Raw genomic sequence first — 72,089 nt, forward strand, 5'->3', positions numbered from 1 at the left:
GTTTTCTTTTTGTTTTTTGACGAATCCATTTCCCTGGATCAAATAAATGGGCAGACAAGTTAATCTCAAGTCTCAATTATAGTAATATACACTTCACACAAGTACACAACTTACAATAGATTACTAGAAACATCAATGGATTCAATTTAATCAGAGTCATTTTTTCAAGAATATAAACAAACACCTTGTTTACATATACCCAATGACAACAAGATATTAACAAGATAAAGATATATGATTGTATTTGTATAAATATGCAACTTAGTAACTTACTTCATGAGTCGAAGCATTTGAAACTCTCACTCGCACCCGCCGTAGTAGTCGACAATCGGATTAGGGATTTGTGTGTCTAAACTCAAGTGTATTCGCCTTGCTGATGAGTTGCTGCCTTGCTGGGTTAGGCATTTGGGCTGTTAGGGGTATTATGTTAACGGGTTATCATTTGTTTTTGGGCCCGGGCTTATGAATTATTATGGACAGGGCAGTTTTAACAAGTGAGTTAAACGAGTTACCCGAACCCGGCTCGTACGAACCCGACTCGTTAAACTCGCGAGTAAGCTCGACCCGGCTCGTGAAAAAAACGAGTCGGTTTCGGACACAATTTTCAGCTCGTATAACATTTTCGTCCGGCTCGGCTCGTTTATATTAAACCCGAATTCGAACTCGAATAACCTAAATCCGGCTCGACCCGGCTCGAATTACAGCCCTAACCAAAACCAACATGCCTCAATGAACTTGTTTAATTCTTACATTTAAAAACTGAGTCATTTCTGGAAATCCAAATGATCCATAAGGTTGCACTTATTACTATTTTCCAGACAAGCTTTGCTTTTTTAACGTGAAAATATCTTAAAGAGTTCCACATTCTTGTAAGAGAATTTAATTGTAAGGTTGATAAATGAATTTGTCAGCGGTCACACACCTGATCCTACAGAGCTATGGCATAATGACATTCATGAAAGATATGACACCCCGTTTCTTCGAAATTGCCAAAAAAAAGTGCACTCATCTCTTCCTGTAGTTTTTATACCTCTCACAACTAGGAGATTTCTTGTGGGGAGAACATTTAGGTGTAGTTTCCACAAGAAGATTTTAATCTTTTGTGGCACTATTAATTTCCAAATAAATTCCCATCGTATCCTTTTTGAAGAGGAGGTTAGCTCCAGTGTAGCTTTCTTGGCTGAATATCCATTCCCTGCTACTAGTATGATTATGTTTAGTAACAAACTCTATCAAAAAATCTGAGGTGACAGATTGATATGGTTCGATAGGTGCATATGCTTTTAGACATGGCAAGATTTTTCTATTATACTCCCTAGCTATAAGAAAATTTTATAAAGTTAATCTATACTATCTATACTATACTACAATAAGCCAAAATAGGTACAATTTGTAGTCCAAAATTTTAGTTTTTTTTTTTTTTGATTTCCTCCACTAAAACTACAACTGTACAACATATGGAGGTCTATTACTCTTACATTGTTAAACAGTTTCAAATATTAAAAACACTTGTAACAATACATTGTTATATAATATTTCATAAAAAAATTACAATGATGCTATAACTAATTAAAATTCAATTCATTAATAAAAAATACTAATATAATAATGTTAAAATTTAAATTACAAACTATATACCCGCCCGTGCCTAGTATTAATAACTTGCCGATACATATTTGTCAAACTTTAACCGTATGAATTTATATTAGATTCGGATGAATATTTTGGCAAATTGAAAATTATATTATAATTGTTAAATTTAAAAAATGGATTGAAGTATTTTAAAGTATCTAATCAAAAGTTTTCTCTTTGATTAGATAATTTTCTATCTATTTTCTTCTTATTTTATTTATTTTTTTCATCTTTTTATATTTTGAAAAATTATATTGATTTTGAGATTTTAACGATTATTAGTATTTTTCAATTATTAATAGAGCGTTCTTGTTTCTATGTTTGAGGGATGAGGCGGAAGTAGCGTGAATTTAAAGTTTAGGACATTTTATTTTCAACCAACAAGTTTTATTATCTAAACTTTCAGGGACATTTTTATGTTTTTCGGTTAGATAATAAGTTTTTTAAAGGATTAATTATCTGATTGGGCACTGACTTCACACTAATATATCATCTAGATTTTCGGCCTCATTTGAAACACTGTTTTCAGAAATTGTATTAGTCTCAAAAGTAAAAAGTTAAATTCAAAAACAAATCGACGGTTTGAAAAGTGTTACTTATGGGGATTTAACACAATAAGCTATAGAGATTATGTAGGTACGATTAATTGAATTTCTGCGTCCGAAAAATGGCTATATACGGCTTATTAGGTTCTTCCTAACTCATCTCTTCCGCCATCAATTTTACCCATTTTTTGGACGCGAAAATTCAATTAATTATACCTACATAATCTCTATAGCCTACTATGTTAATGTCCTGTAAGTAACACTTCTTAAGTTGTCTATTTGTTTTTGAATTTAATGTTTTATTTTTAAGACCGATACAAAACCTAAAAACGGTATTTTAAATGAGACCGAAAATTCGAAAGTGTCCCGGATGATATATTGGGGCCGTTTGGGTGAGCTTAAAATAAGTGCTTCTTGCTTAAAATAAAAAAATGGAGTAGAAGTTAGAAGCATGTTAAGACTTATAAGTGATTAAAGTGTTTGGGAAATAAGTAGAAGTTCTTGACTTTTTACACAAACGGTACAAATAAGTGCTTCTAACTTATAAACCAGAAACCCCGCTTAAAAGCCGGAAACAAACACCCTTATTGGTGTGAAGTGAGTGCTCAATTAGATAATTAACCCGTTTTTTAAATGAAAAAAAATCCTCGGAATATTAGTTTATCGAGCAAGTGCTTTTATTTCACAAAAGAAAAGAAAAAAAGAACATGTTCATTTGAATTTACATAAAACATTTTTGAAAATAAAATTCAAGAGATATTGAATTTTGATAAAAATTAAATCCACAAAGTTTTTGCAAATGGATGGCAACTCACATAAGCATCTCCTGTACGCTGTACCTGTTAAAAACCCCAAACTCAGTGAAAACTGAAAACCTTAAACCACTTAAAATCAATCCACGTCCATCTCATCCGAACAAATCTTCACCAAGACAGCTTCGCCATGGGAAACTTCATCACCCATTGTTCTACATGGCGCTGCATGAACTACGCACAGCAGCTGTTTGATGAAATGTCTCACCCAAATTCTTTCGTTTGGAACACAATGGTAAGAGGGTTTGAACAGCATCAAGAGCCGAGAAATGCCCTTATACTTTTTGAGAAAATGAAGATGAGGGGGGTGATCGGGGATAAGTTGACGTACCCGTTTGTTATACGGGCTTGTAATGATTTGTGGGAGCAATGTAGAGGGAAGGAAATGTGCTCATGGGGAGGTGTTGAAAGTTGGGCCTGAGTTGGATGTTTTTGTGGGGACTAGTTTGATTGAGTTTTATAGTGGGTTTAAGATATGCAGTATGCATATAGAGTTTTTGAGGAGATGGTTGTGAAGGATATGGTCGCGTGGACGGCGATTTTGCATGGGTTTGTGAGTAAATTTGGTGATATAGAGAGAGGGCAGGAGTTGTTTTGTAGAATGCCGAATAAGGATATGGTTGTTTGGAATATAATGATAAATGGGTATGTGAGAGTTTGGAATGTCAAGGATGCGAGAGCGTTATTTGAGCAAGCACCGGTTAAGGATTTCATGGCGTATAATATGATTTTAGGAGGATCTGCTAGGTCTAGTGAAGTGGAAAAAATGATGCAGTTCTTTAATGATATGCCGCAAAAGGATTTGGTGTCGTGGAACTCGGGTATTGGTGGGCTTGTACGTAGCAAAAGGTGTAGTGAAGCGATGAAATACTTCCAGCAGATGCAATGATGAACATGTCTCCGAATGACGTGATGTTATAGGCCGTTGCCTTTGGACTTATCGCCACCAAAAAGGGAACTCTGATCCGTGTAGTAAAAAATTTGCGAATATGTTCTGATTGTCATGCAGCAGTAAAGCTATCTCTAGAATTTTTGAAAGGAAGATAGTGATCAGGGATCGTAGATCCTGTTCTTATGGAGATTATTGGTAATGGTTGTCGAATGCACCCTATCTACGGTATGACCCTATGAGGGTGTGACTAACATGCCTCTCTATCTGGCAGAAAGATAGATTTGTTTTCTCATTGGTAAATCTTGTGATGGTTGCTTGATTGGAGGTGCTCGAAATCTAGAGATGGTTAAAATGGGTCGCAAGAAGCATTTCCTGTCTTCCTGATATGATCAGAAAATCCCTGATTGTCATTTTTTCAGTAACTAGTATCACCCTTACTCTTTTTCTTGATGTATATGTACATACATTATTTCTAAGATCTTCTCAGTATCGGTTGTTAATTATGACATCATATTGCACATATCCTGCAAAATAAATATTCCTTATTCTTCTATCTCAAATCTGATAGATTGTATTCAAAATATGTTGAAATATCAGCAGCAAGTTAAATCTGTTATATATGTTTGTGCTTCTGGGCTCCGTGACAAGTTCCAGTCTGCACTTTTCAAAAATTAAATTAAAGAATGCTGAAGAGGCATCAATTCTTTTTGCTTGATAGTAGAAACAACCCGGATGATAAAAAATTAAATACCCTTTGGCTTGCATATATATGATTTATGACTTATCTCTGTGAGCTTACAGTAATGACCACCTTTTTTTTTATGAAGAGTTATATTCTCATAAATAAATGGTGTTGAAATACAACATGAGAAAGAAGGCGCTTTCTTCTTTTAAGAATTTAAAGACAAGCAAGTTATCTTCTTTTAAGAAAGTTTATCATCTGATTCAAAGACACGCAAGTTGTCCCGTTTACTCGTTTAGACAATAAGGCAACCCCATGTCACAGAATATAACAGGGGAACATGGAATCAGAACTCTTGGATATGCATGGTCTTGCATGCAAATTTCCTGTTGCTTATTTCTATTTTTATTAATATTTAGTGGAATTGCTAGTGATCCACCATTAAAATCAATATTGCTACTAAAATTAACTGAACGAATCTTCTTCTACTAAAGGGAGTCTGCAAAGCTTGTCTGGGATGCCAATTAAGGATCTGAGCCTTTCCATTTAGAGGTGGATGATGAGCACTACAAGTCTACAACTCCCCCTGTCATCATGAGAAGTTACATTCTTCTGTTAGAACACCCCATGAAACTATCACCAGAGGTCAAGCCAAGAGTGAAAAGAGGTTGCGATGAAAATGCATTTAAAAGGGAAGCGAACAGGACTCCTTTTCAAATATTGGGCTTCTTGCAGCGTATGACTACCTATGACCATTGTTCAGGTTATAAGGTCAGTGACTTTGAGGCACTTTTTTCCTGTTTCTCATGTTAAACATACTTCTGAGCTATGCCTGAGTCTATTGATATCAAATAAGCAAATAAGACCTCTGAGTTCAAGTATTTGCCTGACTGATCCTCTTTGTTCTTTCATAAATTAGAGATGCATTTCCTTGTTCATAGTTTCAAGCATGCACAAATCCTATCGACGTCCAATAATGCAAGTCAACCCCCCTAAATTCAACTGCATTGTGCACATGCATTTTTTTTACAATCGAAGTCGCTTAAATAACTATACAATTATTGACATTGGTAGAGAAAAAAATTAAGTGAATTTCTAGGAACTTTCTCCATTGAAAAAATAGAAGAAAATATCATTCATTGCTGTATTCGAATCCACATGTCAGTGACAGGTTTAAATAATGTCAAAATTAATAAACAAACCCTCAGTTGTTAATAAAATAATTGCAGACTGCGACTATAGTTGAGAACTGTGAAAACATGAAACCTGACATAGTTAGGTTTGTCATTTTGTTTTATAGTATACTTTTTCTTTGACAGATGTTTTATAGTATACTTGAGAACACTACAAAACCTTGTTTTGTTTTTCCACAAACACTAGGAATGACTGAGGATAGCAAAACATGTTTTTCCACCAATACTAGACAAGTTTTTCCACCAGTACTAGGAAAGACCGAGGATACCCACACAAAATAAGAAGTTTCTTAACATAAGCTCAGAGAATATTATATTGACATTAAGGATCACACATGTTTGGTCAGTCCTTTTTTAACATTTGGTTAAATCTTTCTATGAATGATTGACTACTTACAAAGTAACTAAATAAATGGATGTGTTTGACTTCACAATTTCCTGAGCAAAATTTCAAGGTGTTAGCTGGAAGTTTAATATGAATACCGCACTTGAGTGTTGACACATCTCTCGTTCGAAAGCACATTCTGAGGTTGACAGATTATGTTTGTATCTGTACATTTTTTGGGTAAAAAACTTAATTGCAACCCAACGCCAAAAGTTACACAAAAATTAATGCAGCTTTTACTTTTTGTGATTCAAATAAAATTTCAATTTCAGTATGCAAAAGGTTCCTTTTGTTGTAAAAGTTAGTGTAGATAGATTGAAGCCGGTTAGTATAAAAGCTACGTCATAATAGTCTAATGGGCTGTATGAAATTAGATGCTGTCCCTGGGAGCCATCTCCAGGGCAAATTAATTTAGTGTGTGAATTAAAATTAGAGAATATCAGGGTTCCTTGATTTGAACTCGAGACCACATCTGATACAATGTTAAATTACCAACCCGTCTAAAATAGTAAGGTGGTAGGAGGGGGAGTGTAATAATGTGTTTGCTATGCTTATTTAGTTAGTATATAGATTTTAAATTAAACAGAATTCCACTCTGAATTTTTTTGTAAATTTACAAAACCACTGTTTACAAGTTTAAATATCGACTTCCTAAGCAATACCTGATAGCATTGTTAGCATCCAGAAAATGTTCATAATTTAGGGAGTTGAACTTTATTCATGGGAACACATAGTAGTCCGTCTGTTCTTGTGATCATCCTATTTGTATTCGTTTTCATGCAAACACTTGTTTTGTTAGTGCTTCTGCTGCTTCTTTGAATATAAGTTGCTTAGAGAGTGAGAGAAGCTCTTCTTGCATTCAAGCAAAGTCTTGTTGATGAATCAAATCTCCTCTCATCTTGGACTGGGGAGGATTGTTGTGCGTGGCATGGAGTTCAACGCAACAGAAGAAGTAGGTATGTCTTTAAACTTGATCTTCACAATCCAATTGATTTTTACAATGATGATGATTGGTATAGCTATAATGTTTTTAGCTTAAGGGGTCAGATAAGTAACTCTTTACAGAATTTGAAGAATCTTACTTACCTAGACTTGAGTATGAATGATTTCTTAGGAGCTCAGGTCCCTGAATTCTTTGTCTCTTTATAGAATTTAAGATATCTCAACCTTTCTTATTTAAAATTGGGGGGGGGGGGGGGTCTTATTCCTCGTGATCTTGGAAAATTATCGAGCTTGCAATACCTTGATCTCCACTACAATGACTTCAATGGCTCATTTCCAACAGAAATCAGAAATCTGGCTCAAATTAGACACCTTGACCTTAGCTTTAATAAGTCTCAAATATTTTCCAACCTAACTAAAATGGAAATTTTCGACCTGAGTGTCAACAACTTTAGTAGTTCAATTCCTGTAGAAATTTTTGAGAATCTGACTCAAATTAGAAAGCTTCATCTCAGTAATAATAAACTCCACTAGACTAATGGTTTCCAGCGGAAGTAATTTTGGAAACTGGAGTTTGATAAGTCTTTTTCTCCCAAATAACCAACTGACCGGTGCATTTCCATCAATTTTATGCAATAAGACCATAGAGTACATTCATCTCTCAAATAATCAGTTTTCAGGTGGTCTGCCAACTTGCTTGGGTAATACTTGCAAGTTTTAGACCTGACAAACAACACTTTTTCTGGGCAAATGCCACGTGCTTTAGGATATCTACCACGTCTTCAATCACTACACTTGCACAATGGCAAACTTCCCTCCACATTTCAGCATTTGACAAGTCTTGTAACACTAGACTTGGCAGAAAATGAAACTACTGGTATTCTTCCCTCATGGATTGGACACGGCCTCTCAAGTTTGAAGTTTTTGACTCTTCAGTCGAATAATTTTCATGGTGAGATTCCTCAGGAGTTGTGTTATATTTCAAATCTTCAGTTGTTAAATCTTGCTCAAAATAATATAAGTGGACGAATCCCATCTTGTTTTGGCAATCTCACTGCAATGACTGAGGATCACAGCAATGACCAGTTTATTGCATTCTATTCAAATGCTACATTTGGATATGGAGAGAGATTATTAGATTATATGAAAGGAATCGAGTTGGAGTTCTTCACATCATCACTCACATTTTTGGTATCCATTGATCTATCAAACAATGACATTAGTGGCGAGATTCCTAAAGAGGTGATGAGTCTGTCTGGAGCTAAATTTTAATGTTTGCGGGAATCATATACGTGGAAAGATCCCTGATAACATTGGAATTCTGAAAGAACTGATGTTTCTTGATTTATCCAGAAATCAACTTTCTGGTCATATACCTCAAAGCTTGTCAAACTTGTCATATTTAACTAGTTTGAATCTCTCATTTAACGATTTTTCTGGGAGAATTCCAACGGGTAATCAACTTCAGACTCTGCATGATTCATCCATCTATGTGGAATTACAAGTTTAAACCGATGCTCTGACAGCAATGGAACACCTGATCCGAGTCAAGAAAACGAAGAAGAAGATGATGATAATCATTTGTGATTTTATATTGCCTTAGGACCTGGTTTCTTTGTTGGATTCTTGGGATTTTGCGGTCCATTACATTTCATCAAGTCATGGATATATGCTTATTATAGATTTCTCATTAAGGTTGGCAACAGACTAGCACTGGCAATCACAATGAAAGTAGCTTGGTTTCGTCAAAAGTTCCACAAACTTTAAGTTCTGGAGAAAGGTAACGCCATCTCGATTATATACTGCCATAATGATTCTTTTTCATATAAATCTGTGTGATTCCCTAGTGAAATGTGTTTTGCCTATTTGAAATACTCATATTTTCTCATACAGGAACTGATTCTCAGTGTGGCGAATATCAAGACCTTCCTAATACTCGAGCTGAACAACAATGTTTAGTAGATATATTTCTTTTGAGCATGCTTACTTCCTTCAACAAACGTTTTATCTTGTGCTCCACTGGGAGTGAATAATGTATCTGTTTTGGTATATGATGAAGATAACAAATAATAATTATAATAATAATAATAGTGATGGAGAAGTAGGCTTCATTACATATGTTCTTGGTTTCTCTATGCTGTCTTGCATTGGAAGAAAATAGTTCGAGCTAACTTAGAACCGATACCGTTTGTGCTAAAGCCAGACACTCTCCCTTGAAATATTTTTGACATTTTTTCATGTTTAATTATAAAATTTGAAGTGTCCTAAATAACTAAGAATTTGAAGTTGAAGGGTAAAAAAATTATATAAGAAAGATGTTTATTGAAAATTTATTTGATGTGCCCGAGAAATTATATAGCGATCAAAATAATTATATCCTAAATTTGCCATCTGAGCCCATGACCACTGTATACCATCAAAAGACCTTAAAAAATAAAAAAATCTGTCAAGTTATCAAGACTCCAGAGGCCTTTAAGAAACAAAACATAGTGAGAGATGATAAATTTGTGAATTTGTTTTGATTGTTATACATCAGTAAAGCTGATCTTAAGAATTTTTAAGACAGAAATAGTGATTAAAGATCGTAGTTGCTTTCACCACTTGAAGGATTGTTTTTGCTCCTGTGGGGATTATTGTTAACTATGATAGTATAATGCACATTGCAATATATTTTCGGTATGTGTTGCTGAGGGGCGATATGCTTCTGCACATAGTCGATTAGGCAACTCTGCAATGCTGATTTTAATATTAAAATAATTGATTAACCCCTCTTGTGTTCTTAACATCAAACATAATTGATTGTGGTTCTTTCTTTTTCTAAATTTTTTACTTATGCCCTAAGGAAGCATAGCAAACAGATAAAACTCATTAATCTATATTATAAATATTTTATGCCGAGTATAATAGTAAAGTTTTCACCTAAACAGCACTCTCAGATGCAGTTGCAGATGGAAACTCATCGTCTACAATTACATAATCTACTTGTTGATATAAATTATAAATCACTAATAATTGTGAAAAAAAATATTATGACATTTATTAATATGTATCATGTATATTAAAATCTATGGAACCAAATATAAAAAAAATAGTAACAAATCTAGAAGAAGTCTAGAAACAAATATAAAAAAAATAGTAACAAACCTGAAAGAAGTTTAGAATCAAATATAAAAAAAATAGTAACAAACCTAAATGAAGTTTGAAAGACAAGGTAAAGTTCATTAAAGTAAATGTTAATCATCTGCACAAAAACTACTGACGTGTTTTTTTATTTTATCTATATAAATGATCCAATATTAAGAATAAAAAATTACTCCAACTTGTCTTTCATTTTGAATACATGGTAACTTAGATATTAATATTAAGAATAAATTTGATTGAGCCTGCCCAGTAACTTAGATATTAATATTCCCGGACAAAATTCTATCATTTCTCTGCACCATTGTAGTGGTTATTAAGCCAAATTACGTACACAACAAAGACTTCTAAATATCATGTGCAGGCCAAATCTCGCAGTACAAGTGGTGAATAATTCAATATCTATTATAGTCTTTTTATGCTGCTGTTTCAATGAATGAAGCACAACTTATGCAAAGTTAACTTCAAATAGCTACTCCTATTTGGTATGGGATCTCAGCTTTAGGTCATGCTTATGACTTCAAAGCTAGTACTAATAATATATACTACTTTCTAGGGCAGTAGATACATTTGGTGATTGTTAATGATCATGTTTTTCAAACCTATTAAACATCTAAACATTTAGTATGAATTCTAGATAATAATTTACGAGACCTTTTCATGCAGTCACAGGGGTCACGCCAATCCGCACAATATACAAGTGCAGTGCATCAGCACTAACACGCTAATTGTATTGAAAAATTATCTTAAGCGGAGAACCCATTTTTTTTCTCGATGATGTCAAATAGAATTAAGCGCTAGCAACTCTCTCCTAAGAAAGATGAATCATGTATAATAAAAAGAGCCAAAAATGAATCTAGAATCTAGACGGATGGTGACAAATATAGCATGATATTATCCACAGTATCATACGATATAAAGATTGAAAGTTAAATGTAAAAGATTCATACCAACGTATCTTGTATATCTGATTATTAAAGACATTTGCTAGAGGCCCTTTAATTTCTGGAAGGATGTTTTTGTTCATCACCACAGCACATTCGACCACATAACAAATGGAAAAGAATAAGAAAGTCGAAAAGTCACTTGAGTGCATGCAGATCAATATGGTTTAGTGAAGACTGAAGAGTTTGAAAAGTTTTGACTTTTGAGTGCAAAATCTAAATTGATACTTGGAAACTGTAAAAAGACAACCACGAACTTGGAAAAGGTTATGAGAGCCGTCATTGTTTATAAAGCAAGAGCGAATCCCAGTAAATACTGACTTGGTAGATTTCACAGGATGAGAAGTTTGCACTGTATTATCCACTATTTATCTTATGACCTAAAGTTTAAAGCATTACCAAGAGGACACTGCAGGTTTGGTCTTTCAAGTTCAAATTTTAGCTTACGCTTACTTTTTGATAAGCAATGTCCAGAATGTAAGTCTAGTTATTTGTCACCAGTGACTCCATCTGTACCATATATAAAATATAAACCCAAAACATTGAAACCTTGGTTGATTTGGCTTACACATACCTTTTTCTTCTTTTTTTCCTAAATAGGCTTACACGTACTTTTCCATAAGCAATGTTGAAAATGTAAGCCCAGTTATTAGTGTTTATCATTTGAATACAGGATAAGACACGAAGTATATGACATAATTAAATATATAAATAACTTTACAAAATATATAAATATAACATAAATTAAATAAAAATATTTTATAGATATTTTTCATATTTTTATATAATATTATGAAAAATATGAAAATGTACAGTAAACTTAAGAATTTTGTGTAACATTTCATTTTTTCGTATCCATTCGTTCATTTCATTTGGTATATACAAATGATACACAAAAATTTGGTATATTTCATATCACACTGTGTCGGATCGTATTTAAATTGTGTCGGGTTGTGTAAAAGTTTCTAAGTCCACAATTTGAATTCATGTCATTTTCGTATTTACTCGCAAAATACACAATAAGAAATGACACAGCCCAATGATTCGTGAGGTCTAGGATTAACGGATCAAGTTTAACCTAATTCCCATCTCTTTCCTTTAACAAAAGAAAACCGGAAAAATTCCATCTTTTTCGTTAATAACATAATGCGTTCTTATGAATTTATTTAATTAAATAATATATTACAGTATACTAATATATACTCGTACTACGAGCACATTTACCTTTGAGTAAAAGTGATTAAAGTTTAGCCAAAATAGACTACTAAGAACCTTGCAATTTTAAGTTTAGCCAAAATATACTACGGAGCACCTTACAATTTTAACTAATCTCACATGATTATTATTTAATAAATTTGAACCAGTCATTTTAATCAAAATTATCATGTTAGTTTAAATGATAGGTTAAAATAATAAGATAACTAGTTATACAAATTTTGCTCAGCTCGTGCTATACATAACTACAATGGTCTGTTTTTTCTTGATTTTAAAATTGAAGTGTTTATAAATATAATTTTAACAAGAATTTAGATGATGCAAGTTTTATTAGATGTCAAAATATATAGCTAGCATAATGAGTTTGGTTAAATTCTTAACTAATGTAAGGCTAAAATGTTGACTTTTAATTGAAAAAAGAACAGATAAAGGGGCTTAAAAACATTGGAGACGCTCTTCCTTGATAGGGTTTCATATCTCCTCCTATTAATTGTATTATTTACGACAGTATTAATGATTTTCTTGTTATTTTTATATGTATTTCTTCTCTTTCTCCTCTCTGTATTACTGTCCGTACCAAAAATAGTAAAAGTGAGTCCTAGCTAGGTTGTCACATAAACAATGTAGCCAGCTTAATAAATTTTAGTTATTACTGATATCATATCATAATTTATAACATGCATTATCATAGTTTGGACTTGGTTCATATTTTTTGTAAAAAAAGGTTAAAGATGTAAAAAAGTTATTACAAACATGGTACCGAACCCTATATATTTATAGAAAAAGTTCTACAGATCTAATACTACTCCTCTCGTTACTTTTCTTGTTTGTCACATTTAATTTTCTGTTAATATTAAAAATAAAAAATTTAACCGTATTAAAATATTAGTACGATTTAAATCATTCACGATTATATTTGGTCTTAGACGTGTTACAAACAACAACGAGAAAAGAAAAAAAAAGCTGAGGGTGTACTAGTAGATGATTTAAAATATTAGTACTATTTTTATCATGATCACTTATTTTGACTGATTGATTGAGCGGGAGGAAACAGTAATTGCAAATTTCCGTCACCATCTAACCTAGGCTGAGTAGGCTCTGCATCTTCCCATAGGAGTAGCGTTTACCAGTAGCAGAGAAAGTATAGACTTTATATATAGGTGCACTGTTGAGATTCTGCTGTGTTATACAAATACAGAAATTCATGTTGTAACTGGTAATGCAGCAAAACTGCATTTCGAAAATTTACATATATCTTTACCGTTTTTAAAATATAGGTGTAAACTCCAAATTTGAAGTCTCGTCTTGGTTAATACAATCACATGTTGTCCTGGCCAATTTTAACATATTTTGCAGGTCAAACCATTGACCACAGGAATCCTTTAGAATATGAGTCACCTGCTCACTTCCATTTTCGTCAACATTTTGTATATGGATTAATTTTATATAATACTTATGTAAATTTTATTTAGACATGGTTAAAAAAAACATCCCAGAAAGAATGAAATATGTAGATATAGCACTACGCTGACCTAACTTCTACTAACGTAGGTTTTTTTTTATTATTATTATTGAAAAGTGCTACCAACATTAGTTAGTTTTCATAAAGAATATACTATATTCGCTCTATTATTAGGAGGCTAATTAAGATGGTTGGGTTGTATGGTCAAAACGATCTTTTTCAAGTTGTTATTAACCAAGATTAAATTCCTATGAGTATAAAAGTTAATTTTATAATATTAATAGAATATAATAAATTAAATATTTATAATAAAATCAGAATATATAAATTTAACGAAAAACATAATTAAAATAAAGCATTAAACTTAATTATTATAAAGGACAAAATATAAAATAAAAATTGGATACCACATGGTTAAGAAATCCAACACTTTATTGATCTGAATAGTAGTAAAAGGTAATTAGTATCCCTTGGCTAATCCCTTATATTTACATTCCAATAACTGAAGGAGCTTAATTAAATACCAACTGAGATCTCTAATATTTTATTACACGGTACTTGTCAGGGTTTAGGGTTTAGGGAACCGGCCCCATATTTGTGAGAGTCGAGGAAGCCGCACATTTACATACACATACCAGCCTATAGATACAGATTCTCACATTTCTTTCCTTCTTGCTTTGGCTCTTCATCTGGCTATACATACAGATTCTCACATTTCTTTCCTTCTTTGCTATGGCGGATAACATTGAAGAGGTAATGCATATCACTCCTGTTAGTTTCATGTTTAGTGTTTAATGTTTTACAAATTGGTTTTCACTCGTGTTTAATGTTTTACAAATTGGTTTTCTTTTCTTGCAGTACCGTTTGAGCAAGGAAATGCCAGGGCTGATCATTAATATATTTGATCAAGGAAAATGTCGTAAGTGTTTATATAAATTATGATCTACTACCTCTCAGTATTCAGTGATGTTTGAGTCGTTGGATTTTCTGTTGTCTGAAGACTTGCACTTTAATTTAGTAATTTACATGGAACCAGAAAATTAGTAGTAGTAAAAAGAAGTAAAAAGAAAGTAGTGAACATTGACCACTTAACCGCAAATAGGGAGAACATGGCCGGTTCGGCTCGGTTTTTGGACAAAACCGGAACCGCAACCCGGTTTAGATTTGATTTTAGTTAAAAAATCTTGATTCGGTTATAATCAGTCCGGTTTCAGTTTCAAAACTGATAAATATAAAATGTAAAAGCAATATACAAACAAGATAAATTAATGCACGTAAATTATGCAAATCCTCGTATTTCTGTAAATTATGCTAAAACCTACAGGTTACTAATCAGCTTGGGTGAGTGAATAAAATTAATTTTATCTGAGATTGGGGGATTGAGAAGCAGTGGGTGTAGTTTGGTTCATTATAATCGTAGGATGACCCAACTTCTATACGAAGTACCAAAATGCAGTAGAAATTTATCTTACAGTTAATTGTACAATCTTAGGATCTCTTTTATATACAACTGAGAACAGAAAATCGCCCCCTCCTCCTTTTGTGTTGAGGTGAAATTTAGAGAGGGAGAAGAAAAACACAAGGATAAAAATACAAACCACTATTCAAGTTGCTATAAGAAACTGTTACCCCTCAGATTTCAGCAAGATGCTGCCTAAATCTGTATTGCAGCTTATTATTGATTTGCACATATATTTTTTAAAAAATTTACAAATGTTTATACTTTATTATATAGATTATAGAAGATATATCTAATGTGACTTTCAAAAATTTCAAACCGAAATTGTACTGTTTCGTTCGGTTTTTCGATTAGTATTCAGTTTTCACTACTAGAAAAAACCCCTATAACATCGGCTAAACACCGATGTCTGTTAAAAATTTGACCGATGTCTTCGCGTGCGATGTTAAATGTATGCCCCTTAGACATCGTTTTATGGCTGATGTCAATGATACTCTTCGACATCTTTTTATTCATAATTTTTGATGTCTTATGCTCAAAATTTCATATATATAACACGATTTTTAAATGGATATTGAATTATAACAAGATCTAGAAACCCTTCAACACATAGATCACCATGCATTATGAACTATTTGCATCGATTTTTGAAATAAAATCGATGTGAAAAGTCAATAAGACATCACCACCTTAAACAAACTGATGCTAATAATTGTTTTGACATCGATTTTTAAGTAAGAAGAGATGTAAAAGTTGTAGTATATATCGATCAATTTTAATAAACCGGTGTAAAATATGATTTTAACATCAGTGTTGGACTTTGAGTTGATGTTAAATAACTACTTATAAGTTATAACATCAATTATGTATATTGAACTATTGTAAAAATATGCCTCTTATGTTATATATTGACATCATTTGATAATTTAGTTTTGATGTCTTTTACTGGTTAGACATCAGTTTTTTTCAGAAATAATTTATTTTTCATCTTACTACATTAGTTTAATTCAATATATCGAAGCGTTTTAGTTTTAGCATCGACTGTTACATATATAACAGGCCAAATTGGGAAACATTTTGGCTGCATCGCAAAACCCAAAATAACACAAAATATAACAAAACACAAAATATTATATGGAAAAAACACCAACTTAGTAAATTATATATTCCATTGGCAAACTTTAGAACATACCAGTTGGAAAACTTTCGAACATACTAAATATCCATATATATCCAAGATACTAAAAATTCTAACCATAACCAACATACTACATATCCGGTATCTAACTTCCAATATTTCCATCGTAAAGCAATAAATTAGACAGATTAAACAAGGACTAGGTGATAATATTCATCCCAAAATCATGGCTACCGTTTACCATTCCATATTGGCCACCAGCCTAAAGCTACATCTTGTCTTCGATGAACTCAATCGCCTCCATACGAACCTCATTAAACTCCTTCGTTGCGTAATAGTTCCGAGATCTACTCATCCACTAAAAAATAACATAATATGATTTAAATTAGCACAATGAACATTTATCGGCTATTCTCAAAGAAGACAACCGTACACTTTATAAGGCAAAACATAAAAACTAGAAAAGAGCAAAATATAGACAAGATTGAAAACAAACCCAAGATTAGTACCACTGACCTTGTTTTGTTCATATATTTCTCATTTGTCTGCTCAATTTCTAACTTGACCAGATTAGTCTGTCCACTGCATTCTGTAATGGATTTCAACACACCCCTGCTGTCAAGAAAATATGTATCTGTATTCTGTAGATTGATTATAGTGTGGCAATCACTACTCAATTTAAAAGTCCTTTCCCTCACTAAGAAGACCACGTATATATTTAAATAAATAGGATAACAAATCATCTTTTTACACATCTGTATGAAAATATGATTTTCACTTGCAACAATGTTGCTAGGAATAAATCAATTCACAAGTAAAGCACATGATATCACCTGTCTTCTTTACTTACTTGGGAGGAAATTCTTTGTTATCATGAGTCCAGCTGATACCTGAAACCTTGATATATAAAAACAAGTATGCGTCTCAAGCATTAGAAAAAATAATTAATACAAAATTGTAGTGACAACTGACTCATACCATGATATACAATACTGACCCATGACAAAGTATCTGGCTCAACTATCCTATCTTTAATTCTCATAACTTTGATGTTCATCTAATCGCTTCCACTTAGACCATATGCCAAGTACTTAGCATCCTCGCTAGCATCACACTTGTTAAGTGAAATTGTGCCATCCTTGCTCAGCCCATTTGGATCGAGCATAACTTCTGGTGTTCCATCCAGACTATCCTAGAAATTAGTAAGAAATCTGAAATGAGTAAAGGACCATGATAATTCAGACTAAAAAGTTTTCATTCACTATAAGTTGTATGATCCAAATAAAACTTCCACCTAATTTCTCAGAAGATCTGTTAACACAACAAAACTACTTTCATTATCTTTGTCGGTCCATTTCAATTGTTAACTAATAAGTATATTACAACGGAGTGCAAAAGGCATTAGAGCTAGGAAAGAACAAATAATGATCAAATCTTACCAAACCAGTAGTATTAGTATCTTTCTTCAGAATACGGAGCTAGTCACCACCACTTGCTTAATTCACCACCACTTGCTTAATTCACCACCACTAGCTTAGTCTACCATAATTTAAAGCCTTAGAGATATATCTTCTAGGCATATTAATTAGGAATGTGTTATGTATATCAATAGGCATACAACATTTTATACACATATCCCATACAAAAATGCACATGTTTTACCTATTAAAACTTTGAAGTAAATGAGTATACTATAAGAACAGGGATCTCCTTTTTTGAAATTTGGACGGCATTGCAAATCACAACAATGGCATACATCAATTAAAATTAAAAGTCTCTTAACTAAAACCTATAACAGGAAAAATACTTATAAAAACAATAGTCACATGTAAAACTATGTAGCTAACAAAATAATCAATGTTGCACAAACACTTACAAATAATAATGTTTTATATGGGCAGGTCAAGAAAATATGAACAAAAATTAATTGGGATAAAGAAGAAGATACACTAATATATATACCATGAAGAAGAAGATAGAAACGGAGACCCGTCTTGCTAATTGAAACCCTAAAACTCAGTTGAACCAATCCAAAGAACAAAACCCAATTAACTCCATCAAAACTCTGAAATCCAATCGAAACAATTGATATCCTCCAAGTTACTTTGTAGATCCAACGGGTCTTCTTCGAACTAGTACTACAATTTGGGTCTTCTTTGTAAATCAAACGGAATCATTAAAGTGAGTTAGGGTGTTTGATATTGATGGAGAGAGAGTCGGAGGAGCGAGATGGAACACAGAGATAGTGAGAGAGAGGGAAAGATGGAAGGAAGATTGATAGAGAAAGTGAGAGGTAAGAGAGAGACGAGATTGAGATGAGGGTCGATAAAGAGAGAGAGATAAGGGGGCTGAATAATTTTTGTAAAAGGGGGGAATGAAAATTTGGTGAAGGGGGAGGGGGGAATGTTTATAAAAAAGGCGGTATGTTTTAGTGCGTTAGAAATGGGGAATAAAAACCCCGTGTTTTTTCATTTTTAAACTGAAGATAAGATATCGGTGAATTTAAATACTGATGTCTAAGATGCATTTTAACATCAGTTTTTTCATTTTCAATGTTAGAAACGTTTTTAACATCGGTGGTTTTTATAACCGATGTTAAGAGCATCTCCAATAAGCTCTTTAAACAAGCTCTTAAATGAAAAAATAGAGAGCATTAAATAAATGGAAACTCCAATAGACTCTTAAAGGCTCTTCAAAACCTTAAGAGTCTATTCTCTCTCCTCTCTTTTAAGAGTCTCTCACTCACTCTTAAGTTATATTTTATTATAAAGTAATACAAGCATCCACTTTCTCTTTCCACTCTAGTATTGTAGTCCTATTCATTTAATAATAAAATATTGTTTAAGAGTGGATGTAAAGAGTGTTGTTGGAGATGAATATACATTAAATTGTTAAGAGTGAATATTTTATATTATATTTGAGGAATGACTTAAGAGACTATTGGAGATGCTCTAAAGCCCCGATGTCGTATATACTTTTTCTAGTAGTGTTTGCTCATCCCTGTATATAATGTGTATACATCTCTCTCTATCTTTGATAATATCAGTGTGTGCCTCTTTATCAATATTAGGGTTTATAGTGAGTGTGTCTATATGTATAGAGTGTTGCTGGGCCATTGCTGTGGCCGGAACAGTGGGCTGTGCATACTACTCTGATTATAAAATCAAGAAGCATGAAGTTTCTCCCAAAGATCTACTAGACCGTACATGGTACTACTATCATGACTTGATGAAGGGAAAAGAGAGGGATGCTGCCGGATGTTTCAGGTGTGGACTTAAAAAAGCTTTTAGAGTGGTTCGAGACTATGGCATAGCCTATCTAGAGAATTGCCCTTTTGTGCCTAGTCTGGATGAACACAAGGGTCATCTTAAGAAAACTGATGTATGTATTAATTATATTTGTTTTTTCTTTACACTCAATATTACCTTATTAATGAACTATTTTTGTTTTTTTATAGTATCCAAGGATTAGAATCGTTGACTTCAAAGTTCATTTGAGTGTCGAAGAAGTAATCAGAATACTAAAACATGAGAAGAAGGCTGTGGTAGGTTATCTTCAAGTTACTCATGAATTTGCTGCATACAAAAAGGTAAAATAATTATGCTAAATTTTATTTTTATTAGTTTAAACTTTTTTAAATCATTACTAAATCTGATTTTAAAAATTGTGCAGGGAATATACAGTCATCCTCCTGCTGTTACTGCTGAGGGGGCTTCATCTAGGTTTTATTTAGGTAGACATGGTGTTGTTATAGATGGGGTTAATGAATCTGAAAAATACTTCACAATAAAGAACAGTTATGGAATTAAATGGGGGATAGAGGGGTGTGGCAATGTGTCGATGGATGTGTTTGTAGACTTTGGGTATCCAGTGGAGGCATATGAGATGCCATACGACCCTAGCTCCTGATTCAAATTGAGGGTGCAAGATCTAACAGTTCAACCTGCTGTCTTATCTCTCCAGGTGTTTATATTGTGATTGTGGCATTTAACTTCTATGTGAGACCCAGGTGTAAGACATCTCTGTTATCTAGCTATGTGCGAGAGCTGATTGGACTACCTTTTTGTTATTGCTTTTAAACTTTTGTATGCTTAAATCGACTTGTAGAGCAATTGGTAGTAGACTCTCAAAATTGTCAACTTTAATGTACTTGATTTTCTTCTGGAGCTATTAGTACCCGTGATCGAAGCTATAAGTGTGATTGTTAAGTGTGTATTTTAACAAGTTTCATTATTACCATGTTATATATGATAATGCTTCATAACTTGAGACAGATGGCCAAAGATCAGATTATTGATGCACTTAGTTCATACATTAAGCATATTTGAATTCAATAAGCATGACCTTAAGCTGATTGATCCCATACCGAATAGCTATTTGAAGTTAACTTTGCATAAGTTGTGCTTCATTTATTGAAACAGCAGCATAAAAAGACTATAATGGATATTGAATTATTTACTTGTTGTGCTGCGAGATTTGGCCATATTCACCTATATATCTCAGCATCTTATTTCTACACATGATATTTAGAAGCCTTTGTTGTGTACGTAATTTGGCTTAGTGAGTATTTAGCTTTGTGCATTTCAGGGATACCTGCTTAAGCTATTTCATCTGGAAGAGCAGGCTGCCTTCCAGTGTGTTTCCATTTATTTAATTTCTGATGATGTTATTAGGTTGTCTACTATCTCATTCCTATTTGCTTTTGTAATCATCTATATTCTCTCTTAGCCCCCTTCTGAGTTCTGAGTTGATTTGTATGTTCATATTTGTCCTGCCTTACATCTCGGGGTTAGTACGTAAACTGTGTTGTGCAACTCTGAAGTCACTGTTTACAAACGACGTAAAGCATGGTGCGGAAGTTACTGTCAAAGCTTGATTGCCGTGCTTGCTAAAGCACTTGATTTCCCGGTTGCACTCTTGTTCAACAAGGTATGGAGATTGCAATTAAAGCCCTTGTAGTTTACATTTCCCCTTGTCATAAATCATTTTGAGCTGTTGATTCTACTAGATTTTGTATTATTATTGTCCTGCTCCCGCACTTAAACCCAATACACAAATCTAGTAGCTTTTGGTCATGAAAAGCTAATTTTTTTTCTAATTGTTTTATAATTTATATCAACAAGTAGATTATGTAATTGTAGATATTTGGCACCTCTCTTACTATTCGTGTCGGGTCGTAAAAAGTAAGGATAACACTAGCGTCACCCACTTTCAAATAGTCTTGAACATTAAATTCCTACAATATATACCAAAATAGATTCTAATATTTATGTAAACTACAATGACAAGACAATTGCATCGATATAAAAGCTTGATATTATCATGGGCGGGTTCAGAAATTTTAAAACCTAAAATTTGATTTTAGGACGATTTGCATTTCTCGATACCCGTTACTAGATCCTTGAATTAATTTTACGAAAAAAGTAAAATAAGGGACTGACATCAGTCTCATACAAATCAAGTCAAAGACCGACGATGTCTCGAAAAGTCATAGGATGAGAACCATCAGAGTTCGTCAACATCCTGTTGGAGATAAGCTCTATTTTTCAAAGTGTTCACAAAATTCCAAACTTAATTAGAAATAGCATGTAACTAATAATTAATATAATTTAATTTTTGAATAAAATTTATAATAAGAAAAATATATTTCATTATATTTCAAATCTATGGTGAAAATAAAAATTATATCAAATTTAAAAGATAAAAATTATAACAAGAAAAATACTAGAAAACTGTACATAATAAGTGCACCGATTGAAGAATAATTAGAAGTGTCGGATTTAAATGTCGAGACGATTCTGATTGATGGTAACATCCGATTCCATAATGATTATAATAAACGAAATATTAAAAATTTGGTAGGATACAATCTTTTCGATACGTGATGATTTTATCTATCTATATATTTATACTAAAATACCTCCTTTTCTTAAAAATATCACCGACAATTACCTTTTTAATTAGATCACATTATCTTTTTTATATATTTCAACTAAAACACCTTATTTTTCAGAAATATTTGAACAATTCTATTAAATTAAATAATTATCACCGATATATATATATATATATATGTATATATGATTATTATTGAATGATGAAGCGAAAAAACGGACTTGCAGCAGATAAGACATTGGTTGCACGTATTATGAATTATAATGGTGTGAGACTGTGAGTCATGATAGCAAAAAAAACAATGGGAGAAGATTTGTTTTGGGCTATTTCGGTGGTGATCCTTCAAAGTGCAAGTTTCGGATGACTCATTCTTGAGTGGAAGATAAAGTTGGTTCCTGTCCCAAAACTAGTGACCTATTTCGCAGTCGTAAGAACTCTGGAACAAAATGGATCAGAGCTGTTTCAGAAATGACAATCCACGGGACCTAATGTGTTTCCAAGAGATCTCGATGTCAGAGTTGTGGTTGATACTATAACAAGCACTCTCAGTGCTCGATACGATAAGAAAACTGTCAAATTTATCTTTCAGTCCTTTATTTCTTGGTAGAATTGATGCTCTAATTCCAATCACGCATCAAAACTTCCCTAAATTAGAGGTGGTGATCCTGCAAGTTTTGGAGTCATTCTTGAGTGGAAGACAAAGTTGGTTCCTGTCCCGAAACTAGTGACCTATTTCGCAGTCGTAAGAACTCTGGAACAAAATGGATCAGAGCTGTTTCAGGAATGGCAATCCACGGGGCCTAATGTGTTTCCAAGAGATCTTGATGTTAGAGTTGTGGTTTATACTATAACAAGCAGTTCCAGTGGTCGAGACGATAGGAGAACTGTCAGATTTATCTTTCAATCCTTCTTTCTTGGTAGAATTGATGCTCTGATTCCAATCATGCATCAAAACTTCCCTGAATTAGGCTTACTAAAACAAGACCGCAACGAACTCAAGTTGGATCGAATCAGCCCCTATGTTTTCCAATTTCACATTAGGGACAGACCCGAAGATATTACTCAACAAAACAGCCATTCCAAGAAATAGTTTCAAAGGAAAGTCAAGTTTCACAAAACAGCCTCTGTCATTGGAGGCACTCAATACTCTATGGGAAATGTGGCTCAAGCAACCAGTACGAGCAACACTGATTCAGCACACACCATTTGGAGGGAGAATGAACGACGTCGCGGAGTCTGCAGTACTGCCGTTTCCACACAGGCCTCGAGTCCTGTACATGATCAACATTGGTGTGTCCATGAGTGAAAACCAGGAAGCAAATGCGAATTGGATGAATGAGGTGTTTAAATACTATGATCCTTTTGTTACCAAGAACCCGAGAACTTCATACGTGAATTACAGGGATCTTGATCTGGGAACAGGGAGCAGGACTTGTGAAGAAGCAAGTCAGTGGAGAAAGAGATACTACAAGAATAATTTTGACAGGTAGATTAAGATCAAGTCTGTAGTTGATCCTCACAATTTCTTCAATCATAAACAAAGTATTCCTGTGCTCTAGGAGAAGTTGATTCTTGTTTACCAATTCCTTCTGCAAACTGTATGATTCAGTTCTATATAAAGTCCTTCAAAAGTAGTGAAATATATTCAACAGTGAAACACTGCAGAAAAAATGGCTAAAAGATATCGATAATTTTTTAAAAAAATACTTATTCTCGTCAAATAAATACAATTTTTCCTATCCTCATTTTAAATAATAATATCTTTTTGAATATTTTTTAACAAAAATATATATGATACTTTTTAGATTTTTAATAGACGTAATATCCCGTAACCCAAAGAATTCAATTAGGATAACACTAAATCTAAATATTTGATTTTACAAAACATAATTAGAAATAAATTAATACATACCCTTTTTGACTCTCCAATCTCCAACATTGTCAAGTCGGGTCATATAGTCCACGGTACACCTGAAAAAAAATTCAATCTGTGGGTTTAAAGTTGGGAGAGATTTAGGGGGAGAGAGAGAGAGGATGCATTCTTTTGGGTACAGAGCAAACGCTCTCCTAACATTTGCTGTTACAATTCTTGCTTTGATATGTGCTATTGCTTCTTTCTCTGATACTCTCAGCACCCCAACTCCCACCTCTAATGTTCAGGTTCTTCTTAGATCCAAACCCTTTTCATTTCAGCCCCCGAAAACCTTAGAATTTTAATCTTTTTTAATTTGAATTTGATGTGTGTGTGTTTGTTTGTGATTGATTTAATGGGTTTTTGTAGGTTTTGAATATTAATCGGTTCCAGAAGAAACCAGATGGGGATGATGAGGTTAGTTGAAACACTCATATTAATCAAGATTTTGTGTTTTATGTGATATTGAGCTTAAAGATTGGATTTTTATGTGATTTTGGTGTGTTTTATTAAGTGTCGGGCAATGGGGGTATCTTTATGTTATGTGTTATGTTTATTTTGCGGAATTTTGTATGTAGGGAGTAAATTTAAAGAGTGATGATTGTTTCGGGGTTGGGGCGGATTGTTTGGAGGTTTTGAGGGCTTGGGTGGGACAAAATTGTTAAAATATTTTATAGGTTTTTAGCTAATTGGGTGAGTCGTAGGGGTTGTTGATGGGTTTCTGAAGCAACTGATGTGGATTTCTTGGTATGGTTTCTCTGATATTTTTCTGGTGACGGGTATAAGCGTCATTGGTGCACATTGAGATAGGAAAAGAATTGAGATACATATAGGCACTGTTGGTGTGTTTTGGAAGCAAATTATATGGATTTCTTGATATAGATTTTCTAATATTAAATGGTGGTGAAAAGTGTGTTTGTGGATTGTGGCAATTAGGTAGGATTGGAGATTGAGATAGATGTAGAAGTGGTATTAGTAAAGGAGACTCTATTTTAGGGTTTGTGTTTCAATTTAATGTTTATTCTACTGTGGGTATGGTTCGTGATTTGCAGGTACAGTGACTAGGGTCTTATGATCCTTGAGAATTGATATCTACATTCGTAGATATCTTTAACTTTCATATCTCCCTCTATCGGGCATATTTTTACTCTAGTTAAGTCCTTCACATTTAGAGATGGATGCCCCAATCCTGATTCTTCTTATTTTCTTCACACAAAATAATTGCATTCTCTTAATGTTTTTTCCACTCTTCCCTCTTGCATCATTTCTTTGACCATGAATTTGGTTAAATTTTTAGTTAATTCTCTTTTTTCATTTTTTTTCCCTTCGAAAAGCAGGGCACTAAGGTTGAGAATGTGTTAATATAATCATTGAGTTATTGTCGTCTTTGGTATGTAGTTGAATCAAAGAATGTAATGGTCTGGCAATGAATATTTGCTGTATCTTCAATTCTGCCTCTAGTCTAGTCAGTATTTGACTTCAAAGTTGAATTTTATTGTAGATTAGAAAGAAGTTTTATATACTAAATTTTACTCTTGTTTCTTTTTATGCAGGTCAGCTTGACATTTAATATATCAGCAAACTTGCAATCACTATTCACGTGGAATACAAAACAGGTTTGGTTCTTCACACACACACACATATATATACACAGACACACACACACACACACACACACACACACACATATCCTTGTGGATGTTCTGTTAATCCTGTATTTTTAGAGATTTCTATATGCACTAGTTTTATGTCCTGTCAAGAACTCAAAGTTCATAGGGTTTCCCAACATTTTCAACCCCAAAATGTCATATTGTTCTGAAGAAATATTTAGCTTTACTGAATAAGATGATTACGTAGTAAAAGGTAAAAGGAAGACAAATATTAGCATTATGAGTCCACAAAAGTAAAGGGTATGATTTGTTAAAGTAATCGACGGTAATGATGTAATTCATTATGTGATTAACTTTGTAATACAGAGTGAACATTGGAGGGATTGCTCTTTGGTTAGTTAACACCTAGTAAATGACTAACATCTGTTGTATTAAATATGATTTGCAGGTTTTTGTATTCTTGGCAGCAGAGTATGAAACCCCGAAAAATTCTCTGAATCAGGTTAAATATTTTTATTTTTTTGCACTTCTTATCTAGCGTACATCAACTTTTATCAAGTTAATCCATGTTTAAAATAATTGACGCTGATTATGAGTTCATTTTTCAGTATCCTTCCTTAATCTCATTTTAGGTACAGTGCCGCCTTTAGGGGTATTGGATTTTCTAGATGGTTGACTGGCTGGCTTGCATTTTCTCTTAAAATAGAAGTGTATAATTTTAGTACAGAACATTAACTTTCGTTGAACAATATCGATGGATTTGAAATGCTTGGACTTTAGAGAGTTGCATGAATTATATGATATAGTATACTGGAGAGACCATTACCATTAGGGTATCTATTAGAACAGAAACTAGTTACCTTCCAGTTTCCAAACGTTGGAGGTGTGAATATCATCTGTCATGAATTTCTTTTCAATGATGAAAGAACGTAATAATGAATTTCTTTCCAGTACAGCAATCTTTTTTGTGCAATATGCATACTTTTGATATGTGTTTTGCTTTGTTTCTATTAATCTGGACGCAGCATAAGTTATTATAGTTGGTTTCTCATATATAATGTGTCAGGTATCTCTGTGGGATGGTATTATACCTTCAAAAGAGCATGCGGATTTCTGGATTCATACCACAAACAAGTATCGGTTCATTGATCAAGTAAGTCTTATCGCAATATGTGGGTGGGTGGCCCTCCAGAAGTAGTATTTTTTTTTTTAGTGAAAGGCAGGTTCAGCTTTCCAATAAGTGTTTGGGTAAAGACGCCTCCTTTTATTTGGCTTTTTAACAAAGAATTGAGAAGCTAGCTTCTCATCCACAGCTTTTAACTTATTACAACTAACAAAATCCTACTAGCCTCTTTTTCTAATTTATTTTCCCTTTCCAAATTTATTTGATTAATTCATTCAATATATGTTTTTACATTTCAAATATGTAATAATATTTTTGTATTTATAAATTTGTATTAGATAAATTTTTAAAATAAAATATTAACTTACAAATTTAAATTACCAAACAGTGATTTATAAGTCTTATTATCCAAATACTTAAATAACCTATAAGAGCAAGCCCAATGCATTTTTATAGTTAGTCCTATAGCTAGCACCAAAATTATAAAACTCAATTCCAATACATACTTCTAGTTAGTCCCATAAATGCATACTTGGTCTTGTATTTGAGAGTTGAGACCAGTGATAGCTATAGCTATCCTTGCCACATCATAAATTATCTAGAAATGGAATACAAAGAGGTCCCCTTTAAATGAAAATGAATAAATTTTAACACAAAAAACACTTTCTGGTGCTATAATATAGCAATGGTTATACTCTTTTTACATTTAGCATTGGGCTTGCTCGAAGTCTCAACTTAGTTATCACTTATAATCCACTTCTCTGCTTTAAGCTATAAGTAACTTCTTTAAATCTAGCCAAATGGCCCATATATTTTTACATACCCTAACTCTAACTTTCCTGTGTTTGGGCTTGTGTTCTGTCTGTAGGGAAGCAACCTTCGTGGAAGAAATTTTAACTTGACGCTGCATTGGCATGTCATGCCTAAGACTGGCAAAATGTTTGCTGACAAAATAGTGATGACCGGCTATCGTTTACCTCAAGCATATAGATGACGTTAGCTTTTAACGTAGTGCTTGTGTAACTTTTGACTGCCTTAGTTAATTCATTATTACAGACATACTTGAAGAGAAAACTAATATACTATGTTCATGGATGTTATAAATTGATATACCATGTTCATGAATATTATGAGACCATATCAGTCATTTGATAATCAGTATATTGATATTATCGTATTCTATATTGTTTTTTTCAACTTCTCTATTTCTTCTTTTTTTTTGTTTGCTCAAGCATCACTTTTTCCATCACATTTGATATTGATATTACATCTCTCAAAGGAATTGTGCAAAGTGAATCTCATTCTTGGCTGCATTGCAATACACTAGATATATAAACAGTAACATATTAATCAGTTCAGTAATTCGACAAAAATATCAATATATTGCACCAATGAACAGCCACCAAGAAGTTTCAGGAGAAACGTGTATATCCTTCGATGACAGTATTTTGGGTATACAACTTCAACTATAAGGCTATAACACTATAAAAGCCTATTTCATCACAATGGAGCTAGGTCTTATCTTCTTCGTTTTTTGCCTTTACCTTTTCCTAATTGCCCAGATTTGTATGCATGTTCTTGTTCCTGGAGGAAAGCTCTTGCTTGACCGTACTTCTCAGCTCGTTCCTCCTCAAGTCTCATCTTTTCTTTGTTTTTCACTTCGGACAAGAAATAATTATCTTTTCTCAGTTCACGAGCTGCTCCTTTAGCTTCACTTTTTAGAAGCTTTCGCAACTTTTTGGCCTCAGCTCGTTCACGATCTGGATCATAGTCTCTACCCTTCACGAAACTGCAGGATGAAGTGCATATAAACAATTAGTATTTCACAACTAGATATAAATGTGACTGGATGTTAGAGTGTTCAAAAAAAGATACATACTTCTCTTCAAATTTCGGATTAAGCAACTTTATGGGCACTGGCTTTTGCTTCCGCATTTCTAAGGGACGACGCAAGGTGTGATGCTCATCAGCCTTCTTTTCTATGAGCTCAGCAACATTTTGGAGTTTAGCTTGTAATTCACTAGGCACGTGCACTTGTCCAGCCAGTTTCCGCAAAATATTTGAAAGTGGCAAGAATATTTCAGGGAAGGAGTTAAATCCTTCATAGACGGTAACATATCCACGTAGAGTTTCAATTACTGCTACAAGTATGCTTGCCCTGTGTAATTACAGAAACCTTAGAACATTCCCAACACAAACACTGAGTTCATATTGCAGCTATTCATTAGAGTGTCAAACAAGATTAACAATGTTAATAAAGTCTCTCTACATCTTAGTATGTGGGTCATGGCCCTTTTCTTTCTTTTGTAACAAATTTGTAAATGGGTCAGATGATCAACCAGTTGAAAACATCCAACTCATGCACCAGCTTTCTGCAAGTATCTGCTCACAATTAACTCTAGTTCTAGACTTCTAGGCTATGTACTCGATTCTATAATGACTATCACATATGAAATCAAGAATTAGTTCTATGCTCGACGGTTACATATGAGCATATGTACATAGAAACCAGGGACTACCAGAATTTCATTAAATTGGGGATAAACCAGTCGTAGCAATTATATGTAATAGCACTAGATACTTACCTAAATTCATCAGAAGAGAAATACGGGGAATCCTCTGGTAAATCCATTATTGAAAGGAAATTCAAAGGATGGATCTCATTTAGAGAGCCTTGTATACAAAGCAGAGGTTTGGGTGCTTTAAGTTCCATCAGATGATACAACTGCAATAATATAAATGTGTCAGCCACATTTGCTTAACTTAAGAACTGTGACTTTTAGATAATATCCATGTTACTTTACTACTGACAACCAAGTAGCAATAGTTCACCAGAGCAAACCTGAGAGTCATGGTATGCTCCAGATTTTTCATCGAGTGCTGCAACAAGTAATGTTTGAATAAATATTATGGCCTCGGGACAGAACTTCTGAGATTGTTTTGTGACCTTCAAGATAAATTTACCTTGGATCATTAGCATTCAATTTAATAAAACATGTCAACTGGATGGATTTGCAAACATAAAACTGGCCAAACGTAAAAGTGGCCAACGGGCACTTACAGACAGAACCATCGAGCACAAAAAGGATCCAATTGCCATATCCCGGCCAGAAACAATTGGGCAACGCATTAGATATTCACACATCAACAATATTGCAGGAGTCATAACTACATGCCGAAAATCAGAGCATGGAAATATCATAGACCACAGCCTCAAAAGAGATAAAGTCTTCAAAGAAGGCCAGCAAAGTCTTCCTGCAAAATGACATAATGCCACATATTAAATAACTAGCAAGGCACAGGAATGTCCAACATTTAGCAAGTCCTAGAAAATTTTCAATATCAGTTGGACCAACCTGATTCCTTCATATCTTCAACAAACTGCGTTCGTGTTCTACGTAGCCTCTGACGAGCGCATATGGCTGCAAAATATGGGATTTCGGTGCTCATCTTCATTAATGGCTCGACAAGCATATTTAAGAGTTTAAAGTTCAACGGTTTAGTGTTTGCCATGACAGAGAAATACTGCAATAATACACCATAAAAGACCTGGTAGGAAATTGGCAAGTTAGTTCAGTTGACAGATGAAACATACTGTATATAAGTTTGCAAATGTAAAGAGCTAAAATCATCTAAAAGAACAAGATCTCCATTCCCTTACATGTGTCTATAAGTTTCCAAAAATTCCTCGACAAATATCAACCAAATAGAACTCATTACCCTAAGTACTGGTAAAATAATAAAAAATAAGCACATACTTGCATCTTCTTTCGATTTTCTGCAGCAATAGAGATTGCATTGAATGTACGAATTCGCCTGATAGCCTCAATAATCTGACTCTCAGAACGATCTTTTAAAAGTAAAGATAATTCCTCTATATTTTTTGGAGCTTCAATAGTATATGGAAGGTCTTCTACTTTATTTAAAGGCTGCTTGGAAACTGCTTTTATGTTAGGATCTGACAAATTCATTTGCTTTTGCTTGATTGCGGCCAACTTTTTCTGGGCTTCTAATACATGGTCCTCATCATCATCATCATCATCATCATCATCATCATCTTCAGCATCCTCGTCATCATCATCAACACTATTTTCTTTATTTCCTGTTCTGCCACTTTCAATTTCCAAATCTGTATCAAACTTGTCATCATCACTTTGTTCCCAGTCCTTTAAAGATGAAGTCTTTTTGCAATCTTCGTCACTGTCATTATCATCATCCCCAGTTTCTTCTTCATCATCATCCCCACCACTCTCTGAGCCCTCAGAAGAGGTACCTTCTTCACTCTCAACTTCATCCGCATGTTTTTCCAACATATCATTTATCCAACCCAATTTAGTGTTTGTTTCTTCATTAGCAGTAAATGAATCACCAAGGTCGTCACCGGAAATAGATGTTAACCTCCTCTTAGAGGCATCTTCATTTCTGGAACCATCAACATCTTCGTCACTCGAGTCGTCAGCAGCATGCATCCGCTTCTGGCGCTCTTCCTATAATTACAGGTCATCAAACAAGTTAAGATAGCAAAGCACACCCCGAGAAGAAGGCGCTATAAAAGCCTTCACAAAAATAAAAATAGGAAATGCAAAAAAAAATACAGATAATAATCTGTCAAGAAATAAATATACCTCCAATTGTTCAAGTCGTTCTTTCTCCTCCTGTGCAATTTCTTCAGGAGTCTTTGTCCGATTTGATGGACGTGCGCGCCTATCAAGTACCATCTCATTCACAAGTTTGTCATAAGAATCAGGCTTTTCCTACAAGAGTCGATGTAAAAGTGAATGTCAAACTCCAGAGGACATAAGCAACTACATACATTTAATCCTTACAGATAAAATTACACCATTACGTTCAGACAAATAACCAATGTTGAATTGCACTGCCAGTGCTGGTATGTAATACCTTCATTAAATTTAAGGGAAGAAAACTTTATTAATTCAAAAAGATTGTTGATATATGCACACCCTAATAATTGCCCCAGTTTTTTTACCATGTAATGTTGATAAAATACATATAAATAAAGTTGAGCAATTTGAACCAACAATAAAATTACAGTGTGCATCAGTAAGTTAAGGGTGTCCATATATCACCAGCTTTAAAATGATGGAGATATTAAACACCAAACATGTTTTAACATAACAGGAAATGAAAAATGTACATAAGAGTACACATGAAAAAAAAAGAAGCTTTTAAACGACAAAACAGGAAGGTACAATATTCACATGTAGACTTTAAACTTAGAAAATGTAAATAATGAAACTATGAATGAAAATAAGAAAGGGCTGACAAGAATCTTTTCTACCTGTTGAAGAGAAACTATTTTTGGAATGGAAGACACTACATCGATCTTTTCTTTATTGTCTGAAGTGCTCTTGTTCACTAGAGCCTTTAAAGCATTTATTTTAGTTGGGTCTGTTAAGGCTAACAATGCCTCCGAATTCACCAAAGATGTGAAGTTATTGTCTAATTGTTCAAGGAACTCTACATTTTCTTCTTTGTCCTTTGCTTTTTGTGCCTGGTAGGATATGAAGAGACAAGGGTAAAAATTCACCAACAAACAATATGAGTTATTCTGGTAAATATAGCAGAATGAACAATGTTAACATGGTCATCACCTTAAAATATTTACTCTTGGAGATCAACTCCTCCATCACTTCCTTCTTAGTTTTACGCCTCTACAACACGAAAATTATCAAATTAATACAATAGATTAGGTCAGTAAACATCACTAACTGTGACATCATGTGATCACTTTCACTGCTCTTCAGTTTCTTCGATCTGGTAATAATTTAAACTACCAGAAATATGCCAGAAGGAAATAGTGTTGCAACTTATAACAGAATCCAACTCACATTTTCTTCTCCTCCTTCTGAACTACCCTGACTACCGTGGCCAATAAGATGCTTTAAGATGGCCGATCTCTCTGTACAAAGGAATAAGCAGACAAGCTAAGGTCAATTGCATAAACGCGTGTAGTGAATGGACATTTTGAGAGGTAATCATAAACGCAAAAATCAAATTTGTCGAATCAATAATATTGCAACTTTTACTGCCTAAAAGAAATCAAGATCACTGAGATAAGTTGTGGATGCTACAATGTGTATTCTGTAGTAGTACACAGCAGCGAAGATAAAGAGAGAGAACTGATTCTTTCAAGAAGACCAAAATTGATGAAGAAAAGTGACATGCCATTCTAGTATGTGAATGCCTGCGCTTAGTTCATCGGTTACTAATTTTCTGTAATCTACTCCGTGCTAGGTCTAATGTGAGTTTGTGAACAAATGCAGTGTGTTAAATAATGAATTGACCAGGCAACGCATGTACATGCTGATAGAATTAAATTTCCAAAGCATACAAAATATGAACACTTCAGCATAATAAGCATATGCAATCAACTATATACGCATTCAGGGATTCAATATAACAAAGAAAAAGATTTACTTTCACTCTCTCCAAGTTCCTTATCTACATCATCTTCAAATGGTACATCGTCCTCAAAATCATCCTTTTCAGGAAATGAGCCTAAACCTGACTCTTCAAACTCATCCTCATCTTCTCCATCAGACAAGTTATACTTGCTCCTCTTACCTAGTTTTAACTACGGAAAATAAAAAAAAATATTATTATAACCAACATACCTAAATATGCAAGTCACTTAATAAACGTAACAAGAACAATGCCATGCAAAAGAGTACCTGACGTTCGCGTTGAGACCTCAAAATTGCCTTGTCAAACTCAGGAAGCCCCTCAGTTTGCTCTCCTATTCGCTTATCCACAAAAACAGAAGACTTCCCACTCTGCTCATAATCTTTCAACAGCGTCTTGGTTCTCTGCAATCCAAAACACTAATCATCACATTCCTACTCACACACTTCCCGCAATATCTCCCTTCTATCCACTCCAATCCAAAACACAATATTTCACATTCCTATCTACACACTTCAACTCTCACACAAAAATCACGCATTTACCCCCAACAAGCCTATACATTATCCCCATCAACTCCCCCCTTCCCACACACAAACACCACAACATACAATTTATTCATCAATACATATCCATTGCATTCACATTTATTCATTTATCAAGACTATTCATTTACTAAAAAACACTATCCAATTTATATCAGGACCTAAAAACTCATCCCTTTATCGAGATTATCATACTCAATTATCAACATATATCTACTGCATTCACACTTATTCATTTATTATATATCTATATAAATAATATCCAATTTATATCGGGATTAAAAAAGATTATTCATTAACATAACCGAAACAAGAAAAGGCAGGACCTTTTGGATAGCGAGAGAGCGAGCGAGGCCGAGCCTGCGTTCCTCGCCTTTACGCTTCTTCCCCAAGACATCGAACTTCCGGCGCGACCAAATGGTCTCAAAGGGGTTCAATTTGGTAGCTTGCACTTTCTTCATCGCAATTGAGTCCGGCTTTAACTTACTGCCCTTCTTCTTCTTCTTGGAGTCATCGTCTTTGCGATTCGAATTGGAAGGTTTGAGAATCTTCACCATTGTTGAATTCAAGAGAGCTCGGAGATGATTATTTTTGTTTGATTAGCTGGGGTTTAGGGTTTAAAGGAGGAGGAGAAGAGGTGGTTGGGCTTTTTATTGGGCCGATCAGGGGTTGGGCTGGTTTTTTTAAAAAAATAAAATTGTGAATTTCTTTTGTCTTTAAATTTCTTTTGCTTGTCTTAACTCTGGGAAAATGAAAACCCCCCTTCAAGGCTTCGACTTTCACCAAATTTATTGTTTTTATGTGAGTTCCATCTAAAATAGTAAAATTATATAATTACCATACCAAACCAAACCAAACATACGTAAAATGTACGCAGACCATGCCCCTACCCTTAAAGTAGAGATGCTGTTTCCGTGAATATCTCCGGTTTAGTGTACAACAAATAAATAATGTGTGATACGATGTTAATATAATAACTTACCTCATGACCTTCTTCACACGGGACTTACCTAAATTATCCCTGATTTTTGATCGTGAAAAGAGATATGAAACCGGATAAGAACCGCTATTGCACTCTTTCTTTAATTTATTTGATTCCTTCTTGTATAATCTATCTATCGATTCTCCTTCATCTACAGTGTCAAAGCAATAACCACCAACACACTAACCGCGGTTTAATCTGTCCTGCCGATTTCTTACCATCGATTTCGCACCACACTTGATTTACAAGCATGCCTGTTACAGATGGAATAACCACCCGTCCGATTCACAACATTCCATGATGGAATTTTCAAAAAGTAACAAGGAGATTAGCATATTGGATTTACAAAACTTCCAGGAAAATGCAACTCTAGTCCAATTCCCACCAACGATCGTAAGATCTTCTGTTCAAGTTACACTTCACCAAATAACCGCTTGTTCGAATATTTCTATTTACCCCAAAACTTGTCCGTGAGCGCAGCTTATAAACGAAAATTACTTTGCAGAGAAGTAAGACTGTCTAAACTCTTTTGGTGGTGTCAACATGTCCCATGAATATTTTGGAAAGTGAGGCTAAAAGGGATGGGGGTTTCGATATGAAAACAAGAAGGGTGTTGCGATAAAGTAATGTTATAGTAAAATTATATAATTGTTTATTACTATTTTTTTATATTTTTATTAATTGAAATATAAAATATTGATGATAAAGTTTGATATTACATGTATCATTTTCTATACAAGTTGATATATAAATCATCTTTAAAAAGAATTACTTACATTCAATTTTCCCATATTTATTATACACTTATATACATATACATCGAAAGATGCCGTGATTAAAATTTTAAATGGCTTTTAGTTTCGAAGATGCTAGCTACCACTGTCATTATATCCATCATTAATGTAAAAAATATCAGGATCCGGAAAAATGGACTCCAAATACCATTTAATAATTATATCTTGTACTGTTTTGATTTTACCAAAAACGCTACATAGTTCAGCGTTTTATTATTTACCTGACAAAACGCTAGTTTACGTAACGTTATGTTAGGTCAACACTGACATAACGGTACATTGTAGCGTCTAATTAGGTGAACTCTAATAGAACGCTACATTGTATAGCGTTTTGATGAAATTAAAACAGAAAAACGTTACACGATCTAGCATTTTCTCTCGAATTGAAAACGCTAGATTATCAGGCGTTGCTGGCTGGTATTCGGGAACATCTTTTCCAACTCTGTTATTCTGGATATTACTTATAGAAATTGCAAATCTGCAGCTGTATTTATGAAGTCAGAGAGCATGAATTATTTAGAAAAGAACTCCGAGAATATAAAATACTCATGAGAACAACAAACACAACTATCGGAATTGAAAAGCAATGCACTACACATATGGCTGTTATACCTTTTATACATGTTTGTAGGCAAATAATAAAAGTGAGATAAAGATAAAGATTGAGTTTCAACGAGGATTCTTGGAGTGGGGACTTCTAATTGTATCTTAAATCACTGGGAGCTCATTCAATAATAGTGAGGAGCTTTTCTTTTTTTTTTTTGCCAGAAGAAAAAAGATTTCATTGAGACTTTAAATCATTCAACAATACATGAAGATCAGGATGAGTATCATTCACTCTCCATATACGATCAGCTATAGAACTACAACTCGCTAAGAAGTGAGCTACGTTATTCGCAGATCGCTTAAAAAATCTAAGTAGGCCTTTGTCTTTTAATTCCTCCAGTAGTAACCTGCAGTCTTCAACTATTCCCCCAAGTACGATAGTAGGGCTGATGAACCCCTAATTGCCTGGACTGCTACTAGGCAATCAGTTTCTACTATTACATCTTTCATTTTATGCTCCTTAATCCAACTTAGAGCTTCTTTGATTCCCAGAGCTTCAGCACTCTCTGGTGCGCTTTGGCCTGATCTGCAGCTTGACCTGGCTGCTGGCTTCAATCAAATCTCCCCTATGATTTCTGGCCACAAAAGCAAAGCTAAAACGATTGTATGAAAGAAAGACCGCAGCATCAGTATTCACCTTAGTCTTGTTTTCTGTTGGTAAAGTCCATAACTCAGCACCATCCTCACAGGTCATCATGCCCAGGAATGGTTGAAAAGGTTGTCCTGAGCTTTTTTCCATTGACTACGAACCACTTTTGCTGACTCTACGACCTCTGTAATCTCCAACCCCCTTTGATTCCATACCAGATTATTTCGACACTTCCATATCGCCCAACAAAGCATAACTCCCATCTGCCTCTTTTCTACCATCCATCCACCCAATATGCTCTCGCTAGCCAATCCTGATACGAATCCTGAGTATTTCCTTGAGAAAATATACCAATCCTCACCCAGCACCCCTGAGCATAAGAACAATTTAATAGCACATGATTTATAGTCTCGAGTTCCATGTTGCAGAAAGGACAGAAAACATTTAGGTTCACATGTTTTTGGCACAGCATTACTTTTGTAGGCAAACAGCCAGTTGCTGCTCTCCAAATGAAATGCTTCACCTTTGGAGGAACTTTCAAATTCCACAGCCGCTTCCAAACACTCTTATTTCCACTTATATTGTTGTTAGGCTTACTTTCCTGCAGAAGAATATAAGCAGACTTCACCGAATAGAAGCCAAGTTTCTCCTTCCTCCAGTACCACCTATCGACTTCATCATTACAAAGAGGGATTGATAATATTAAGTTGGCATCTCTTGTCACAAAAATATCCTGTATAAGATCTTCGTCCCACCTCCGCTCTCCTGTGATCATTAAGGTTGAAACCTCTAGGAGTTACTCTTAGTTAACTTAGTTTGAAGCTTGTTGGGATGCAATCCCATCTGATTGCATCCCTCACCTGATTTTATATAAACGTCGAAACTTAGACCATTTCGACCATCTCCAACTCATCATAATCCTTGCTTATATTTTAGTCACCAAAAAGATTTTAGAAATTTTCACTCAGAACATCCATTCCAAACACAAACATCCTTGCCCAAGAACTTTATATGAGAAAAAATAATCTTTGCAAATGGGAAAGCAAAATCAATCGCTAAAACATGTCACTGCATCAATATAGGTAAGCAATGCAGGTAGTAGTTTACATCTCCATGCTCTATTCGGCACAAAAATTCTTGCCCAAAAACTTTATGAAGAAAAAATGATCTTTGCAAATGGGAAAGCACAATCAATCGCTAAAACATGTCACTGCATCAATATAGCTAAGCAATGCAGGTAGTTTACATCTCCATGCTCTCTATTCGAATATAAGTGAAAATGTATCTAAATGTTAATCAACTGTTAAATTTAAAACATAGGTAACGAATATAAGCAAACCCGTTGAAGTAAAACAATTTCTTGCTTCCTCAAATTTAACAGAATCGCTATTTTATAGTAATAGTTTAGATACGAATATAAAATCCCATTGGAGTTGCTCTTACAAGTTCAATATACACATATGATATATCCGTATCATACCGAAGAAATTTCATAGTTGTCAATGTTGAAAGGTCCAATGCAATTTCAACCACCATCACGAATATGTGCATACATATTGTCAGGATTTTCACATTCATCTATAATGTACTTTGGTTTCTCTCCCCATGTACCCAAATCAATAAAGACAGCACAAGAGCGGAAGCCTTAGAGAACAGCAGCATATTGGATTTCGGAAAAATCTACAGACAGCAACTACAGCTCAGCTTATTGGCCATCACCTCTTCAGTGAAACCAGTACCGCAAAATTGTAATGTGATCGAATTCATACTCTTCAATTAGAATGGATGAAAAACATTATGAAGGCGTACAATGACAGCAGGAGCTAGTTCTTAAGTTCTATTTGAGGGTAAGCCAGCCATTATATGTTGACATTTAACTGTATGGACATTGACATCTAACTGAAAAGAATAACCAAATGATTCTACATATATCATGTGCCTGGCGAAAATACTTTTGTCTTAAATCTTCAAAAAAAAAACCCTGAAAACCAGCTATCATAATATCCTCCTGTCAAGAACGTGACTTCGTTTGTTGTATGTGTTCATGCAGTATAGCAGATTAAATACTACTCAGGTACAACTTACAAGTCAATAATACATTCCTTGAATACTATTAGATTATACTAAGTGCATTGTTAAGCTCTGCGTTGTGACCAAAAACTATATAGAACACAATATTATAGAGGCAAGCTAAATGTTCATTCATATCAAATCAATTTGTGCACTTCTTTTCAAAAGTTAAAGCTAAAACGGAGAACCAAACTATAAGAATATACAGCTTACCTAAATATTTCACTGCTAAACATGAGGGACAACCTCCATGTTAAAGACTTGGACAAACTGACTCTCGATTGATCTTTACTCGGGAATATATAACTTGAACTGATCATCTCAGTTGCATACAGAAAGCCATTTGCTAGGCATCAAGCAAAATGAATCCCATGTACTTAACATATGATCACAATAAAATTTGCATTCCTATCAACTCATCCTGTGCACTTTCTCCCAGACTAAAAGCAAAATTGATTGTAAAAACACAATACTCGTCAGCTGTAAAAATCATCAGGTTAACCATAAATTTCCAAACTATCTCTTCATTTGCATACAAAAAACCGAAAACTACAAAAATGACTCATCTCGACCAAATCCTACTTCTTCTCCTCCCTCTCCTAAAAACATCTGCAACCCTGAAACCCTTACCCCAATTCCACAACCTCTCCCTTCTCATCCCCAAACCAACGAAAACAGCACAAGAACAAACCCCTAAAAACCAATCCTGAACATCAATTTTCCCCCAAACACCACAAACCCCAACCAAACAAAACACCAAGAATCCAAGAATAACATCAACACTCACTTCTTTCCCAAAAACAAACCATACCCAGATGCCTAAAACAATCAAGAACCCTAAAAATCCAATCTTTTTCCCCTTTTTCCTCCCATCAAACCCTCCCCACCCAAAATCCTTCTTATTAAACCCTAACCCACCTCCATTTCCACCCCCAAACTCTCTCAAAACCAAATGCAATGGCTCTGGTATAATATTAAGCTTTGTTGCTATCAAATAAGCTGATTGTAACATAATCTTGACTGATCTTTGTGACCCATATCTTGTTTTCTTGTTTCTTGCACAAATAACTGGTTTTTGGATCTGGGTTTTGTTGGAATTTGAGTAATATAGTGAGAAATTTGAGGGTTTGAGAGATGAGTGGGGCAGTTTTGTAGAAACTGGGCTGATTGAAAAAGGGTTTGGTTTGAAGAATGCATAGGCTTGTGTATGTATAGATTTGGATTGATGGACTGTAAGCATTTTCTTGGTTAGTTTTGTTTCTCTTCTGCAACAAAGAAGAAGCAGCGATTGAAAATAATAATAAAAAATGAAAATGAAAAAGAAGTGACCGTTTGAAATCTTACTTGAACGGGGAGGTTTCTCGAATTCTTGTAGTAGATTCGATTTGAATGGCGGAAAACTAAAAATTTATTTGGTCACGAAAAGAATTGACATGTAGTATTTCCATTTTCCAGCTGGTAAATCACAATGGTTTAGATTTATGCAGAGAGTATTCTAAATTTTTTGTCAAATGTGTGCTGATAAAGAGAAGATTTTAATTAAATAGTTTATGCATATATATAAAATTATTATTATTAATATTATGAATTAAATTAATTAAACATTGTCAATAATGATTTAAGAAAAAGTTTGAGAACACTTTTTTTATAATATCGAGTAGCTTTCTATACAAGAGTCTGGCAAATTTAAAATAAAATATCTTAATCAGGGTCCTTCAAAATTTCATATATCATTGAGAAAATTTTGTAAATATAAAATTACAAAGGTTATCATTTTATAATATTCAAAAAAATAATCAAAATTTTAATAATTTCGATTCATTATCACTAAATTTTTAAAGTTCAGTTCAGCTATTCTGGGGAATTGTAGAATCTTTTGTATTCTCGACTCTTGATCATTGATTAATATATCGAAAATGTTTGACTAGGCCAACGTAATATTGTTACTATTGTTAGTGATCAACAAGTTTCAGTTAAAACAGCTTCAAAACCTCATTATCCTTTTTTGTTGGTGCTGGTGCATAATCTTCAGAACTCAGAAGCATGATGAAATTTTAAATCACACTGCAAGATTAACTCAACAAGACCAACAGAAACACACATTTTATAGTACAACAGAAGAAACACAAATTTTTACATTACAACACTTGCTTATGGTTATTACACATACAAGAGACTTCACAGAACTACACAACTCTCATACATATCAAACAAGCCAGACTCATAACAACCACCAGAGAACTACTAGCTCATCAGTAGCTGCAGCATATCCCAGATCTCCCCATCAAGCACAGCATTTTGAGTTTTTGACACATTAAGCATTAACAATAGTCCCACCTGCAAATTAGTTACAAGATTCCATTACTTTAAGTACCAACAAAATTCTGATCACCAGTACTATGAAGTGAAGCCTTACCATTTGGATGAAGAACTTGTCCGGTGTAATACGAGGAATCAGCATTAGAAGCAAGGAAAACATAGGCTGTGGCAACTTCAATTGGCTGACCAGCCCTTTTCATGGGCGTCTGGCTACCAAACTTTGCACTTTCTTCCTCATCGAATGAGGCCGGGATCAGTGGCGTCCAGATTGGACCCGGGGCTACGCCATTGACACGAATGCCTTTCTCGGCCAGCTGCAGGGCAAGGCCTCTGGTGAACGCCACGATGGCGCCTTTGGTTGAGGTGTAGTCCAGCAGCTTTGCATTGCCCTTGTATGCATTCACTGAGGTTGTGTTGATTATGCAGCTCCCTTCCTTCATATGCTTCAAGGCATGCCTAATCAACATAATTGATGGCTCGATGTCAAGAAAATACGATATGATCATGTTAACTGACCCGTTCTCCTAAAACCTCGAACGAGCAATTTAAAGAGTACTCGAAAGACTAAAATAAGAAACATTACCTGGTGAGAAAGAAGTAGGAAAATATGTTAGTCCTAAACACCCTCAAAAGCCTCTCCTCATCAATCTCCTCGACTGTGGAGGCCTTGTACTGCTCTGCTGCATTGTTGATCAAAATATCGATTCTGCCAAATGCTCTCACAACCTCATCGACCACTTTCTTGCAATTCTCATCAAATCCCAAGTCGGTCGCCACCGCGATCGGATCTTTAGCATCAGAGCTCTTGGCCTTCTTTATCATCTCCAGGGTGTCCTTAGCATCCTTGTCCTCTTGACCCTTCACATAAGTGAAGGCTATAGTGGCCCCTTCTAATGCAAAACAATGGCATACTGCTCTTCCGATTCCTGAATCCCCACCGGTCACCAGTGCCACCTTGCCCTGCAACACAAATTCATCAATGAAAAATGAAATACATAAATTTCGAGTCCAAGATACCAATACAGCACAAGTGGAACTAGGATTTCGAGACAGTCAAAATCGAAAATAGCAATTATTTTTTTTAAAGGTAAGCTGCATTCAAAATTAAATTATATTGAAAAAGATACTAATATAATATCAGTCGGAACTGTAGTTTAGACTGAGCGGTCTTACTTGGAGTTTGTTAGCGGGCTTGTAATCATGACTAGTGGCCTGAGGGGTGGGGTCCATGACATGCTCTTTCCCCGGCTGAGCATCCTGCTTCTGCGGAGGAAACTGACTGCCCTGTGACGCCATTCCTCTCCGAGACACCTCTCTCCTCCCCTCAGAACCTGAACTAAAACCCGGGAGATTCGAACGGACTGCTGGAGAGCTGTAGCTTGTGCTGATGGGATTTGTGCTGATTGCCAAGACTCTTGAAACACAAAGAAACCGAGAAAACATGGGAGGCCTAATGCGATGGGGATTGTGTTGTGTGTACGGTGTGGTGGAAGTGATGATTTATATAGTCGAGATTGCAGAATGAAAGGTGGGCATGAGGGGATGTGGGACACGTGGCGAAGTTGTAACACTTGTAGGTGGCACGTGGCGTGTGGAAGCGTGTGAATAGGACACGTCGCTAGAAACGGGCGTCACTAGGTGATGAGTAAGCTGTATCATTTACGTTCTTCTATTGTACCTGGATGGATTGGAGGCTTGTTGTAGCTATGTAATTGGCGAAAGAATTAATTACCAAAAAAACTATTAAACTTATGTGATTTTTTCATTATAATCATAAAACTGTTTTTGTTGCAGAATAATGCAACTAAGTAATACAAAATCAATTTGGCATAACCCAATTTTAATGAATTTCTAATCATGGTTAATTCAGAGCTGACATGAATGTCAAATGCAGCACAAGCAGCACAAGGCATCAATTTTTTTAATTTAATTTTAAAATTTTACATAATTTATTATACATACATAAAAAGTCAGCTATATTAACATTTTTTTTTGTGTATAAAAATTCATATGATAAATTTTTATTTAGAAAAAATAATAAAATAATTTATGAAACAAAATTTTTTAGAGGTATTAAAATACGTGTCAAACTCTCGTTTTCACATCACCAAAATATTGCAAACTACGACAATATTTTAATAATGCTAATAATCAAATCCGAATCTAACATCACATCCGTGACAAAAAAATCATAGTTTAGTGCTAAGTTTCTAAATACACAATAAGTTTGGTGGCGAAAAATCTATTTTTTCTTATATAAAATTATCAATTCGATATAAATTAATATAAATCGCATGAAAAATAATTGATCTACAGTACCTGATAAACGGTGGTTTCAAAAAATCACACTAACATCGTCGCCTTCGAACATAATTTTAGTACGCTCTGCGTTTGTGTAGATTGTGAATTAAGATTTTGACCCTTAATGAGATAGTAAAAGTATTAATAAAACCCATGTACCAAATAATTTAATTAATAACTTGATAATATATGCGGCATCCATATTAATTTTAACTTAATCATGGTTATGAAATAGTAAGATTGGGTTTTTTAAATAATGTTTTTTGAAGTTACTTGCATTATCCTGCAACAAATATACTATTATGGTTAAATTGAAAAAAACACGATAGTTATATAGTTTTTTTGGTAATTAAGTCTTGGCGAAAATATAAATGTATGATTTTGAATATTGTTTTTCTGTTCTATTTTTTATCTATGTCGTTTTTAGTATAATTCATTCTTAATAATATTAATTTCAAAAGTCTACGATAATATAACGATATATAAGTTACATTTTTGACAGTTACGTATCTTTATTTGTATTTTAATATTTATAACAATGACAATTTTATTTATCAATGACATAATATGAGTAAAGTTGTATGGAGTACACAAAATATTGGAGTATTGGAGTACAAAGTTGGATAAAATGTAATCTATTCATCTAAATTTCAATTTTTTTGTTCAATAATATTCGTAAACATTAAATAACCTGCACATTATGTTCTACACAACATAAACATTGTAATTTAAGGTAGAATAATGACTTTTATAAATTACAGGACTCTATGTTCTGCAATATAACTAATAAGCAGAACAATAATGTTAATACTTGTAAAAGTTGAAAGATATTAACGATTGATAGACAATTATGTGCAAGACAACTTATAAATGATAGATTGTATATAAATTTGTATAATCAAATATATTATTTATGATTAAACAAAAAAAATTAAGACTTGTACTCCAATACTCCAATGTTTTTGTGTACTCCATAGAACTTAATTAACTATATATATATATATATAGAGTTAAGTTCTATGGAGTACAAAAAAAATTGGAGTATTGGAGTACAAAGTTTGATAAAATGTAATCTAGTCATCTAAATTTCAATTTTTTTTGTCCAATAATATTTGTAAATATTTGACAACCTGCATATTATGTTCTGCAACATAAACATCGTGATCAAATGGTAGAATAATTACTTTTATAAATTATAGGACTCTATGTTCTGCAATATAACTAATAAGCCGAACAATAATCTTAATACTTGTTAAAGTTGAAAGATATTAATGATTAATTGACAATTATGTGCAAGACAACTTATAAATGATAGATTATATCAAAATTTGGATAATCAAAGATATTACATAGGATCAAACTAAAAAATTTTGATTTGTACTCCAATACTCCAATGTTTTTATGTACTCCATAGAACTTAACTCTATATATATATATATATATATATATATATGCCAACATTCCAGGGAGGGACTCCTTATATGGAGTTACATAGTGCGCCACTATAAATCATCAATTTTATTATAAATTCTGTTATAGAATACATATGAAACGTGATTATAATATAAAATACTATAAAATAAATCTATTTTAAGTAATTTAACACTTAAAATTTGATTAAAAAAAGTATATTTTCGATACTGATTCTACAACAGAATAATTCTGGATGATTATTATTCTGTTATAGAATCATGTTGAGATATTGCATAATTTTAGATGATCTTTGGAATAAAAAAATTGTATAACTTCGTTTTCGGTTTAATAATCAAAATTTGCAATTATATTTCATAAAAAATATAATAGAATATATATTATGTATATATTTATAATGGTGTGCTACGTAACCCCATATAAGAGGGTATGCTATGGAGTGCTACCCATACATATATATATATATATATATATATATATATATATATGTGTGTGTGTGTGTGTGTGTGTGTGGACTACATGGAATTTTGTTCATATATATATATATATATATATATATATATATATATATATATATATTCTAATTTTATTACAACTATATTCACATATATTATATAGTTAGAATTTGAAAACATTTTCTAATCAAATATTTATAATAATATAATATAAGAGTATCTACAATCATAAAAAATCATTAGCTAAAAAGTGAGTTGACATACTAAAAATAAAAAAATATAACTGACCTCTATAAAAATTCACATTTTTATCATTTTTAAACCTTGTCTATAATTTAGTCAACCTCGTATCGATGGCTAAATTTGTCGAACCTTGTTTGTAATTTTTTTTTAAAAAGAGTACACATCATTTATTATCATACTGAACTGATATATTCTATTTTAACAATCTAAAATATTAATAACATTCTATTTTTAAATTATATCCAACCAACATAGTCAATACCATTAAAGCAAAATGTCTTAAAAATTCAGCAAATTTTACATAATGTCTTACATATCTAATTTAACCGACGATTATAACCGACCCTACTAGAGATGCTTTAAGACCATCTCCAACCATCGAAAGACCCTGGCTAAAAAATGAGTTGGCATATAAAAATAAAAAATATAGCCACCCTTTTGAAAAAATTCACATTGTTGTCTATAAGTTTAGTCAACCTCTTATGGATGACTGTATTTGTCGAACTTCTGCACTCTACAGGCCTATATTAGTCGACCTCTTAAAATATGGATCAGACTTGTATTCGGATAACGGGGTATGTATAGAATTAGGGTTTGGAGACTCTTTATATATCGATTGTGTTCTCTCATTCTTTTATAATCTTGTGCAAGTCGCCTAGCTTTTTCTTCCTTTTTATTACAAAATTCGTAGGGTTTTTATTCACACAAATCAGCTGTTTTGTAAAATTCGTTGTAAATTCAAATCTTATCGGAATTCGATGATTTTTGATGTTCCGGAAATCTCTTTCAATTATCTACACCTTTTGTTCACAATATTTTCTCAGATTTGTTTTCGAATTGTTCTCAAAATCCCAAAACTTATTCAGATCCCGTTTTAATCTTTTCATTATGGATTAGCAGACGTTTTATTTAATTCCCGATTTGTTATAACCCCGATTTTGATGAGCCATACTGTTTCGGAAAGGTCTTTTCGTCCTCTACAACTTTTGTGTTATGAGTTTTTCTATTAATTGTCATTTAGTGGGTCAAAACAGGTGATTATCGGGCTGGGCAGTTAGAATGCATGGAGGATTTCAGAGTCTATGATGAGATGATTTTGGTTGCTTGCTAAGGATTAATTATATGATCTAAGATGATGTTAATTATTGGTTTTCGGTGTTGAGGTAAGTTTTTGATCGGTATTTCTAGTGTTTTAAAATTTATGTGTTATATGTTTATATTTGATTGTATAAATTTGGGCTAAGTGATTATTGTTAGGTCCAGATACGATTGTAGAAGGGGGGGGGGTTGAATACAATCGTCACAAAATAATCGCGGCGGAATAATCTGATCGGAGTTTAACTTGTTAATCAGATTTAAATTAATTAATATAACAATTTTTAAGTCGTTATATAATTAATATGGTTCGTTTTAATGTTCACTAAATTTCGTAGAATAAATTCGACAGGATGTATTCTAGTTTAGTGAATAAAACAACCGAGTGATCAAAGCACAGGAAACTGTGGATATAACGAATAGCAAGTTACAAACAACTTGAAAGTTTACAAAGCTTTGAACACTTACAAATGAAGAGGTGAAGGCCTATTTATAGGCAAATCACTTGAACTTGTATGACAAAGTTGGTATGACCATGCTACAAAGATCAGTATGACAATGTGAGCTCATGTCATGCTACAATTGAAATCAGTATGACAATGTGAGCTCATGTCATGCTGAAATAGAAATCGGTATGACATAACAGGACATTGTCATGCTGCAATTTTCGGTATGACAATCCATAGCATGACATATGACTTGGAGGTTAAGTCATGGAGTGGTATGACAATGTCTAGTAATGTCATACAGCATGAATTCGGTATGACAATTCATAGCTATGTCATACTGATTGAATTCGGTATGACAATGCATGGATATGTCATGCCAATTCGAATTCGGTATGACAATGCATAGATATGTCATGCCAGGTGAGAAAAGAAGCTTCCTGGTGCGGTATGACAATCTATATGATTGTCATACCGCGCCCAAAAATCAATATAACTTGATTTTAATTAATAAAATAATTCAATAATTATTCACTTAATTATATTAATCATATAAATTCATAAATTAAATTAATTCAAGTGTGAATCAATTTAATAAATAAATTACATAATTTATATAATTATTTTGAGATGTGAATAAATTAAAAGAATAATTCTATTGAGCACAGTCTTCAGCAGCAGGTCTTTTAACTTCCTCTAAAAGATCTGATTCTTTGTCTTGATTGAACGACCACCTATTGTTGATGTAGAATATTTAATCTGAGTAGCTGACACACAAATGTACTGTCTGGTTCATCTGTATCTAGCTGAATCAAATATTCTTTATCAATTAAACATTTGAGAAGTGGCTTGTTCGTCTAGTCTTTGTCTTCGTAGTTCTTCTTCATAAGTAGAAATAGTTTGGAATCTTCTGAATAAATAAAGTATTAAAACTTTATACCTTCTGGACTTCTGGACGTGCTACAAAATATTATTTGTACACTGAGGCTTGAACATATTAATGAACTTCTTCCAGTGGTGTGCAGCAGCATCCTGAAAGTCTTCAGACATATGATTTTAATAAATCACTTGACGTTCTTCGTACGGATTCCTTCAACAGTACTTGCTATTTACCTTGCCTTCTTATCAGAATTGAGTTGGTACCTCTTTAATTACAAATAGGCTAAACATATGCCTTTCAATTATATTTTGAATTGATTTCTGTTCTCGCATATGTGTGGTGTAGACGATGATTTTGGAAATCTGATTTATGCCATGGTTTGTGAAAATAAGAACAAGAATAAGGACCGAGTCACCGGGTTATAGTGACAGTTTTCAGAAAATTAAGGACCGTTATCACCGTGTTGTAGTGATCGTGGTATAAATTATGAGTTCTAAGTTATTGTTCAATATGTGATTGTGGTATCAAATAAGAATATGAAAGTGTTCTGAAAGTATTTGTTTCGTATATTGTTTTCGTATAAAAAAGTATATTTCATCGTATGTGTATACTTGTTACTTGGCCCGACTAGTTGGATCGATTAGTTGCTTGCTGAGCTGTATAGCTCATTACTTGCAATTCTCAAGTTTGGCATAAGAGCGAGTTGATTTGCATTGGATTTGGAGTTCGATGATATGAGATTTGGAGAACTTTGACACGTGGACTATAGAATTTTAGTTGCGCCTGTGTAATAGTCAACTTTGTGTTAGAATTTTAGATTAATAATGGTATTGTATTTTAGTTTTGAATTTAGTATTAATATTCCCAAAAGTCGGGATGTTACAGATACTTAACAGGATTAAGTTATATTTTTTGGAGTTGTATAATCATGTCTATGTTTAACTTGAATGCTTCACAATACATAGCGCCTGTTTGTTTCATACAAGCAGCTTGTGCTTATGACTTTTAGTTATTTTGACTCGTTTTTGTAAATAAGCAGAATCATGTCTATGTTTAACTTGAATGTTAACTTCTCTACCAGAGTTTCTACTTCTTTTGCAAAACACTTATTTACTTCTAACTTTTAATCCACCTCTTTACTTTAAACAAGAAATCAATTTTTTAAGTTTATCCAAACGGCCCTATAAATTTTTGGAAAATTCACTTTTAATTATAAAATTTATAAATACAAAATCATATTTTGATTATAATTCAAATAATAACAAGAATTGTTACATCATTTTATATTTACAATAATCTCATAAATTAAATTAATGTGAGTACTCTGTCATTAATATCACATCGTTTATATAATCCAGTTTCACCCATCTATTTACTATGTCTATTATACGAGAATACGCCTTTTACCTGAGCAAATTTATTCATCTGTAAAAAGACATGTTTATCCTTCCGAACCTACATAATTTATGCTTGAATAAATTTACTTATTATAAAAAGTCATATCCGTCCCTCCAAACTTGTATCCGGACTTGACTATATTCTGTAAAAACTGTTCCGTCCCGACTTCAATTCCAGTCTCGCTGTCATTCTTCTTCCTCTGCTGAAACTCCTCAAATTTATTCTTGAAATTGTAACATACTTTGATCACTGATCATTCCATGAATGTCATGTCCCATCTGGCTGCCTATTTCCCTCCGTTATTTGTGTGTATATATTGTAACATACATCGGATTTCTTTGACGCGTGTCTTCAGAGCTTCTATCCCTCTGACTACTTTAATCCATTATAGAAGAAAAGGGATGAGAAGAAGTTTGCGACTACTTCCGGTACGCGCCCAAATAGATTATCATGTTACATAATCATGGACCGGCAACATCTGTTTGATAAAATGTGTGAATGAAGTTTTTTATCATGATGAATTGTTTTCGAACTTCAGGTGATTTTGTATGTGAAATTTTATGCCGAGGTATTTGGTATGAATATGCTTGTAATTTGATGTGAAAACATGATTTGGTGTGTGCTCCTAGGCTCCAGCCAAGTGATTTTCAATTTTCATGAAGGATATGGCTGCCTTTTGCCTAATGTTGCGCCGCTATAAGAAAGAAGTGGTCTGGCCACTTCTCAGATCTCATGGACCAATGCAGCAAATAGATGAATGCAAGCATTTCATCAGATTCCAATTTTCACAATTTCCGGTCAGGTATACATGTGTTTTTACTTGGTGATTTTCAATTGTGTTGCACATTATGCATCCGGAGGCAGAATTACTTGGTTGTGTGGTTTAAAAACAATTTTGGCTCATTTTCTGATGATTGTATGTTCCAGTTTTTTCTTAGGATTTTTTCATTTTTATTAATAGCTTTTATGCTATCTAATTTCCACTTTGCCATGTGTTATGTATAGCACTTATCATTGTTAACGTATGTTGTATTTGTATTTGCATAGTATTTCCTCGGAAACCTATTGGATGCTCCATTAAGTCGTAAGCTGTCAATTCTTACCTAAACTTGAATTAATAATCTCAGTGCTTGTCCTCGCATTGATTTCTCATCCATTTTTTGTAGTTGATAATCCATAAATTTGTCCATTTTTGTGTTAAAATGGTTTTATTGTCCTATTATGCTCTTGTTTGTATCCGTTAGTGGTATTTAAATATATGATTTATTTAGTGTGATGATAAAACAAGTTTTAATCTGATCATGATTACAATAAGTTTGAGGTCTATACTGCTTAGAGGCCCCAGGTTAATCAGTGATATCAAAATATTGCGAGGGTAATCTCCTATCAGCGGTTCTAGAAGTACACTTGATTTTCTTTCCATGTTTATGATTGATTTTTTGCCGAGTTTAAGATTGATTTTTTCTCGTGAGGAAATGAATCTGGGTTTTTGCAGCCTGACCGCATATGTGTCATGGTGACAAATCAACTGCCATGGACACAATAAAGAATACTGGTGTTCCAACTGTGGCAGGGAGCGATGGTTTGTTACTGGTATAAGCTCTGATCTATATATTACAAATAGTGTCCTTGAAGATTTCTTGGTGACTAAGATTAATTCTATCAATAATTTGTCTTAATAGAACACTAAAGAGGTAATCAGGCTTGCTAAGGTGATTGGCTACCCTGTGATGATTCAGGTAGAGATCCTTGTATTTGTATACTAAATCTATGATGTCTATATTATATTGGCTTGTTTTGATATAAAATGTAGCATCTTTTTATATTATTCATAATCAGATATCCTGCATGCGGGTGTGAAAGTATATATAGCATTTTAACCCACAAGGTTTTAGACGATTAATAATCTGGTAAGAGATGCCAATTGCTTGACCTTGGTGGATGTTATTATGTTAGTTCCGTCAAGAAGCTTAGTATGCATGAGTGAAAGCGTAACCGATAAATTAGGACTTTGCGCCTCTTTTTACCTACTGCTTCGTCTCTCCATAGCGAGTACATTCAGCCGAATATACTCTTCTAACAAGATGCTGTTTCATTCAATTTCTCTCGCGCCAAATTAAGCATGTTTGTTAATGTGTGCACTATGATATGCCCCAAATTTTACAACCCTTCAAAATTTATAGTTTACAATTTGTAAATAATCTCCAAACCAACTCTAGAATTTTTATCGAATATGGTGTCACACAAAAAATACACCAAATTTAGAGTTTTAGTAAATTCCAACACTAAAGAAACAATACGGCCTGCTTTAGGACCCTCCACATTCAGAATACATGAAAAAAATTCACACAGTTATAGCTATTGACAAAGGAAAAAGAAGGATGCTAGGGTAAAGCTACATCCAGAGGATAGCATTGCTTTGCAATATACCAGTCATGTAGCTTTAGAGACTTTTACAATCGATGCTTACACCCTACATTATCATTTATTAGACATGTCAAAGATCATTGCAAGCAAGTTATATATAATATAAACATTTTCACAATCTTTGCTTTTCCGTTTTCACCCCTCAATTTAGAAACTTACTATCAGCTTTGAGGTAGGCATCTCTTATATGGTGCAAACACCTTTCAACACTTAGCCTTGTCTCTAACTTTCATCAGTATGTCAACTTTATTTAATTGGATGGAAATGATCAATTAAAAACCTGTCAGCCAAAGTCATAAAGCCCAAGTATTCACTCCACATCAACGACAAGATTTGCAATACAGTCTATCTTAGCTATATTTGTCATCTTATGACGATCAACCATGGTTTTTTTATTGACACTTATCATATAGAGGCATGCAACTTACATTGCAAGAACAACTGAACATGTCAGCTACCAAATTAGACTATGCAGACTTCAAGTGTGGCGGTGAAGTTGGCCGGAGAAGGGGTTTCCGACCAGTTTCTGGTGGGGCTCAGAGTGCTGATTGTTGATGATGACCCTACTTGTCTTGTGATCTTGCAAGAGATGCTTCGGAGTTGTCGTTATGAAGGTCTCATTTACTTGTAAATTGTAATCATTTCATTTTAATTAGTAAGTAGGCTGTTTTTGAATGTTTTTCTATTTGCACTTTTTCTTTTTGAAGTTTATGTTTATCTTTTGTATGATTTGATATATGATTGCAGATGGAATTCGTTTGTGTGTGTATGTATATTAATTGTTTCTGATTAATTGTTTTTGGATTTGATAGAATTCTGCCTCCTACTTGGGTAACTGATTATTTTATTCACTTGTTGATCTGATTCATGTTGTCATGCTTGTGTTTAATTGATAGCTTGAGTTGGGTGGTGAATAACTAGTGCCTTGATTATGCACAACTAAAATATCATGAGACAGGTCGTGAGAAAGATTGTCTTCCATGAGTTGGCTAGTGGAATATGATTGAACAAGGTATTTTTTTTCTCTGGCTATTACCACATTTAGTTCAGATCCTGTCATTTCCAATTGATAGATACTTGCAGTTACCTTTTTTTCCCCGGTGACTTGTTAATCATATTTTAAAATCCTTAACCGTTTTAATCACGTAATTTACTCTTTGGAATTTCATGATATAAAATGAGAGGAAAGACATTTTCTTGTATAAAACCTGTTGTGATATTCACACTTTTCATGTCACAAATTCCAATTGTCAAGTGAGCTTAAGAAGCAGTCAGAAGAATTTTCAGAATCTTTGTTTACAATAAGTGAACTTCAAAATCATATAAGAATCTTACATTAAGGGCTCGCAAAGCAGGCACAAGGTTTTGAAGCTGATCTGGAAGTACTTATAAGTGCTAAAGTTGAGCAGGAAAAGAGAGCCATAAAAGCAGGGGGAACCTAAGAAAAGAACAACATCAGAATGTAAATACAACAGAAAGGTTACAAAAGGAACTCAGGGGGATTTATTTGAAAATCTCATCCACTTTAGATGTGAATGATAAGCTAGCTACAAAAGCACTTACTGAAGCAAATGAATTTGGTCTGGAGAATAATTATCTAGAGGTAATGCTCCATCAAACCAAGAAAGAGGTTGAGTCAATTCAACGAGTTTATGAAGCAAAATTGCTTGAACTTTTAAACCAAATACATTCCAAGACAAAACAAATGGAGCAGGTACAATTAGAGAGTGAATATAAGTCCAATGAGGCAGAAACTCTAAAAAAGCTTGCTGAAGAAACTCACAAACTCCTTTCAAAAGAAACCTTAATGCTGCAGTCTGAAATTGAAACACTTACAAGACAAAACATTTGTAGAGATTTAATTTTCCATCTTTTTCAGAGACTCGTCTATTGCATGTATCACTTGAATCAGCTTTCTTTTTTTCTTTGTTCAATGATATTTTCATGTAATATATATTCTCTTCCATTTCATACAACAAATCTATCAAGCATATTTGTGTTTACCTAAAAAAAATAAGTGATTCATACGATGCATGTGCCTTGGACGGGCAGTGGGATTGGCATCCAGGGCTGTTGTTAAAAGTGCCTCATCTTCAAGGAATGCATCCTCGGCTTTCGGACAGGCCTGATACTGTCACTTGGGTTTCAAAATTGGGTAAGCATGTTCAATTTAGTGTTTCTCTGGTCTGGGATGATCTTCGTCAAACTAGATGCAAGGTTCAATGGTGGCATTTAATTTGGTTCCCTAAAAGCATTCCTAAGCACTGTTTTACTTTGTGGCTTGCTATTCGTAATCGTTTACTTACACAAGATCGATTAAAACACTGGCAGATTCATCAACCTGTGCTCTGTAGTTTCTGTGAGCTGGTGCCTGACTCGTTGCCCCTTTGTTGTTTGATTGTGAATTCTGTTTTCATGTTTTGATGGAGTTCCAAATGCGTGGTTATTTGCTGAGTTATCGAGGCAACTGGGAGAGTTTTACTCGGTCTGCTGCTATTAATTGGAAGGGAAAATCTCTGCATACTTTAATTAATAAGCTGGTTTTGGCCGCTGTTGTTTTTCATATCTGGCAAGAACGTAATAGGCGTTTGTTTCAAAAGAAAAAGAAGAGAGTTTGGCAGATTGTTGCAGACATTACGGATGATATCCGCAAGAAATTGCAGGGTCTTGTAGTAGTGAATTCTTCGAGAGTGCGTGAGGAGCTTTCGAAGTGGGATGTGTTCAGTGAGCGACCTTCAATCCAAATTTAAATGTGTATGGATTTCTGGTGGTTTTTATCGATGGGATTAGCCTGGTGGATTTGTTTCAGGTTAATGTGGCTCTCTTGTTTTTTTTCTGGGTAGTTCAAGCGCCTGGTTTGGGTTTTTGTGGGGCTGTGGTGGTGATATTAGCTGGTTTGATCAGGTCTGGGAGGTATTCACATGCTTGGCTGTGTGTTTTTCTAGCCTGATTGAGTTGGGGAATTTTTTGAGAATTTATTGTTGTCATCTCTTTCGCTGGTTTTTGCTTTTTTTGCTCGATTGTGGTGGTTGTAATGTGGTCACAAATATTGAATTCTGGGGTGATGTTTCGATGATGGTAGCCTGGTGGATTCATTTTTGCTTGCTGTGGTGCTATTTTTCGGTCTACTTTATGTACTGGAGGGGCTGTGTTGTTTGTTGCTGGTATGTCAGGGTGTTTGGCCGGAAAATATGTGGTTTTTAGTCGCGTATGTTCGGGTATTTTCGCCTTGGCTGTGCTTATTTTCCCTATTTGTTCGGAGTTTGTTCGTTGGTGATCTCTGGTAGTTTTCTGGTGTGCACTGCTGTGTTAGTGTTTTTCGTCTGTATGGGAATTTTTCCTGAGTACTTCTGGTATTTAATTGGCCTGATTGCTTCTGGTGTGCATTGCTGTGTTAGTGTTTTTCGTCTGTATGTAAGGTGTTGGTTGAGAGGAGTCCTCTCGTTGTATATTCCTTTTTCTATTTTTAAAATCTTTCGAGGTGCCGCCCTCATTTACCCAAAAAAAAAAACCCTAAACCCTAAACCCCAAACCCCAACCCCAAAACCCCAAACCTCAAACCCAAAACCCAAACCCAAAACCCAAAACCCTACACCCTAAACCCAAAACCCGAACCCTAGACCCTCGACCCTAGGACCCCAGGACCCAGTACCCCAGGACCCCAGGACCCTCGCCCCCAGACCCCAGACCCCGAACCCCAACCCCGAACCCTAAGAATATTTTTATTTTATAATAAGCGGGATATTGTTTTAAAAGTATTAGTTTAATAAAAATGAGAATTTTTAAAGAAGAAGAGAATAAGAAAAATAAGAGAAAGGGTTCGATTTTATGTATGTATATTATAATTTCCTTGAAATTACATCTGATTCGTTATTCATCGGAATATTGAGGTTTATACTTGTTGAAAAGATAATTTAATTATCTCCATTTCTCATTCTTTAAGTTTTCTAAAATTCTGCTGGTAAATATATTAAAATATGCCTTTTCTAGCGTGTTTACTGACTTGTGATTTTTTTTCGGGTACAGTTCGAATTAGTGCCATAAAAGTGAGAATAGTACTTAATTTGGGAAAACACCTTGGTAAACAATTTAATTAAACCATTAATCAAAATTAATAGAAAATAATATAGTTGTGTATATCACAAAATTTTATGAATTAAGTTTTTTTTTTCATATAATAACACAGATTATAATAAAAATCTTTTATTTAACTTTGACTTTTATTTAATGTGAGAGAACCTCTGAAAAAAAAGTATTTAATAATAAAGTTCAAAACGTTATTATTAAAGAGGCTAATTTTCTCGTTAACAGTTTTGGTGGTGGACAGAGAGAGAGAGAGAAGAGTCTAAGCTAGGGTTTCAAAGATCGCTTCCTAATCAAGATCTCGCTACCTCGGTAAGCTAGCGATCTACGTACATTTACATTTTGTTATTGTAGATATTTATTTGATTATATCATTGTAATGATTTATGAGTAGTTGTTTTTGTGTTGTAATTATGACATTTACCTTGGTGATTGTATGTCTATGTTTGTGTTTACATTTTATGTGTATGTAAGTGTAATTGTATGTGTAATTATGTGTACATTTACATTTTATTTTTGTGTTTTTGTGTTGTAATTATGACACACACACAGAGAGAGAGAGAGAGAGAGAGAGAGAGAGATATTGTATGTGTTTGTGTGAAAGAGACACTCAATTAGTAGTAGATCATATTGTATTGTGAGATTGTGATCGTATGTGTGTGGGTGAAATTGTGATTGTATGTGTATGGTGGTGTGTAGAGAGAGAGAGAGAGAGAGAGATTGTATGTTTGTGTGTGAGACTCTCAATTAGTATCAAGGCTGCCTAGTAGATCGTATTGTATTGTGAGATTGTGATCGTATGTATGTATGTTGTGTGTGGGTGAAATTGTGATCGTATGTGTATGTTTGTGTGCGCGCGATTGTATTTGTATGTTTGTGTGCGCGCGCCCACACACACACACACACACAGAGATTGTATATATATGTGTGTGTGTGTGTGTGAGAGAGAGAGAGAGAGACTCTCAATCAGTAGCAGATCATTTAATAAATAGTCAAAATATCAATACTCTCAATCAGTTACCAAATTTTTTGACAAAATGTAAAACTCCCAGATACATAATATGACAAGTAGGCTCGAAAGAAAGAGGGCGTTTATTTACGCCAGTTCCCCAAATCCTATTCACTTCCGTTATTGAACCCTAGATCTTCCCAGCTACTATGTCCAGCACGGGCAAATGTCAACACAAAGAAAAAACCATCAATAGTAAACTCTCCTTCCTTTCTGCACATGAAGACTCAGGGGGATTATTAATTTTAATACTCATAACTCCTGAAGATTTAATGATTGAGAGAGAAATAGAGTGTGTGTGAGACATTACTAGATTGATTATATGTGTCTGTGTGCGTGTGTGTAATATATCTGCACATAGTGCATGTTACCTGGTGTAAATTTTGTGCAATGAGGTCAGGTTAAGCTGAATTTGGAAAGTTAATGTTGAGCGGATTCTTACTTTTACCACAATTCTTGATAGAACTAGTGTAATTATCCAGTTGTTATTACCAAATGTGTTGTAGGCATGGCTTTCCGTCACAGGCTGTTGGAATTCCTGCGCAGGCTAAGGCCTGCACCAGCAGCAACAACAAGGCCTGTAACAAGGCTTACCGTTGCCATACCTGAATTGCTATCATCTCCTTCCCTGTACGCAGCCAGATTCCACAAACAACTGCCAGCAAACACATGTGTTAGGCACTATGTTACTAGTCAAGATGACTACACCTACAATTCTGAAGATTTTTGTGAGTATATATAGCACAAACAATGAACCAAAATATATATGTGTGTGTGTGTGTGTGTCTGTGTGTGTGTGTGTGTGTGACTGTGTGTGTTTTGGTTCATTGTTTGTGCTATATATAATTTCACATTTTTCTGGAAAATGTCAATCTTAATTACACTTTTTATATATTTTTAAAATATTAATACCATATTTAGTGGCCTCTAATATCTTGAAATTAATTTATTTGCTTGTGTATACAAATATACGAACATAATATTAATTTAAATGAAAAGAACATGCAAATTGAAATATTCATGTACTTATGAGTTATATGAGCTAGGATCATACGTAAAACGTGAATCGCCAAAAGCCCAAAATTCTCTCACCGGGCCAAATGAGGCTAACTTCCTCGTGAAACCTGGATCCGGTTAAAAACAAGGAGATTGAATTATCGTGACACATAAATCAAAAATTATTTTTCACTGATAATTACGTAACGATCATCATAAATGGTGAACACTTTTTTTAACACATAATAAAAACAATTTCTTTAACAAAAACATAATACATTCGGACAAACTTCAACTAACCATACAACCAGGTTGAAAAATAAATAACATACTAAAAACAATTACCGATTTGTTTTCTGATCATTTAACACATATAATTTAAAAGTTCTCGAAGCCAAAAATGAAATCAAAAATCTTCCAAAGCGATCCAAATTGCACCAACATCACACAAAGCAGTAACATCCTTATCACATAAAAGCCATTGTTAGAACAATATTCAGAGACCATATTCTCATAAACTGAGATCGGAGGAGCGGCATCCGATAAACCTTCCTTTTAAAAGTTTTAATATTCAATAGATGGCTTCTAATCTCGCTAAAAGAGCTCGAGCCAGAGAACAAGATTCAACATTTAAAGATTGAGAGCTAAGCAACAGTGCTAGCTCACTTTTAACATAGCTAGTCAATTAGCCATGTTAAAAACAAACCGAAAAGCACGACCAAGTAACACAAGCTGCAACAAGCTGATCTACATGCAAAGCTCGAAAAACTTCCAGCAGGTGTGCTTGTGCTCAACACAACAGTCCAATCATGCTCCTTACCAATGCCAGCTCCAGTGAACTTAGAGCTCTTAAGATACTTCTCGTAAAATGTTTGAGTAAAATTATTCAGAACAAGACTTGGCACTCTGTTGACAACACAAACCGATAGCATTAATCCGTATGTCGTGGAATTAATGTTCACCTTGCATATCTTGAGAATGTCCGGGACTCCTGGGACACTGTTGGGATCAGTTACTTGAGAATATGGCTCGCCTTCTAGTTGTTTTGCGATTTCCTTGGCAAAGCATGAGGCCTTTGTAGGGAGCACAACACCTGAAATCAATAATCAAACTGTAAAATACCGAAACAAATATCCAAGGCACGTGAAAACCACGTTGTCCTTAAAACAGATAAGCTCCTTCCTCGTGGTGCTTGAACGTGTGTTAGCTTTCCGTCTCTCTGGATACAACGAATAGAGGTGATCTAAAGCACTAGAGACCCACCTCCAACGAACCGAACAAATATTGATTCTATCTTACTGAAACTGAATCTAGAGAGCTCTAAGAGGAATGCAAGAAAGTGATGTATTTGTGTGCTCAACCAATGTGCAAAGGCCTCCTTATATAGGAGTAAGGATTTTGTAACTTACAACCCAATTAATTTTGTAACCCCACAATGTAATAAATTGAAATTTGTAACCCCCACACAACACTAAAACCATAGTTATTATTAAGAGTTACAAATCAATTTCATTGGTTACAAAATTATATCATAAGTTACAAAAAATAACAAATAAATACATGCAAATTAAATATTCAAATAATCAAAATCAAATATTCAAATAATCAAATTTATTCAAATATCTAACAACCTTGTAGTTCATTAGTATAAGTTCTGCGATTGCCTGAAAACATAAATGCCTTTAAGAAGGCTTTCTTTCTCAACCGCAGAAAAATAAAAAAAAAAGTGGAGTTTTTTTTTTTTTGAAATCAAATGGAATTTCATTACTGAGAAAAATCACTCAACAAAGTCTCCACCAAATGGGCAAGAGGAGATGAAAAAACAATATAGCAGTTTAACAAGCAAGGGACTCTAGCTAAGCTATGTGCCACTCTATTTGCTTGTTTCCTAACATGCTTGACACAAACTAATGGGAGGTTCTATAGCAGCCGCTTGCAGTGGTCGATAACATGACCCACTTCCAACAAATTCTTGCTTCCTTCATACAAACCTCTAACCGTTAGCAAAGAATCTGTTTCTACCACAACCCGTCTTCCTTGGTAGCTCATTAGCCATGATAATGCTTCCCTAACACCAATGCACTCTGCTTCAAAAACTGATTCTGGGCAAGGTAAGGTCATAGACCTTCCCTCCAAAAAAACTCCCTCTTGGTCTCTAAGGACCATCCCAACTGAAAAAGAACATTCCGCAGCAACAAAAGAAGCATCAACATTGAGTTTTAGTACTCCCTCCTCCAGAGCTTTCCACCTTCTATCACCTGTTTCAATTCTAGGCTTTGTAGAGGTATAGGCCTGATCCTTCTGTCTAGCAGCTTTCCAATCTCTGAGTATACGAAAGCTGTTCTCCATTGCTATTTGAGGGTTCGCTAAATGATTATGCCATACCTTTTTATTGCGCCAGAACCATATCCCCCATAAAGTTATGCAGATTTTGACCACCTCATCATGCTTAGCTGTTTCTAATTTATTCAAAACCCATTATGGAGCTGACTCAACTTCCTGCATGTCATAAATCAGTCCAGCAAATTGCCAGCAGCTCCTTGCAAACATACAATCAAAGAATAAATGAAGAAGATGTTCAATATCTACACTGCATATCAGACATGTAACGGGAGGGATCACTCCTTTGGTTCTCAATCTGTAGTTAACAGGGATATTATCACGACACAGCCTCCAAACAAAAATTTTAACTTTGTGTGGTAATGAAAGTTTCCAGAGTCGACGCCATTCTCCTGATTGAATACACCTCAAGTTACCAATGTTATGATTAATTGTGCCAAACTTTATAGCCAGTCTTCACACTGTATAGTCCATCTGTAGACTGGGACCATGCTATTCTATTAGCAACAGAGTGCTGTGGCACATGAGTAGCCAGAATAGCCTTAGCATCGTCATCACCAAATAACCCCTGTATTTTATTAGAGTTCCACAACTTGGTACCCGGATAGAACAGATCTGCCACTTTCTCAGTCCTCCCTTCATACAAAGTAAGACCATCCACTCTATATCCATCCACTTTCTCATGGATAGGGATCACCAAAACAACCCGGTGGCCATGAATGTGGATACGCTGTTATGCGCTATATGAAGGACATAATCGAAGATCACAAGGACCTTAAGTTTACTTCAAATGTATTATATATACTCTGCTTGTACTTTAATTAAACCTCTATTTATTTATTTTGGTTGTTGCATCTGCTGAGTGTACCATATATATAATTATTGCAGAGGGCGTCAAAGAGTCACAAGTGCTACACAAGAGACGAGGTGGATCAGGTGCGCTACAAGGTTATGGATTACATCCAAGAGTTTGTGTAATATTGATGTGTACTTGAACTGTATTTTGATTTGGGTTGGTAAATAGTCTAGTTGATTTAGTATGGTATAGCTCTAGTTACTTTAGAACAGAAAATGGTGGATGGAGTGTGGATGGATATTTTTTGGTTGTGGATGGATATTGTGTTTGGTTGGGATATTTGCCGATGGATGGCTAGGTAATTAGTTTGGTAAATATTGTCGATGGATGGCTAGGATATTTAGTTTGGTATATTGCCGATGGATGGCTAGTTATATTGTTTGGTATGGATGAATGGTATTGATTTCTATGAATGGAATTTTTTGCAGCATCAATTTTTGGCAGCATCAATTTTTCAACATTTTTTTTGCAAAAAATTGCAGTAATTACATTAGGCTTTTCAAAAAAAGTGATGTGCATGTGAATGAAAACTAGTGGAAAAAAACTAAATATATATCTATTTAATTTAAAAAAACGTTGTCAAAAAGACACTTAAGACAACACTTATTAAAAGAAAAACTGATGTTAAATCAAACTATAACATTACACTCGATGTAAAAACTGATGTTATTCTCATGATATACATCGGTTATTAGAAAAAACTAATGTCAAAAGGAAACACAGACATCGGTAATTTTAAGAAAATGATGTTAGTAGTAGCATATACATCGTCCAGAACAAATAACTGATGTCATAAAAGAGCTTTCACAACGAAACCTAAAAGGAAACGATGTTACTGTCATCTAATCCCTTATAAGTCGTGTGTTTAAATTAGTGTTATAGAGATAATATTACATTATGCACAATTAAATCATGTAGTTTAACCGTAAAAATGACGGATAGACATCAGTATTTAAGCTAAAAAACGATGATAAAAGTCACAGAGACATTAGTTTTTGGCCGATGTCTTTGTATAGGACCTTTAACATCGCCGACCTAGACATCGGAGGCTAATGCACAAAGACATCGGCCAAAAACCGATGTCTATTAACTAAATTCTAGTAGTGCCATCTCCTACAACCCATCGAAATCCATTAGAAAGTTGCTCTTTTGCCTGCCATATACTTGACCAAATAAAGCTGGTTTTAGCACCTTTTCCAGCCGCTAGTATGTGATTGTTAGGAAAATATCGCGCTTTAAGAACGCGAGAAACAAGTAGCTCAGGTTGCTAGATGCATTTCCAAATATGCTTTCCCAGGAGAGCCACATTGAACCCATATAAACTCTTAAAACCCAAATCTCCTCTACACTTAACATCACACATTGCTCCCCATGACAACCACCGAACACTTTTATTGTTATTCTGTCCCGAGCTCCACCAGTATGCATTAAAGATCCTTTCAATTTCCTGAAGCAGAGTCTTGGGTAATAAGAAGTCCTATGCCTAAATTGTACATATAATCAAGTCCTATGCGTAAATTGTGACAAAAAAAAAAGTCCTATGGCTAAATTTTTACTGCAAATCTGAAAAATGCAGGAGTTAGTATAGTTAGTATAGTACTTTTTTTCCCCACTACTTGGCACACATTTTAACACACCTATAAAATATAGTTATGGGGCCGTTTGAGTGAGTTTAAAATAAGTGCTTATTGCTTAAAGTAAAAAAGTGAAATAGAAGTCACAAGCAATTTAAGACTTATAAGTGATAAAAGTGTTTGGGAAATAAGTAGAAGCCGTGAGACAAAAGCTAGTAATCGTAGCTTTTTTTAAATACTTATTGACTTCTTACACAAACAGTACAAATAAGTGCTTCTAACTTATAATTCAAAAACCAGGCTTATAAGCCCGTGCCAAACACCCACTATACAACTTTTTTTAAAATTTTTCTGAATAAATTTTAAATGTCAATTTTTTATTCAAAAAAAATCTTAAAAATAAATTATAAAATTATATTTTTCATGAGTATTAAATTATGTCCCACAATCCCGTCTCCCGTCCCCTAACATATACAACTCAGGGACGGTGGAATAATCCATCGGTCCCTCAGGTAGTTTATCTTGCGGACAAAGACTTGACACATTTATCGTCTCGATAAAATATACTCCCTCCGTCCCCCTGAGTAGTATATATTGGGGGACGGGGATGCGGCACGGAATTTAATGCTCCTGTAAAGTGTAGTTGTGTAATTTATTTTTAAAATTTTCTTTTTCTGAATTAAAGTTTAGATGTTATATTTTTATACAGAAAAAGAAAATCTCAAAAATAAGTTACGGAACTATATTTTATAAGAGTATTGAAATGCGTGTCGAGCAGTTAAAAAGAAACGTATACAATTAAATGGGACAGAGGGAGTAGTAGTTTATAAATATTTTTATGAATAAAAATTTAATATTTACAAAAATAAATTATAAAACTAAATTTTATATACATATTAAAATATGGGTCAAACAATAATTTTTAAAAAACTTTAAGTAAGTCATGGAGTACGGTATATATTTACATTGCATCAATTATATGTAACGGAGCCGATAGAGTACACACGATATCCTCCGACACTAATAATTCCTTTAAATGATTAATACTATAATATAAGTGAATAAAATTATGTTTTTTGAAGTTGTATAGTCCCGTCTACTTTTTAACTTGAATGCTATGTTACATAAATATTTGCAAGATTCACCGGTTAACCATAAAATTTTTAGATGCATAGTCATATTTTTGGAGTTTTATACATTTCATATCTATTATACATTTTTCTGAAAAATGTGAATTTTGAATTACACTTTTTATATATTTCTAAAATATCATCACCGTATTTAGTGACCTCTAATATCTAAAAATGAATTTATTTGCTTGTCCACAAATATAATAACATAATTTATTTAAATCAGAAGGACATGCAAATTTAACCTGTTATGTACTTAAGTTACTTCATGAGCTAGGATCATACGTAGAATGTGAATCGCCAAAAGCCCAAAATTCTATCACTTGGCCAAATGAGGCTAACTTCCTCGTAATGCCCGGATCCAGTTAAAAATTAGAAAGTTATTGAATATTTATCGGGAGTTCCGACTTCCGACTCCTAATGTTGTGTTTGGTTGGGAAGAATGGAATGGAATGGAATGAAATGAAATGAGTAAAATTATTTGGAACTAATAGATATAGGAGAGAAGTTTTGGAATAAATGTAAGTGAGAGCAAAATTGCTATGATGAGATTTGAGAAGAAATTGGGGGTATGAGAGAATGGTGTTGTAGATATGGTGATAACTTGGATTTTTCTGAAGTCGTGTGAACACTTTCAGATTGAAGTTATTTGTGGTTCACCAAATAATTCAATCGGATAAAGTCAGAAAATCTGCAAGAAGAGAGAATGTGTATTGTTGTGTATTTCAAATGAACCATCTATTTTGAAATGATCAATGCAACATCTATATATAGATGTCAATAGATGTGTCTTTTGACTATAGACACATCTTAATCCAAATAGATTTGTCTAATGGCAATAGAAACATCTTATCCCAATAGATGTGTCTAATGTCAATGGACAAATCTAATGCCAATAGACACTTCTTTTCCAATAGATGTGTCTAATGCCAATGAACATGCCTCATGAGCACTAATAATCATAATAAACTCAAACTAAGCATACACTCCGTACTCTCCTAACTTGTTCGATGTAATATTATGATTACATTGATCAACTAGTTAATTCAATTTACACTAAAATAACCAACAATCCTCCCCCATTTTAGTGTAATCCATAATCAACTAAACAAAATCACAACAAATAACAAAGTTATGCATAAATGAAATATCATGACGATTGAATTTCACATTAGTATATTACACATTTCAAATATTCGAATATCAAGGTATCACTATGGATTGAACCTCTACTATTCATAATGAATACATGAAGATAATATACACATAACTTTACATTCTCAAATTTTCTTACTTGACACTATATTTTACTAGCCTTGTGTCCCAATCCTTCTTAAGCATATCAAAGCCAAGTCCAAGCTTCTTGAAGCGGCTAAACTTCATGCTCAAATAGGTAGTTCTTTTATTCTCGAACCTGCATCTGCGATTTTTCAAAAAAAACTATTAAGAAGATAGACTTCAACCTCCTTATCTTGCAGGTCTGAACACATAACTTGGGATGATGCTGTAATGTGTTCCAATCTCTAAATGTTAAGTTTCCACATTGAATTCAGCACCTAATGTAATCTTAGGTGAGAATTGGGTTTCTCAACATGAGAGACTTTTAAACGGACTTTAATCCCATCCCCACAGCCGACTTGTGCACAAGATCTCTACTCAATCCTTTGGTAAGATGATCGGCTAAAATATGTTGAGTTCTTATAAACTCCACTGATATAACACCGTGAGTGATAAGCTCACGAATCATACTATGTCTAACACCTATGTGTCTAGATGTGCCTTTAAACACTTCTCTATAAGCATTAGACAAGGCAGATTGACTATCACACCTTATTGATATGGGTGATATAGGTTTTGACCACAATGGAATTTCATATATCAGATTTCTTAGCCATTCAGCTTCTTTACCAGCAGCTGATAATGCCACAAATTCAGATTCCATTGTTGAGTCTGTAATACAACTCTGTTTCTTTGATGACCAAGAGATAGCACCTCCCCCAAGGAGGAATACCCATCCACTCGTGGAAGAATGATCTTCCTCATTGGAAATCCAACTTGCATCTGAATGACCTTCAATAACCGAAGGAAATCCAGTATACGTCAAACCATAATCCATGGTTCCTTTCAAGTACTTGAATACTCGGCTTAAGGCTTGCCAATGATGAGAACTTGGTTTGCTAGTGTACCTACTAAGCTTTCCAACAGCATAGGCAATATCTGGCCTAGTGCTTATCATGGCATACATAAGACTACCAATAGCCCTTGAGTATTCAAGTTGAGATACTGAAACACCTTTATTTGGTAGGAGTTTAATACTAGGATCAAGAGGAGTGCTAACTGGAGAACAATCCTTAAAATTAAATCTTTTCAAAATCTTCTCAATATAATGAGATTGAGAAATTGAAATACCATTATTCTCACGCTTGATCCTTATACCAAGAATCACTTCAGCCTCCCCCATGTCTTTCATATCAAAATTAGATGACAAGAACTTCTTGGTTTTATCCACTTGATTTTGGTCTGTACCAAAAATCAACATGTCATCCACATATAAACAAATTATAACTCCTTTACCAGAAGAATCAAATTTGCTATATACACACTTGTCTGCTTGGTTAATAACATAACCATTAGACAAAACCACTTTATCAAATTTATCGTGCCAATCTTTAGGTGCTTGCTTTAGACCATAAATCGATTTCTTCAATTTACACACCTTGTTCCCACAACCAGGCACAACAAACCCTTCGGGTTGTTTCATATAAATCTCTTCATCTAATTCACCATTCAAGAATGCAGTTTTTACATCCATTTGATGAATGACAAGGTTGTGTATAGCAGCAAGTGCTATTAACAACCTAATAGTTGAAGTCCTAGCAATAGGAGCATAAGTATCAAAAATAATCAATCCCTTCCTTTTGTCTAAAGCCTTGGATTACCAATCTGGCTTTAAACTTATCTATCGAACCGTCCACCTTTATTTTCCTTTTGAAGATCCATCTATTCCCCAATGCTTTACAGCCAGGGGGCAAATCACTCAATTCCCATGTATTATTATTCATGATAGAATCCATTTCATCCTGGATAGCTTCCTTCCAAAATGCAACATCTCTCGATGTCATAGCTTCGGTAAAAGTTTTTGGATCCTCCTCAATAATAAAACAATATTGGTATTGATCTTTAATTTCATCTCTAGAACCCTCAACTAGATAAAGATGGAAATCATCTCCAAAAGACTTTGCTTTTCTAGCTCTAGTGCTTCTCCTTGGTTCAGACGGTTGATGAACTTCCTCAGTTAGAAACCGAGTTCCTACTAGAAGAATATTGAAGCATGTCCCTCAGTCAAGGCATAGATGTAAATCTGTTTTCATCAAAGATAGCATCTCTTGACTCGATAATCGAGTTCACAGGCACATAGCCATTAGATTCTAACACATAGAATCTATATGCGATGGAATGCTCCGCATAACCAACAAAGATACAATCTATACCTTGTTCACCCAAGTTTCTTCTTTTGGGTTCAGTGAGTCTTACAACTGCTCTACATCTCCAAACTCTCAGAAAACTCAATTTTGGTGACTCATTATACCAAAGTTCATAAGGGGTAATTTTATTCCTCTTACAAGGAATTCGATTTAATAAATAACAGGCTGTCAACATAGCCTCACCCCAAAAACCCTCACTCAAACCCGGGTAGGACAACAAGGAATTAACCATTTCTTTCAATGTCCTATTTTTTCTTTCTGCCACACCATTTTGTTGTGGTGTATAAGGAGCCGTGGTTTGATGTATTATACCAGTAGATTGAAAATATACCGGATCATAATACTCACCCCCTCTATCGGTACGTAGATTTTTAATCAAGGTACCATGATGATGTAGCTCTACTTCTTCTTTATATATTTTAAAGGAGTCAAGAGCTTCATCTTTCGCATGCAACAAATATACATAACAATATCTAGAAGCATCATCAATAAAAGTAACAACATACTTTTTGTTGTGAGAGGAATTGGTACAACACCCCCAGAACCGTATAGCACAATTATAGGGATATCTATTACAACTACGAAAATCACGGATAGCTCTTAGGGGCTACCGTTAACATAAACTAAGAAAACAAATGAGAAACAAGTGTGTTTAAGGGCTGAGCTTGCAAAGAACCAAACAACGAGGCCGGAATTATGGAATTCCGTCCTGCAATTGCCCGGAAATATCTGTCACAAAGGTTACACGTGCCTCTCTTTAGAGTGTAGAACTCGTGAAAAATGATTCTCGTCCCTTTGCAAGGTGCCTACATACCCTATATTTATAGGGATCAAGCCCATGTAGTTCTCGATTTAGGACTCTGAAGAGATAAGCTCTTATCCCCTCTAGTTTAGGATAAAACAGCCTTCTTTCAGTAGTTATCCAGCGGTATCCCACTCCAAGTAGGTCACTTGAAGCCTTCATCTTGCACAATTATCCGAATATTCTTGAATTATCTTCCCCGATTGTAATTATCTCCATAATGCACGTATTTATCTCTTAATTCGTAGATAAATAATAGCTGATACACTCCCAATATGTCTCCACTTCGTCCTCCTAGAAACAAGGAAGAAGAGTCCTGTTTGAAGTCTGCCTGCCATTCTGCCCAGGCGGCGGAAGCCCTGCCAGCGGCATCTCCTAGCTGCGGCCCCATAACTGCAAGCCAGGACGCACTTAGCGGTAACCCCTAGCAGCGGTAACCCCTAAAGCGCCTTCAGGTGCAACCCCATTCTGATGGCAGCCTTCATTAAGTTTCCAATGTAAGTCCGTACACCTTCTTACACACCTTCAATGATCCACTCAGCCATGGTGAAGCCCATTATTCTTAACCAAACGACTCCAATAAGCCCAAGTGAAGCCCAAATAACATGATGGGCTATAAAATAAGCCCAGGGAGATTTTATGGCACAACAACTACCCCCCGGTTCCTTGAAGTATTAAATACGAGAGGAACCTAAGAACGGTAACCCTCAATCATCCAGCTGCAAGCCCTTAAATTATGTCAGAAATCAATCGTAAATTATTTCTAAGCTTACGTGGGCGTAGCCCGGTGCAAGAAACAAGAAATAATTCAGACATGATTTCCTCACATAATTATAAAACCAATTATATTAATTCGGTACAACCACCACAAGCCTTGAATATTTATCCCGAAATAATAAAAATTATTTTCCAAAAATATGTCCAAGCTTCCACAATTTTATTCCAACTTTCTAGCTTCCCGCGTATGCCATGTCAGTTTGTGATAAGGCTGATCCCAATTATCCAGGGGTTTAATTCGAATTCAAATTAATTTAAAACCCAACTGAACTCCTAATAATGCGGCTAGTTGTAGAGTTCCAGCTAAACTCTCCCTCTTCACCTGCCTAGCCTCTCCTCGGGAAGCCGTGCATCATCAAGGCTATCTTCACGCCTTTCCAATCCAATCGTGCCACCTGGCGCGTGTGTCTCCCACTTACCACTACTATAAATTCATGCCTCCGAAGCCTTGTTTTACTTTTTACTTTTAACTCTCACATCTTCACTCTCCCACTTCTCACACTCGAAGCATCCCAGGCGCAGAGCTACTTCGTTTTTCCGGCGTTCTCTTCGGCCTTTCTTCTACTTCCGACCAAAGGTATGTTTCTTGACCTCCGGCTTTCCTTTTCATTACATTCATCCATGTTTGTGGCTAAATGCTTGTATGATCCATGCCTGTTTGTCTCTTCTCTGCTTTCCAATTGCTCACCTCGGTATGCGCGCACACACCCACATTTGTCCATCTGAGGCTACTTCAGTAGATTAAACCGCCAATATGCTCTGCATGCCAGTATAGTTAAATATGTACACTCGTTCTCCGAATGCACACACACCACATGCTTTGATTTGGCCCTGATTATGTTGTGTGTATCCCGTGACCTGACTGCCACTCTCGGCGTTGCTGTGACGCCTTGTCGATTCGTAGCCCCAATTTCGATTTTAGGCCATAAACCCTAGGTTCCCAATCAGCCTCCAGAGGAAACCCCTCTTTTGCGATCGAAATCCCTTTGTGTGTCTTTATCTGCCTTGGATGTTTTATTGTGTGATTTGCTGCGTTGTACTTGCTTAGATTGTAGCCTAGGGTAATTATTGGATGTTGACTGTTGTGGTTGGGGTTAGGATCAGGATCAGGCTTCCCGCTCTGGGTCCCTTGTCAGGCTTCCCGGAGAAGACGAACCGTCCTCCGCGGCCTGTGCCACTTCCTGTGAGGGACGTAGCCCTCTTACACTTCAGGGCTCCAACTGAAGCCTTTTCATTCCTCCTTCACACCCGTAGGGCTCCACCCTTGCAGCCTAGTCTTCCGCAAACCCTTTCTCCTTCTCCCTTTTTGTTTTTCTTTCTCTCGACCGCTCCTCATCTTGCTGTGTCCTTTCGTTAACCCATCCTTTCCTATTGTAGATGTCTCAAGGATCCATGTCCTCACACTCTTCTCAGTCTGCCACCAGCAAGGCTCCCGTTGTTGCAGTTGACACGGGATCCTCTTTTAGCCAGGACCTTCAACCTGCCCGGCCCAGCTTAGGGGTTAGCTCCAGGACCCGCTCCAGGCGCAATTTGGTGGTGAAGGAGCTCAACTGGACAACCTCTGAGTCCAGTAAGGCGGATGGGACCTCGGGCCTCCCGCTGGACCCTGCTGCTGAAGCCCTCGAGGGGAGCCCCGAGGAGGCTGAGCGGGAGGCTGAGGCTTCCGTGGAGGTGATCGAGCCTCCAGCTGTAGTCCTGGCTTGCGAGCATATGGACTCCATCATGACCCCTGTTCGGCTGCAGTCCCTATTGGAGTCCTGCAACCCTGGCTGCACCTTGGGGATCCCGAAGCCAGGAGAGAGGTGTCACCGCTTTGACACCCTCAAGCCAGGCACTGGCTACCCCAAAGCCGTGCTTTCCGCCCAGTTCTTCAGGCTGGGTTTGTCTCTTCCTCTCCATCCTTTCATCCTGGAGGTCTTGGACTTCTATGAGGTCTCCCCCATGCAGCTCACCCCCAACTCCTACCGCATGGCGGTCTGCCTCTACATCCTCTATGACATCCACCATGGGGTGAGGATGTCTGCTTTGGAGTTAGGCTGGTTCTTCCAGCTGAAACTTACTGGCAGGACCCCAGGGTTCTTCTACCTCACTGCCTGGAACACCCACCACAAGAAGGGCATCAAGGGCAACCGCCAGTCGATGTCGGACTGGCAGAAGCTCTTCCTTTACTGCTATGACTGCCCAGTCTACAGGAAGGACTTCAATCTCTCCCCCAGTAAGCCAGCTTTTCCTTAATCCATTGTCCAGTTTAGCCCTTTAGGGTCCCCGTTTAGTTTCCTTATGCTTGTATTTGTTGTAGACATGCCAGTGCAGACTCCTCTGGCGGGAGAGTCCCTTGAGAGGGCCAAGCATGTGTTGGGGCTATCCACCGGGCTAGGTGATGGCTCCAGCCTGCTTACTCCAGAAAATCTGGAGAGGCTCGGTTTTTCCACTACGGTGGTAGATGCATCCCCCGTTGACGAGGGGGGTGCAGATGTGGAAGCGACGGGAAGCCCAGGTTTTCTCTTAGCTTGCACCTTACATGATATTTACTTTATAAATTCCCTTCCTGCATGCTTTATGATCTTTATGCCATCTGCTATGCATGCATCTTCCCATATTTCCGTATACGTTTGCATATTATCTAATTATTTCCCCTTGTCTCTTTCCACAGATATGGCTGCCAACATCCCACGGTTCATCAAGCGTTCCACCAAGTACGAGGATCTGTTCGGGGAAGCCTCCGATTCTCAGGCTCCCCTCTCTGTCAAGCCTCTCTCCCAGCTTCCTTCTCCCTCCTTAGAGCAGAAGAAGGCCTCTTCCGGGGGTCGCAAGCGGGACCCCTCTAAAGCTGTCGAGGCGGGGTCTTCAGCTGAAGGCCGCTCCAGCAAAAAGCCCAAGCTGGCCCTGGCACGTAATTCCCCCGCTCCTTCCTCCACTCAGAAGACTCAGCTCTTCCAGAGGATGCTCTCCGACCAGGTATCTGAGGCCACTATCCGGGAGTGGGATAGGCTTTCCATTGCTGAGGCCACCCGAGACAAGATGGTGGCCAACGCCAAGAGCCTATTCCTCGAC

General features: G+C 35.0%; 6 protein-coding genes and 2 long non-coding RNA genes across 12 annotated transcripts in view; 3 read left to right on the plus strand and 5 right to left on the minus strand.

Moving 5' to 3' along the window:
- The window catches only part of LOC135147241 (zinc finger BED domain-containing protein RICESLEEPER 2-like), a 2,129-nt gene extending 1,744 nt beyond the window's left edge, over positions 1-385 (minus strand). The window contains exons 1-2 of the mRNA XM_064080123.1: positions 274-385; positions 1-33 (exon numbers count right to left, since the gene is read on the minus strand). The exon at positions 1-33 is cut by the window's left edge and continues 1,744 nt beyond it. Coding sequence (XP_063936193.1) covers positions 1-33; positions 274-290 — 50 coding nt within the window. The 5' untranslated portion in view covers positions 291-385. The remainder of the gene's footprint in view (positions 34-273) is intronic.
- A 14,059-nt stretch (positions 386-14,444) lies between these two features.
- On the plus strand, positions 14,445-20,665 carry LOC108225102 (uncharacterized). 2 transcript variants are annotated; one of them, XM_017399917.2, is made up of 5 exons: positions 14,445-14,595; positions 14,701-14,761; positions 19,540-19,820; positions 19,897-20,028; positions 20,112-20,665. In XM_017399917.2, exons 1-5 carry the CDS (start codon positions 14,575-14,577, stop codon positions 20,346-20,348), a joined length of 732 nt encoding a protein of 243 aa, XP_017255406.1. In that variant the 5' UTR covers positions 14,445-14,574; the 3' UTR covers positions 20,349-20,665. The 2 variants fall into 2 exon arrangements, with proteins under 2 accessions (XP_017255406.1, XP_063936608.1); XM_064080538.1 differs by lacking the exons at positions 14,445-14,595; positions 14,701-14,761 and having other exon boundaries at positions 19,095-19,820.
- LOC108225103 (uncharacterized) lies at positions 16,432-18,862 on the minus strand. Of its 4 annotated transcripts, none has more exons than XR_001807526.2 (4): positions 18,402-18,862; positions 17,437-17,631; positions 16,956-17,329; positions 16,432-16,797 (listed from the first exon to the last, which is right to left on the minus strand). It is a non-coding gene; the product is annotated as an uncharacterized LOC108225103 (long non-coding RNA). The 4 variants fall into 4 exon arrangements; XR_001807524.2 differs by having other exon boundaries at positions 16,956-17,336; XR_001807525.2 differs by having other exon boundaries at positions 17,418-17,631.
- A 3,608-nt stretch (positions 20,666-24,273) lies between the features above and the next one.
- LOC108225008 (signal peptidase complex subunit 3B) lies at positions 24,274-28,176 on the plus strand. Its single transcript, XM_017399801.2, has 6 exons — positions 24,274-24,494; positions 24,616-24,663; positions 25,800-25,862; positions 26,305-26,358; positions 26,923-27,009; positions 27,848-28,176. Exons 1-6 carry the CDS (start codon positions 24,369-24,371, stop codon positions 27,971-27,973), a joined length of 504 nt encoding a protein of 167 aa, XP_017255290.1. The 5' UTR covers positions 24,274-24,368; the 3' UTR covers positions 27,974-28,176.
- A 165-nt stretch (positions 28,177-28,341) lies between these two features.
- Positions 28,342-34,554, minus strand: LOC108228050 (uncharacterized). Its single transcript, XM_017403519.2, has 14 exons — positions 34,274-34,554; positions 33,672-33,806; positions 33,418-33,574; positions 32,829-32,899; positions 32,592-32,651; positions 32,279-32,491; positions 31,605-31,733; positions 30,738-31,466; positions 30,336-30,528; positions 30,041-30,234; positions 29,822-29,926; positions 29,565-29,704; positions 28,859-29,137; positions 28,342-28,768 (listed from the first exon to the last, which is right to left on the minus strand). The coding sequence occupies exons 1-14, from the start codon at positions 34,502-34,504 to the stop codon at positions 28,498-28,500; spliced, it is 2,907 nt and encodes a 968-aa protein (XP_017259008.1). The 5' UTR covers positions 34,505-34,554; the 3' UTR covers positions 28,342-28,497.
- A 4,996-nt stretch (positions 34,555-39,550) lies between these two features.
- Positions 39,551-40,000, minus strand: LOC108225377 (uncharacterized). The gene has a single exon (XM_017400222.2). It carries the CDS (start codon positions 39,998-40,000, stop codon positions 39,551-39,553), a length of 450 nt encoding a protein of 149 aa, XP_017255711.2.
- A 1,140-nt stretch (positions 40,001-41,140) lies between these two features.
- On the minus strand, positions 41,141-42,908 carry LOC108226898 (glucose and ribitol dehydrogenase). The gene is made up of 4 exons (XM_017401891.2): positions 42,481-42,908; positions 41,891-42,267; positions 41,405-41,763; positions 41,141-41,325 (listed from the first exon to the last, which is right to left on the minus strand). The coding sequence occupies exons 1-4, from the start codon at positions 42,748-42,750 to the stop codon at positions 41,303-41,305; spliced, it is 1,029 nt and encodes a 342-aa protein (XP_017257380.1). The 5' UTR covers positions 42,751-42,908; the 3' UTR covers positions 41,141-41,302.
- Positions 42,909-57,080: 14,172 nt separating this feature from the next.
- LOC135147160 (uncharacterized) lies at positions 57,081-57,363 on the plus strand. The gene is made up of 2 exons (XR_010284699.1): positions 57,081-57,226; positions 57,272-57,363. It is a non-coding gene; the product is annotated as an uncharacterized LOC135147160 (long non-coding RNA).
- The last annotated feature ends 14,726 nt before the right edge of the window (positions 57,364-72,089 follow it).

Source organism: Daucus carota, chromosome 6 (assembly GCF_001625215.2).
Source record: "Daucus carota subsp. sativus chromosome 6, DH1 v3.0, whole genome shotgun sequence".
Lineage (NCBI taxonomy): Eukaryota > Viridiplantae > Streptophyta > Magnoliopsida > Apiales > Apiaceae > Daucus > Daucus carota.

Bases quoted from the DNA above. Each gene is read 5' to 3' on its own strand.
- LOC108225102 (XM_064080538.1), top strand. From the start codon at position 19,449: ATGTGTATACATCTCTCTCTATCTTTGATAATATCAGTGTGTGCCTCT. The intron at 19,821-19,896 runs GTATGTATTAAT...GTTTTTTTATAG, and splicing joins GTCATCTTAAGAAAACTGAT to TATCCAAGGATTAGAATCGT. The intron at 20,029-20,111 runs GTAAAATAATTA...AAAATTGTGCAG, and splicing joins AATTTGCTGCATACAAAAAG to GGAATATACAGTCATCCTCC.
- LOC108225008 (XM_017399801.2), top strand. From the start codon at position 24,369: ATGCATTCTTTTGGGTACAGAGCAAACGCTCTCCTAACATTTGCTGTT. The intron at 26,359-26,922 runs GTTAAATATTTT...ATAATGTGTCAG, and splicing joins CGAAAAATTCTCTGAATCAG to GTATCTCTGTGGGATGGTAT. The intron at 27,010-27,847 runs GTAAGTCTTATC...TTCTGTCTGTAG, and splicing joins AGTATCGGTTCATTGATCAA to GGAAGCAACCTTCGTGGAAG.
- LOC108228050 (XM_017403519.2), bottom strand. From the start codon at position 34,504: ATGGTGAAGATTCTCAAACCTTCCAATTCGAATCGCAAAGACGATGAC. The intron at 31,467-31,604 runs GTATATTTATTT...CTGTAATTATAG, and splicing joins AACGACTTGAACAATTGGAG to GAAGAGCGCCAGAAGCGGAT. The intron at 29,927-30,040 runs GTAAGTGCCCGT...TTTATCTTGAAG, and splicing joins TGTGCTCGATGGTTCTGTCT to GTCACAAAACAATCTCAGAA.
- LOC108225377 (XM_017400222.2), bottom strand. From the start codon at position 40,000: ATGTTACAATCAGCTTATTTGATAGCAACAAAGCTTAATATTATACCA.
- LOC108226898 (XM_017401891.2), bottom strand. From the start codon at position 42,750: ATGTTTTCTCGGTTTCTTTGTGTTTCAAGAGTCTTGGCAATCAGCACA. The intron at 41,764-41,890 runs GTAATGTTTCTT...TATGTTGATTAG, and splicing joins TCCTACTTCTTTCTCACCAG to GCATGCCTTGAAGCATATGA. The intron at 41,326-41,404 runs GTAAGGCTTCAC...ACTAATTTGCAG, and splicing joins ACAAGTTCTTCATCCAAATG to GTGGGACTATTGTTAATGCT.